The following is a 72,089-nucleotide window of genomic DNA, read 5'->3' as shown; positions in this document are numbered from 1 at the left end:
TTTGCAATTATGCAGAACACTGCTGTTCTTCATTCAGGTTCTCAATACAAAGAATAAGAATAAAAATAAAAATAAATAAAAATTAAAATGTAAAAAGTAAATATAAATAAATATAAATATAAATAGTATAAATATAAATATCAACTCTGATGGTGTGGACAGCGTACCATGGTTTAGGACCTTATTTTGTCAACTGCTATACACTGTTCTGACAAACTCTAATTTGTCCCCTTTATAGAAGTAATTTTGCCTATTGACGTGAAACTTTGAGAAATATGGTATACTGTCTAGGTGATGCTACACTTTTAATTAGCACAGGTAACACCTCAGTGCTGGGCACTCAGTGAATCACACTGTAGAAGTGCTAATTCACTTGCAGGATTTCTTTTGGAGCAAACTGTTTTGGAATAAAATCCAGGTGTAGTTCTGGTAACAAGTGTAATGACTGCTTCCAACATTCAGCATGTGTGTCAGATACACCATGCTCTGTGTAATCTTTTAACATTATCTTAGCAGGCTTTGAACACTGTCACATGCTCTTATGATAGACCATCCAATAAGTGTCACATATCTTCAATTTTATGGTTTAAAAATACCTTAAAAATATCACATTAATGCATCACAACACAGACGTCACAATGTTCTAGACAGCTTCAACTGCTAAAAATAATAATAATAAAAAAATAATAATCATAACAAAAAATAACTGGGCCATCATATAGGGCCAACAGAGTGGGCCACATTTGACTCATAGGTGCCCCTTATATGTAAGCATTAGATAATGTGGGTATGGCAGCTTGCTGTAAAGGTAGCAATTACAAATTGCTCTGTGCTATTTGTCCTGAGGGTTCAGAATCATTAACAATATTTAGATTTAACTGCTGGTTACCATCCATTTACTTCTGGGAAATATGCATATGTGGTCCTGTGCACTACTCAGAGCTGCTTTTATGGTATGGAGATGAATGGTGCACTTCTGTGCATTTAACTCAGGAAATGCATGTCCTGCTGCTAGTTCTGTGCTGTTAATAGAGCCTTGGGGAGTTTGTAGAAGGATGTTGACTTAAATGTTAGCACAGGGAAGACAATTAGGCTTCCCTGAAAGAAAATACATAGGTAGAGGGTGGCTGTGAATAAGTTTAGATTACGTATTAAACTTAACCTTAGTCAGAGAAATGACATTCTGTATATTTTTCTTGTTCAGTATTAAGGAAAACTAACAACAAAATCAATCAAAGAACAAAAATAGCTTGGGGTCTTGGGGGGGTGGAGAGAGGAATGTTCAATGAATTCCCTGGATTCCTGCAATAGCAAAAGTGTGTAGTGTGTACCGAATTAGTATAAGACCCTCTGCAATTTATACACACTAGTACCTTGCATATTTTCTTTAGATATTTTACAAGAAAGGAAATGCATAGAGCTGCAATAGCTACAGAACAATTTTACAAGTCATTGATTGGAAGTCTTGTACTTTGTACTTCTCAGATTCAAAACACAGATAGAAAAGATCAAAACCAAAATCCAATTACCTTATTCATATAAAGAATCCTATTTTCAACAGCCCCCCCAAAGATATTTAAAAGAAAATAGGAAAATCATTATGATAACATGATAAAAAGGAGATGATAGATGATGGATTAAACGGAGGACAGTGTTCAGAAGTGGAAAGTGGCAACTGAGTCATTTACATAAAAATAGTTGGAACCATGTGTACAGAGGATATTATTCAGCAATATCACATCAGGAAAGAAAAGTAGAGGCTCACAGTTAGGAAAAGAATCCAATGAGAGAGAAGTTATGTGACTTAGAGTAAAATAGATCTACCTCCTTGAAACTATGAGCCCAGACCACGTAGCGTTAGAGACAGGTTTTCTTTTGCCTGTTTTTTCATTGGGTCTGCATATCCTAGATTATAGATTCTTTTTCTTCATTTAGTGAAGGAAATCCTAGACCCCAAATTGACATAGAACTTTTTCGGTCTCCAACTCTCTTGTCCATGGTGTGATAGAGAGAAAATGAGTCGCCTGCTGGGTCAGGCTGACTTTTCTTGCAGAAGGAAGTACTAGAAATGTTGTGAGTCACCCTAAACCACCTTAGTTACCTAACTCCTCTTCAGCAACAACAACAACAAAAGTAAGTTACAGAAAAATGAATATAAGCCTTATGTGGTTTTGTGTGTCTCTTCTGTGTCCAGTACATGCATCCCACAGGGAAAGTTGTTATCATGTGCTTTCTGAGAAATGGGTGCCACCATTTCTCATCCTATGCTTAGGCATTCAGCTTTTCCCTCAGCTAGAATGGCTTGGTTTATCTTATTCTGCATCAAATATATGTGACATTCACATGTTACACAGAAGTACAGTAAATTATATACAACCCCTACAGGAATAGTCTCTTTGAAATTAAGTTTTCAGGGCCCTCATGAAAAACAAAACAAAACAAAACAAAACAAAAAGATCTTGCAGTCCCTTCGTAGACAAGTCTTCATGACTAATTTTTGACCTTAAAAAACATTTTCCCAACAGTTAGTCCCTCAGCTCCTCAGAAGAGGCGGTCATGGACCTCCTTTCTCTTCACAGATTTCTCATGGACTTTGTCTTTCACATACATTAATTCTCATTACTTTGATCCCTGTATCCTGAGTATACAAACCCCTCACATATCAGAGATCACTCTCCTCTTCGGAGTTATTTCAGATAAGAAGGATTTGCCTTTGCCACTACACAAAGCACTGAAATAAACATTAAACTACTAGACTGGTGGCAGGACATAATATAACCATACTACCTTTAATACATCTGGATCTATATAATTTGGGATCACCATTTCTGTGAAACCAGGAAAACACAAAGGGAAGATTTCCCTCTCTCCTAATTTTTCCCAGAAATCAAAGTAAGGGCTGGCATTATCAAATCTAATCCTTGAACTTTTCCAGGCTTCTGCCCTTCTAAAGGTTTCCCAGTGTTTTACAGAACTAACAGATAACTCCCTTAATAAATTGGTCCCCAATTACATTGGCACTGACACTGTGGAAAATGTACTTCACCGACTTGCCAGGGTGAACCAGGGAGAGACTAGGTCTATCATTAATTAAAGAAATGTTAGGCAATGGAACATTCCGCCCATGGCAGTGGTGGAGTTGTCATCCCTGGAGGTATTTAAGACGTGTGGATGTGCTTATTAGAGACATTATTTAGTGGTGGACCTGGTAGTTTTAGGTTGATGGTTGGAATGATGATCTTAAGGGCCTTTTTCAACCTAAATGATTCTATGAGTCCAAGATTAAATGATTACTGAAAAGCAGTGGCTATGTATGCTGAATTTCTGTGCTTTTCTTACCAAATGTTTCTGCATTCATATGGGCAATCTATGTGATAGGATTCATTAATGCATACTGGTTGAGTTATGACATATCAGCTCCCATTCACTGTAGTGCAATATTTTGCCCAATTTATTCCTCAGCGTGTATTTTCTCTATTAAAGATATTGATTTTCCAGGAACTGTCTGACAAATGTCCTGGTGATGCTTTTAACAACAAAAAGCATCTGGTCAAAGAAAACAAAACCCTACCATTACTGTTGACAAACTTTCTTTCGTTTTACCAAATAATAGTCAATTGCTAACTTAATTTGAATCCTATACTGGTAAAAGACAAATAAGAAATAGCCTTTTGTACATAAGAAGGAAAAAATATTTATCTCTGAATATGAAAACTAGTTTATCTTCATGTTTTTATAATAAAATATCAGATAACTCTCAGCATTAAGAAAATTTTAAAACCTTACACAGGGACAAGTCTCCATTTTATCCAGCTATGCAGGGGAGCTACTGAAGCAGAGAATGACTACTTTGGAGAATTCTAGCTGGAACTAGTATGTGAATATATATATATAATATAATATAATATATTATATATTATATATATATCTTTTTTCTAGCCTGAACAGGTATATATAAGTTATATACTGCAATCTGTGAATGGGTTTAGCATTTGGCTATTTTAAAAGGTGTGATGAACTTCTTATGTGGGTTTGTGAAATGTAATATGAATTTAATATATCTAGGGCTTGAGTTTCCAAATAAAACACTGGAAAATCAAAAAAGCTTCCTCATCAGTTTCTTACTAGGCATAACTATCCTTCTAGCCAGTACTTGAAAATTGTATCTAAACAGAGAAAACTTATTTGATAAATTAACATGATCATTAGTTTAACCCGTCATAGGAATAGACTTTGTAAGTAAACAAAATATGACCACTTCTGTGGCTACATTATTTTCTTATTAATAAAAGAGAAGACTAAAATTGTTTGTTAGTGTCTACCAATTTCACTGATGGTCATTTTTCGGTACAATTATACTGCACAAAATTGCCTAGCAGACATCTGTTTCATGGAGTTCTGCAACCCTAAATGATCCATATTGGACGATATAAAAGAAGGAATTTAATATGCCCCCTATGTTGCTCCAGAAATGGATAATTGAATAGCAGAGGAGTCCCCTATGTCTTTGCAGTTTTTCCTGGTCATGCCAAGAATGTTAAAACTTGTTCTCATTTATTTACCCATGTATCAAACAGAAGATGCCCAGATACTTTATTTCAGTTTAACCATTAGAGTTACTGCAGTTCTGAGCTGTCTTTCACACCAAAGTTTCTGGCATATTTGTCATCATGACAAAGATGTCTCTTAACATTCCCATACAAAGGGAGTCAGGAGCACCTGGGACCCATTGAGAAAATGATCTCATCTACAAGATAGAAACTTGTTTTCCTGTGGGAACCTCTTTGAAAAACCTTCTGCTGAAACCTAAGCTCATACACAATAGCTTTGAATAATGGGCATCATTAGGGAAATTGGGGTAGGTCAGTTTGCTTACCAGGGAGAAAAGCATCAGCATCTCCCTCTCTACTACCCCTTCTCAGGAAGTTGTAGAGAACAATGAGGTTGCCTCTTAGTCTTCTTTATTCCAGACTAGAAATCTCGTGTCCTCAGCCTCTCCTTGTTAAGACATGCCTTCTAACCCCGTTGTCAGCTTTGTTGCCCTCCTCTGGATGTTTTCAGGAACCTTAACATCCTTTTTATATTGTGAAGCCCAGAACTGCACACAATATTCAGGGTGAGGCTGCACCAATGATAAATACAGTGGAGAATCACCTCTTTTGATCATCTGGCTATGCTGTGTTTAATGTAAACCAAAATGTGGTTTGTCCTCTTGGCTGCCAAGGCACATTGCTGGCTCCTATGGAGCCTACTGTCAACTAATCTCATGAGATCTCTTTATGCAGATCTGCTCTCTAGCCTCTTGTCTTCCAGTCTATACCTGTGTCCAGCATTCCTGCATTCCATGTGAAGAACCCAGCATTTTCCTTTGTTGAACTTCATGCCGTTGCCAATCACCCAACATTCCAATCTATCCAAGTCCCTCTGCAAGGCCTCTCATCCTTCCAGGGAGTCAACAGCACCTCCCAGTTTAGTATCACCAGCAAACTTGCTGAGGATACATTCCACTCCTGCATCCACATCATTAATGGAAATGTTGGACAGGATTGGCCCTAGAATTGAGCCCTGGGGAACACCACTAGTGACTGGCTGCCAGCCAGATGTAGCCCCATTTACCACAACACTTTGACTCCTACCATTGAGCCAGCTCATCACCCAGTGCAGTGTGAACCTGTTTATCTCACAGCTGGACAATTTGTCCAAAAGGATTCTACGAGTGACGGTATAAAAAACCTTACTAAAATCCAGAAAGATCACATCCACTGCCTTCCCTTCATCCACCAAGCAGGTGACCTTATCACAGTAGGAGATCAAATTAAGAAGGCAGGACTTTCCCTTGATGGACCCATGTTAACTATGCCTGAGAAAAGCTTTGTTCCTTAAATGACTTTCAGTGTACTACAGGAAAATCTTCTCCATCACTTTCTCACGGACTGAGGAAACTACAAACTATCTCATGCCCTTTTTGTTGATGGGCATAACATTAGCTGGCTTCCAGCCAGCAGGGATCCATCCTAGGCTCTCTAGAGTAGATTCCCAGGGTACACTGCTAACTAGCTCCATAGGAAGCTTCAACTCTGCTGACCTTTTTTTCTCTCTTCAACACAAAAAATTTTGAACTCAACTAATTCATGGTTACTGTGGCCAAAACAAAAAAGCACCTACTGTCACCGCTCCCAGAAGGCCTTCCATGTTTTCAAACAACAGATCTACAAGGGTATCTTTCCTTGTTGGTTCACTCAGTACTTGTGACAGGAAGTTATCTTCAACATGCTTTAGGAATTTACCAGACTCATTTGTCAAGGTACTATGATATTCCCAGTTTATGTCTGGAAAGTTGAAGTTTCCCATAGGTATGAGGGCAACCGATCTTAAGATCTCCCCTAACTGCCTATAGAATAGTTCATTTGTGCTGTCATCCTGGGTGGACAGTCAATAGCAGACACCCATGACAACAACTACTTTGCTGTCTGTCCCCATAATCTTCACCCAGAGGCTCCCTACCATATCATCTCTAATGCCAAGGGCTGTACAGTATAAACTCTCCCTTACATACAGCGAAACACATCTACCTCACTTGCCCTTCCTGTCCCTCTGGAACAGCTGATAGCCCTCCATCTTGTCACTCTAGCAGTGGGATTTGTCCCACCAAGTCTAACTAATACGAGTAATATCATAGCTCCAGGAAAGGACCAAAGCTTCCAGTTTATCCCCTTTATTCCTCATACTGCATACATTTGTATACAAATATTTCAGATGTGCTCCTGAATCTGCAGCATTCCTTAAATCAATATAGATGTTCCCATTAGTCTTGCCACCCTCAGACAGTGCCATACCATCCTTTGGTTTAACCTTAGTGTTCCTAATAGCATCCCCAGATGTTTTGTTTTGTTCTATTTTGTTTAAAACCAGAACAGATTGTCTAATCATCCTGTCTCACAGAAAAGGAAACTTATCCATACTACACTGCATTCTGGGTTGTGTGATTTGAAAGAAAACTTTCTGACACCATCCAGAAGTGTACTAAGAAGCAGAATGACGATAAACTATCATGGACAACTGAATCTCAGTGTTCTAACCTATGTCTGGACCCCATTTAGTTTACTAGTATAGTCATGTGTGCCCTAATTTATCCATTAACACGCAGGCAGTACAAACTGCCTATTTCTCCATGGGCTACATTGGCAGAATTCACCTTCAGAAATGAGGAGCCCTGGAACAGAGCCAGAGATTCAGAGCCAGACGGTGTCTTCCCTGGAAGCATGAGAACTCAGCTGAGGACAGCAGTGATGTCCATCCACACAATGTCCTGCACCTGGAAGCCAGGAAGACAATTACACTGTTGTTAAGAATTAACCCCACAACCATTTTCTAATATCATTTATTCAGCTATTTATATCAGGTTTCTCTGTGGATATCTGCACATGGAATATATCTTTTAATCATTTTGTCTTCATAAGATACCACTGAAACAAAAAGACCATACCACTGAAAAAAACGTTTCAAGATTATGGCCAAAAAAAGGGCAGGATACTACTTTTTGCTGGCTTTACATTATATCTTAGTAAACACAGTGTAAAGGCTAAATTTGCTAGCTTTGTTGTCTGTTTAAAATCTTCAAACAGAACTACCCAAAATGCTTAGAATTGATGCTGCAAGGACAGTAAAAATAGAAATAAACAGAAAAAAAAATAGGGTCACCTAGTACTGTTTAGCTTAGACTGCATATTTTATCAAAGCTGTTTTTCTTTACTCTCCTTATCATAATTGGTCTTTCCTTTGTTGTTTTTCTTTTCATCTGCACATTTGAAAATCTCTTTGTTGTTGTCTTTTGTTATTACAAACTTGCTGTTCTTCCAGCAGACAACTGACATTAATGTCAACATCATACCATTTTGGGCATTATGGTTCTAGAGATAAAGGAGTATTAAAAGGAATTGCCAGTGGCCCTTTAAATATCCCAGCTTCGTACAGAATATTTTGATTAGAAACAAACCACTTCTGACCAGTGCTACTGAATCTACATTTTCAAATACTAATGGTTTAATGAATGTTGACTGTATTTCATCTTGATTAATGGTGGTGAAACCTGGAGGCTAAACACTGTAAAATATTTTATATATATATATATATAAAATATTGTTTTGAGCTTTTGCTGCTGATTTTCCTTTTTTTTTTTTTTTTTTTTCTCCTTCTTCTTCTTCTTCTGAATGGCACAGTCCTTGAAATCTTTTGGGACACTTATCAGATCCAACTCTAGTTTGTTGCTAGTGATTACACCACTTATCACTCACCTTATTAAACTCCATTCACCATCTGCCCTTAAGAAGTTCCATGGAGACATGACTGCTTAAATGGAGGAAGCTGTGCTTCTCTGTAAAAATAAAAGGTTGTAAAAAGGATAATTGGCTGCCAGGTCTACTATACTGTGAAGAAAGGCTGAGAGAGCTGTGGATACTTAGCCTGGAGAAGAGGAGGCTCTGGGGAGACTTTGTTGCAGTCTTTCAGCACCTAAAGGGGGCTTCTAATAAAGATGGAGAGCAACTTTTTACATAGACAGGTAGGACAAGGGGTAATGGTTTTAAACTAAAAGAGGGGAGATTTAGATTAGATGTTAGGAGAAAATTCTTTGCGCAGAGGGTGGTGAAGCTCTGGAACATGTTGCCCGAAGAAGTTGTGGATGCCCCATCCCTGGAAGTGTTGAAGGCCAGGTTGGGTGGGGCTTTGAGCAACCTGGTCTAGTGGTTGGCACCTCCGTTTTGGTTGGAACAAGATGATGTTTAAGGTCCTTTCCAACCCAAGCCATTCTATGATTCAATGATCTTGGATCTAACGAACATTTTAGTGTCTTTTAGATGCATTCACAAAGACCAGTTTTACTTCTTTCTTTTCAAAAATTAATTGGTTATACTTAGACTAGATACCCTAGAAGTAAAGTTGATATTAGCACCTTCTGCTGTTGGCATTATGGCAGCACTTCTGGCTTTTCTCCAGCAGAACATCCTAGAAGCTGCCTTGAAATTGACATTGGCAACATAAGATGAACTTTGAATGAAGCACTAAAGTTTTTTTTGGTCATCCTGAGATATTCTGTGAAGGGAGGGTAAGGCAAGGACTTCAGAAAAAAAATAAAGAGAACCAGTCATCATCTTCTGAACTGTGAAACACAACAACAATTAAGTTGAAGTCATATCTTCCTACTCTGCTAGTCTTTTAAAGATTCTTTTTCAGACATGAAGATGGAACTCTGCATATGGAAGCTTGTCTATTTTCTTCAAGAACATGACCTCATAAACAGAAGTTTTCACCTTTTCTTACCTTTAGCAAACACAGCTATAAAATAACCAATTAGGAAAAACAAAAGAAAAAAAAGAAAAAAAGAAAAAAGATATACATAATATACATAATTTGAATGCAGACATGAAATCAGAAAATAAAGGATAGGAAAAAAAAAAAAAAGAAGAAGAAGAAGGAAAAAAAGCAGTAATACTGCTATTGTCAGTGGAAACCATCTTGGGACCATAAAGGTTATGACGAAATCTTTGTATGCTCATGTTTCTTGGTTCTCCTCATCATCAGCCTTTATTCATGATGTTATTTTTCCTCTCTTCTACTTTCTCAGATATGTTCAGTCCTACTTTTACATGTCTCGAAACATGGAGGGGAAAGGGCTCTTCAAGGTCAAATGGAAGGGCTGAAAATGACTTTCATTTTTTAACAAGTTTTTATATGTCATAGCTGATATAGGAACATTTTTTTCAGGCAATTAAATTCAAATTCTTGGCGTTCTGGATGCTATAAACAGTACAAATTGCAGATTTACAACCTCTTCCAATATCACATCTACAAGGCTAAGCTTTCATCTCTTAGAAATAGATGCCTCCTGTGTTAATGATATGCAAAATAATTTGTAAACAATATAAGACATGATTATCCCAAAGTCCAATTTCAGTAGTTAAGTTGATGCAATAGCTCCAGAGCAACAAGAGAAATCAACACAAAATGAAGAAAAATGTGTATAAGTGAAGATCAACACTGTATTTTTATGAAATAGTAATGCATTAAAAATACTTTTCTAAAAATTAGGCTCTAATCTTTTAATTTCTATATCTACTTGCGACATATGAGCTGTGTTACTCTGGTTGACAGTAATATTCCTAAATGTTTGTTCCTTAGTTTTATATGTTGCATTTAATTTTTCCAGTGGCTGTGCTGGATTAATGTAAAATCTGCTGTTCTAAGTACACAATATACATTGAATTTTTTATTATTTATTTTTAGACTATAATAATCTCTTGAAAAACTATGTAAAGACATATTGGAAAGTAGACTTATCTGTATTTCCTATGAAATGCAAAGACCTAGGAAAAAATGGAAAGCCCAGAGCATTCTCTCTTGTAGCTACATTACCTGCTTAGACGGCCAGAGGTCTGTGTCCACTGTACAAATCAGTGATGAACCGAAATGTGTTTCAGTCAAATTATTTAAAATATCTTTCTAGACATTCAGTCACCATTTTCAAAGAATACTTACTTAAATGCATAGCAAAATTCAATAACAAGTTAATGTTAACAAATGAATATAAGAGAAAATAAGATAAAGAATGAGATGTGTAAGTAGAATCTTGTTTGCATTATCTTTATGTACATGCATCAAAAATAAAGATTTTAATTTTATATCAAACATTATTTATACACCTGTACTGTAATAAACCCTAAGTAGGAATCTCTAGATTTTACTTTATGCTGCAATCTGGAATATTTTCTACTTGATCTAAAGATTTAAAGGAAGCAAATATTGAAAATTTCTTCAGAGAAAAACATTAAAGGTCACCAAAACTTGAATTATGATATACAACTGCTAAACAATAACAGTCTTATGTGAAGAGATAAACATTTATCCTATATATTATTCGTGTATTATTAAAAAATCTGTCCTGATTTTGGCTGGGATAAAGTTAAATTTCTTTGTAGAGGTGTATGGTGTTGCGTTTTGGATTTGTGATGAAAAGAGTGGTGATAACACACTGATGTTTTGGTGTTTGCTGAGCAGTGCTTATACAAAGTCAAGGACTTATCTGCTTCTCAAGATGCCCTGCCTGTGAGCAGGCTAGGGCTGGTCAATTATTTGGGAGGGGACACAGCTGATCCTCACTGACCAAAGGGATAGTCCATATCATATGACATCATGCTCAGCAATAAAAGCTGGGTGAAAAAAAGGAGAAGGAGGGGTACATTTGAAGTGATGGAGTTTGTCTTCCCAAGAAACTGTTAAGTATGATGGGCCCTGCTTTCCTGGAAGTGGCTGAACATTTGCCTGCTGAAGGGAAGCAGCAAATAAATTCCTTATTTTGTTTTGCTTGCATGCACAGCTTTTGTTTTACCTTTTAAACTGTCTTTTTCTCAACCCATGAGTCCACACACTTTCTGATTCTCTTCTACATCCTACCATGTGGGGAGGGAGCAAGTGGCTGTGCATTTTAACCCTGGTAGGTAGTGCTAAAACACAACAGAATCACATCAGCAACCTTAAACATCCTACTTACGTGAAAGTTAGGCAGGATTCTAGTTCTAGGATGTTAATAAAATCATTATTAGTCCTAAGGGATGTTGTGTCTTTCTTGTTGAAATCCAGAAAAAGAACCAATGCTTCTTTGAGTAAAACAACTTTATAAAAACGTGGAATTGAGGAAGTCCCAGAAGATTATAAGGTGAGAAGAAGTCAGTTGTATCACACTACAGATAAAAATCTGTAGTGTGGGGAGGAGAAAGGGTCTGGGAAATGGAGGGCTCCCCCCCGGTTGACGAGAGAGTGGTTCGGGAGTGTTTGAGTGGGCTCAACGCACACAAATCCATGGGTCCCGATGGGATGCATCCACGTGTGCTAAGGGAGTTGGCAGAGGTGATCACCAAACCGTTCTCTATCATCTTTGAAAGGTCCTGGAGAACAGGAGAGGTGCCTGAAGATTGGAGGATAGCCAGTGTCACTCTGGTCTTCAAGAAGGGCAAGAAAGAGGATCCAGGAAACTACAGGCCAGTCAGTCTCACCTCTGTCCCTGGAAAGGTGTTGGAACAGCTTGTTCTGGATGCCATCTCCAAGCAACTGGAAGAGAAGAATGTTATGAGGAGTAGTCAGCATGGATTCACCAAGGGGAAGTCGTGCTCGACCAACCTCGTTGCCTTCTATGATGGCATCACCAGCTGGGTAGATGGGGGGAGAGCGGTGGATGTCATCTACCTTGACTTTAGCAAGGCTTTTGATACTGTCTCCCATGACATCCTGCCAGCAAAGCTGAGAAAGTGTGGGATAGATGAGTGGACAGTAAGATGGGTTGAGAACTGGCTGACTGGCCAAGCTCAGAGGGTGGTGATCGGCGGTGCAGAGTCCGTGCTGGAGACCTGTGACTAGTGGTGTTCCCCAGGGGTTGGTGCTGGGTCTGGTCTTGTTCAACATCTTCATCGATGACCTTGATGAGGGAATATTGTCTGCCCTCAGCAAGTACGCTGATGACACAAAGCTGGGAGGAGTGGCCGACATGCCAGAAGGCTGTGCTGCCATTCAGCGAGACCTGGACCGGCTGGAGAGATGGGCAGGAAGAAACCAAATGAGGTTTAATAAGAGCAAGTGTAGTCCTTCAACTGGGAAGGAACAACTGCATGTATCAGTACAGGCGAGGGGACGACCTGCTGGAGAGGAGCTCTGAGGAGAAGGACCTGGGGGTCCTGGTGGACAACAGGTTGACCATGAGCCAGCAATGTGCCCTCGTGGCCAAGAGGGCCAATGGGATCCTGGCGTGCATTAAAAGGAGCGTGGCCAGCAGGTCAAGGGAGGTGATCCTCCCCCTCTACTCTCCCCTGGTCAGGCCTCACCTGGAGTACTGTGTCCAGTTCTGGGCTCCCCAGTACAAAAAAGACAGGGATCTCCTGGAAAGAGTCCAGCGGAGGACCACAAAGATGATACGGGGCCTGGAGCATCTTCCCTATGAAGAAAGGCTGAGAGACCTGGGTCAATTCAGCCTGGAGAAGAGGAGACTGAGAGGGGATCTCATCAATGTGTATAAATACCTGAGGTGTGGGAGACAGAGGGATTTGGCCAACCTCTTTTCAGTGGTTTGTGGGGACAGGACAAGGGGTAATGGCCACAAGATAGAGCACAGGAAGTTCCTCACCAACATGCGAAAGAAATTCTTCACAGTGAGGGTGATGGAGCACTGGAACAGGCTGTCCAGGGAGGTTGTGGAGTCTCCTTCTCTGGAGATATTCAAGGCCCGTCTGGACGCCTACCTGGGCAGTATGCTCTAAGGAACCTGCTTTGGCAGGGAGGTTGGACCCGATGATCTTTCGAGGTCCCTTCCAACACCTTCAATTCTGTGATTCTGTGATTCTGTGAAAAATGCATATTCCGTTAAAAAGGGAAAAAAAAAAAAAAAAGGTTAATAAGAAGAGACTCTGTGATGATTCTTTATGATATTAGCATAATATTGTATTGTCTTAGAAAGATATATTTCTTGAGGATAGGTAATTTAAGTTAAAAGCTAGAAGCTAATCTCGTGATTACAGACCAAACTGCTATGAATATATTTTAAAAGTTTTTTAAATACTGCACTTCCAGAAACTAAACAAGTGGCATAGACTGAATCTTTAGAGATGTGGTCAGCCCTGTTTTCAGGGTTTTCAGGATCTCATTGCTGAATAAATAACTACTCCAAAGGTAGTTAATGAACTTGTCAACATCTACCATGTAAGCATAATGAAGTCCCATTGGAAAAAAAAAAAGTTACCAAATTAACTAGTTACATTTGGCTCAATGTCTTACAATAAAATCTTAATTACACTGGAATGTGACTCTCCCATAGAATTGTTGTATTTTGTAAATATACCAGAAATGCCTTCAATACAGAAGCCACAAATTAGCATTCCAACACTAAAAATATTATTTTTTTCAGTTATATGTTTTGTAAATAGCTATGTAATCTATTGTAAGACATTTTTCCAGTTCAAAAAGATTCATATGTCCTGTGCTTCCAATCCCTTTTATTTATTAATACCATAATAGCAAGAGTAAGGCCACAAGGCATTTCTAAGACTGGGTAGCATCCAATGAATTTATGAAATTTTATGAAAATCCACACTTGAATCTCTGTTTTTAACTTCCTGTTTGGATCTGAAACTGACTCATTCATCCAAGGCCATGTTGAAACTCTATGGCACGTACAAGAAGTAAACTTTCTACGTTTCATGAATTTTCTTCAATATGAACACGGTATGTAGGAATTTTAACTACACTACAATCTAACGTAATCAGTGTGTGTGAACACATGAAACTTTGTCATGGTGGCTACTTTGACACCGTTGGTAAAGTTGCAACCTCTGAAAGGTATTTTATATATAATTCAATTTACATAAATTCTAACATCTAAAATGCAGGTGATTAGTTTCAGTTAGCTAAACAAAATGTCTCAATGCTGTTCCATGCATGTCACAAGGATGACAGATATTAACAGAAAGATGTCTGGGACATCAGTTCTTTTCTGGACCAGTAGCTACAATTTATAGGATATTTTTGAGTTGTAGACTCAACCTTAATGTGTAGGTGATAGATGTGTACACATGTCAATCATATAGGTAACTTAAATTCCCACAGTATGTCATTTAGATTTCATCAGTACAGCAAATAGATTCTAGAGACCAGTTTATATGACCTAGCACTGGGGTGGGATTTAGTTGTCTAGATTTAAGTGGATAATTGCATATGAGACTGACAAAAATATAGAAGATATCTGCACAGCACTGGTAACAATGGCACAGAAATTCTAAAAGATCTATCTCCTCCTACAGCAAGGTGGAAGCTAGGAAATTAACTTCACAGTGCCTAGAAATGACTAGATGTCTTCATGTAGTGGATAGTTAAATGATAAATGTCTCATTTTGAATAGGCTGAAATATCTAGGTTTTATTCACTGTATTGCCTAGACCTCTACTGTTCCTAAAGCGTGGTTGGACACCAACTTATGCACCTGTCTTAAATTTGAACAACCTGTAAACCTTGAAGATACCTGCCCATAGGTCTATTTCAAATACCATCAGGCATTAGAAAAGACAGCCTTTTAAAGAACAGTTTCTGTACCTTCCTGTCCAACTTCTTTTCCTTGAAAGAATTCAACAAAATGCTTCCCAAGGGTAAGATTCAGCTGGCTGAATACCTTATGTCCTCCAGTATTTCACCTGACCATACTAGAATAAAAGGTCAGTGTCATATCTGTCAAACTTACTTGAATATTCTTGATACCCTAAGACATCTCAAATGACACTAGAGACTTATTCGAGGGCAACTGAATCTTGCCCTGAAATTCTTAATTCTACTTCATTACTGTAGTGTAAAACATTAAAATCCTTGTGCACTCTACATTGCTGTTATCATATATGTACATGGTGCTAATTCTACATCAGGGTTTCATACACATTTTCCAGTATCTTTGCGTAGCACACTGGAAAATTAGGACTACAAGATTTATTTATTTATTTATTTATTTATAAATAAAAACACACATTTTAACATCAGATATGCATCTTATTTTTTTTTTTAATCCTAACAGTTGTAGACAACAATTAACGAGTCCTTATTAAAATATTCACTGATAACTAATTAAAATACAGCTAGATTTACCCTCAAAAGTGTACTAGCCACAGATAAATAACCATAAAAAAATAAACAGCTTTTCTATTTCTGGGTATAGGTTTCTCTTGGGCAAAGAACTTGTTTAATGTTTGTTCCCAATAATAGCATGTCTTTCTAACAAACTTTTTTTTCCTGCCAGTTAATAAGTGATAGAATATGCTGAGTAAATGGTTGTGTGTAAGTTCTGTACAAAACAATGGACTGCACAAGTTTTATTCAAAGAAGTGACTAATCAAATGAGGTATGAAAAATACACACTAAATAATGTTATTGAGAAAGCTAGTTAGAAATATTCTACTTCTTTCCTTCATACTACTCGAAGTAAGAATCATCCAAAGCAATGTAGAGGAAAACTGATAAAAATGAAATAAAATGAAATAAAATAAAATAAAATAATAAAATAAAATAAAATAAAATAAAATAAAATAAATAAATAAATAAATAAAATAAAATAAAATAAAATAAAATAAAATAAAATAAATAAATAAAATAAAATAAAATAAAATAAAATAAATAAAATAAAATAAAAATGAAATAAAATAAAATACTTCAGAATTTCTCTGTAGAATTTATTACCCCCCAGATAGCTTATTAGAGTCAATATTTTGTCAGGATTAAAAATGTTTCATAGCAAATGCAGGAATTTTTAGTATGGAATAAGATACAGAATAAAAAAAAGTAAATTAGAAGAAAAACTTATGCACCAAAGTGCTAGATACGGGTTAGTCTATATCCTTTAAAATTCATATCATTGCATATATGCCAATCATAGATTCTAGGTATTTGTAACCTTTTCCAAAATCGTCTGTTGTCCACCACTGCTGAAGAGAAGGCACTGAAATAGAAGGGTGTTGCATTAAAGGGTAAGGAAGTTTGGCAGGACCTAAACCCACTTGTGTTCCAGCTTGTTCTGAGGTATCAGAGGGGCCGGGGGTAGCTGGGCTTGGATTCTGAGTGAGGTACAATTTGGCACTATAAGTCCAGTCACATTTAATATCTTAAGTTATATTAAATTATCATGATCACAGATGCATAAATAGCACAATACACTTTCAGTCTAGTAAATGACTGGTGTATTTTATAGAAGCAACAGGAGTACAGGTTCTTTTGGATCACCAGTGATAAATGCACTGTCTGAAAAGCACCTGCAAATACCAAGAATATGACAAACACAACAAACTACACACGTACTAACTTATAAAACAACTCTATAGAGAAAGTTAGGTTTCCTGGGGAAGCACTCACTATAACCAAGAGTTTGAATCTCACCCAATAGGTGTCCCTATGGAGGTGCAAGAGAGGTTCAACCCGTCAGCTAATCCCAAAAGTCAGCGATGTCCTTCCAACTTGTCTGCGATGGTGACTTCCCCTACACTCTCCTTCTCTCAAGACATTTTTATTTTCTTACTTTTCGGTGGAGCTTGAGTGACTGCATTCATACGTGTATTCGTTATGATTGGTACAAATTTTTCTTGCTTTTATTTAAAGGTATAGGCTCATAGCAATTCAGAGCGCATGCTCAGTGAGGGGTGGTTGCACCTCAGAGACAGGTAACCTTTGGGATGGAAAAGTGTTTTGGCATTATAGCCTCAATTAGTAACCTCCAGCAATTATTCCACAAAGGGTAAACTTTAATTGTTTTGAGAAATACTAAAACAGATTAACCAGATATTTAAAATTTCTCCTGCATTTTGTCACAGATATTTATTAAATTTAATTAAGCATTAAAACAAAACAAAACAACAACAACAACAAAAAACATATTTCAATAACATTTCAAAAGCCCCAAATCAGATATTATTGTACACAACAAGCTTAGAAAGGCTGTAAGACTGTGACGTGGACTATAAGCATCCATAGCATAGGCATAGAGAATAATAGCCCTCCGTGACACTCTTTCCATTTGAACAGGTGGATATGTGTAATTTTAATCTATCTTGAACACGAGAGCCTGAAATCTAAATCACATAGTAGTGTGGTGGATGTCATGAATTATTACCAGCTTTGCAGCAAACCATTTCAAGGAGAATCAGAGATGAATTAAGTCTCAGGGGCTGGCATTGTTGATTTTTTTTGCTCCATTCTCTGTCCAAAGGAAAAAAAAATCTCCCATTATCGTCTCTACTAATGCTTAGTAGAACACATTATATGTTAGTATAATAGAAGACATTAGTCGTCCACAGCATGATGCATTGTCATGAGTTTTCAGAGAACAATCATATCTGTTCAAGGTATAACAAGCCCACTTATAGTGTTGCACAAAAAAATATGCTAACTTATGCCTTTTAAAATATCAGAAGGAAAAAAAAAAAAACACCTTAGCATCTTCTAAAAAATCCCACAGAATTATCTGTAATATAACTTCAAAAATGACCTAACATAACAACATAAAATTGAATTTTCATCAATTTGCCACTTCTGTCTGCATGAACTGTCTTTTTCATATCTGTTTTGCAGCATGCCTTCCATGATAAAATTTCACTGCTTCTTGGGACTTCTGGTTTAATAAGAAAAAGAAAAATTATTCATGACAATAATGTCTTAAAATATATATATGCTAGAATTATGCACTTCAGAAATGGCTTTCAGATCCAGTTTTTAGGTGAGCACCTGTTCTTAGATGATTACTTTTCATTGTAAGCTGGTTTTACATCCCATGAGCAACAAGTGCTTTTCCCTAAAGCAAAAAGATTAAGAAAAGGTGTAATAAACTTATTGTCATGTGCCATCTTCTTGTTTTTCAAAACAATCTGTCATTACATAAAACTAAGTAGGCAAAGAGCAATTACTGGGCCAAAGGCAATCTTAAAATTATTTTTTTATTTCTTTTTTATTTCTTTTTTTTTTTTTTTTTGAGATGCTACGCCATTCATGCTAGTTGCCCGTAGTTCCCAACCAAATGAATTTCTAGAACAAATGGAAGTTGCCATGGCAATACATGGCAGATACATGATAATAATCTCCCACTCTAGAGATTAAAGTGACCTGATCTGTAATACATACCAGATTGTATGTTTACCTTACAATACAGTATAGGCACAGCCTAAGCTATTTATTTTTTCATCAGTAATTAGAAATTCCTCTAGTCAATAAAGAAAAAAAAAATAGCTTACTAAGTCTTACTACTTTTTCACTTGCATAATCTTGTCTTACATGGAATTGATATTCCTTGCTTAAGTCAGTCTCAAGATTCTCTGCCTCTTAATTATATTTCTGATTTCCAAGATCAGTCTGATTTTCCTATAATGAAACATAGTTTTTATGCATAAAACGAATTAGGAACATTTACTTTTAAAATACCCAGCATTTAATTACAATTTATCTTGTGCTCACAACTTGACATATTATTAACATTTTTGAGATTTCATGAATAAAAAACTCGAGTTGTTCCAAAAATTCTGGGACACAAACAAAGTTCAACAGCTACACACACATGTATACACGCACAAATATTTTAATATAGGATCTTAGTTAAATAAGACCTTATTCCTTTAAAACTTCTGATACCTATCTGATGCTTTTGTCAACAAGGCCAAAGTTTGTATGTAAGTGAGATCTCCAAATTAACTGCTTTGGTGCTGCCCTATGCAGCATATATATTTGCCCCATATATGTATACAACCCTAATTATGGGCATGCACAACACCTCTAAAATGCTGAGTTTAACACATTGTTTAGAGCCTTGGAATAAGCTAAATTCAAAAATAATTATCCGTCTTTTCTACCCTTTCTATCATGTATCTAGCAAGTATCTATCATGTATTCTATCATGTATCTGGCAAGCATGCTGCAATGAAAAAAATGCATGTTCAGGTGAAAAAGCCAGTACCTTATTGGAGTAGACTGTGCCTTTGGGGTAGCAAGAGGTTTTAATTGCCTTGACCAGCCCCATATAAGGCCTCCCTCCACTCCACTGGTAGTCACAATGTGGAACTCAATTCTTCGTAACATTAGATGTCAAATTTAGCTGTAAATATCTACACTTGATTTGGTTGACCTGAGTTTTCCTAGTTATCAACAAAAATCTGAGGTAGGATTCAGTTGCTGAGCAACATTTTGTGCCATCTGAGATGCCATGGATAATCCCCGAGCTTCTTTCTTTTTCAGAAGAACATGGGACTTACTTAAGTTTCATGATAGTGTCATGACACAAAGGGTTACCTTCCCTGCAGATGTGTAAAGATCATGATGGTGTGCTCTCAGGATTCTGCAATACACAAGAACACAGAGGATTTTGTTTCTTAAAGTTTATTTATTACAGATTATTACAAATTAATATTAATAAATCAAGTATATTTATGATTAACAAAACAAGCACATACCAACTTACTACATTTCTACCAGAAAATAAAGTACAAGATTTCAACAGTAGCAACAATCAGTATTAGCAGCAAGTGTGTATTTCAATATTACAAGTTAGTAAAAAATTACTACTAATTAAGCAGCATATGTGATTATTACTTATACACATGCCTATATATATTTGAAGTGTTACTGGTACAATGTGTCAAACTGATTGCAGTAGTGGGATCCATTGAAATCACTCCTAGAATTGTGGCCAATCGACAACAGACAAAGTCACATTTCTAAGATGATCAGCGTCACAGAGTCTTGAGTTAGCCATCTCTCCTGTAAAAGGATCTAATTTTGCCTAGGAGATCTAATGCAGGAGTGCGGTAGTTTTATTCAGACGGGCAGCTGAGTTCCACCACAACCATTCTCTCACTCCCCCTCCTCACAGGGAAAGGGGCAGAAAATATAATGCAAAGGGCTCAGGCGTTGAGATAAGGACAGGGAGATCACTCAACAATTACTGTGACGGGCAAAAAAGATTTGGTGTAGGGAGATTAGAAAAATTTATTGCCTATTACTAGCAAGACAGAGAAGTGAGAAACAAAGGAAATAAACTAAACACACCTTCCCACCATCCACCCTCTTCCACCTTCTCCCCCAAGCAGTGCAGGGGAATGAGGGAATGGGGGTTATGGTCAGTCTATAGCACTTCTCTGCTGCTCTTTCTCAGTCACTCTATTCCCCTGCTCAAAGGTAGGATCCCTCCCACAGGATGCTGCCCTTCCCAAACCGATCCTGCATGGACTTCCCACAGGCAGCAGCTCTTCAAGAACTGCTCCAGATATGGGTTTGTACTATGGGGTCTATCCATCAGGTGCAAACTGCTCCAACACGGGTCCCTCATGGGTGGCAACTCCTGCCAGGTCACCTGCTCTTACGTGGGCTCCTCTCCATGGGCTACAGGTCTGGCCTAGAATCTGCTCTGGAAAGGGGTTCTTCATGGGCAGCAGCCTCCTTCAGGGTGGATCCACCTGCTCCACTGTGGTCTCCTCCACGGGCTGCAGCATGGGCCTTTCCACAGGCCACAGGGGAACTTCAGCACTGGTGCCTGGAGCACCTCCTCCCCCTCCTTCTTCACTGACCTTGGTATCTTCAGGGCTGTTTCTCATTCCTCGCTCTCCCAGCTGTTGTTGAACAGCATTTTTTTGTTTTGTTTTGAATTGTGTTTTTTTGTTTGTTTGTTTGTTTTTCCTTTCTTAAATACGCTCTCACGGAGGCAGAAACAATATTGCTTACTGGCTCAGCTCTGTGCAGCAGCGGGGTCATTTTTATATTGCAGAGACATAAGGGGTGTAGGAGGCTACACCTGGAATCAACAATAAGTATTGTTAATTTCTTTTTTGTACATGTGACAGTCAATAGACTATTTTGTTTTCTGTTCTCTCAGACCAAGTTTTACTTTTCCCAGACTCTTCCAGTCCAGTTTTCCAGCTGAAACAACCAATGCCTGTCACTGATTCCCCCTTTCCCAGATAGGTTTTTCCACCTTTTTGACTATTTGTCCCCTCTGCAGATTGTAAGTAGTGTCTTGTTTTTGCAGTTATTGAGAGTATCTCAGGATGTCTCTGGTTCTCAGATACCCAGCTGCATTTTAAAGATGCCAGTTGTCCTTTTCAAATATGCTTGTGGTTCACAGGCCTAGATCTCAGGCTGGGTTCCCAGGCTGGCAGATGTCTTCTGTCAGTGTTTTAGCATACATTTTCTGTCAGAATTTTTCACGTTACAATCAGGTCTCCTTCATGGTTGCTCCCATCAGAAAGCTATTGGCTTTAAACATGGATTTCCATAACAAAAAGTCAATGTTAAGCCACTAGCCTATCTGTTACTGTTTTGAGTTAGACCTTTAATCACCCCTCTTTGAAATTGCAAAGTGGTTCAGATCCCATGTAAAAAGGGGCTTCTCCATTCTAGTCATTCTATTTTTCCTGTGTTGTTTTCTCGATTAACTTGGGTAGCTAGCCCCAGCATAAAAGTGCCTTAGATAATCTTGTTTTATGATGTATCATTCAGGCAGCTGGCATGCTGTGAATTCACATGGTACTTGCATGGTAAATATTGTGACATCTAGTTGCGAGAATTTGTTCCATAACAGGCACAAACTCACAAACAGGACTATACTTGGCTCAGGGCTAAAACTATACTTGCTCAGATTTAATTGTCCAAACCTGTGTTGTAACCATCTTTTTGTTGTCATGCACATAAATACACCTTATCTATACAGGTTATTGAACTTGAAACACATATAAAATATCTCAGCAGAAATATACCGGATTTTGAAATTCTCTAGGCACTTCTAGATCTGCATACAAATGTCATTGCTCATCAGTAGTGAATATAACTAACTATTAAGATCAGTCATCATAATTAGGCTCACCAGTATTTACTTAGAGTTATCTTCTGTCCTAACATCAAGTACTGGCATAAAGTCATTCCCATGTACTAGCCTCACACTTTACTGCCTAGTATTTAAGGCACTCTTCTGCAAGACAAAAGATCTGAATTGGACTCCCTGAGATGGTAAATATACTCACATTTCACTTTGTATGACTGTTTTAACTGCTTTCTAATCATTGATACAAATCAGACCTCAGAACAATGAACTGTATGCTGCTCAGTTCTTTCAAAAGTCTGGAGGCTCACAGAGAGGCACAGAAGAGATTTTATTTTATTTTATTTTATTTTATTTTATTTTATTTTATTTTATTTTATTTTATTTTATTTTATTTTATTTTATTTTATTTTATTTTATTTTATTCATTTCATTTCATTTCATTTCATTTCATTTCATTTCATTTCATTTCATTTCATTATTTTATTTTATTTGTACCTTAGTATAGGAGTGGACCAGGTACCAGCTATTCATGTTTTTTGTTTGTTTGTTTGATTGTTTTTTTATTGGCACCATCATTATGTGTCTGTATGTTCTTATTTGTTTAGATATTTTAGCCCTTCTTAGGCTGGAAGTCTTGTAAAAACATCTTCCTCTTGCAGTACAGAGTATAACTTGTTTCAAGCTGAGAGAGAAATACAAGGAGAAAATTGCTTCTAGCTATATGTTGCCACTTCAGAATTCTCAAGCATGGCTTGGTGTTGTGGTTTAACCCGGCAGGCAGCTAAGCACCACACAGCTGTTTGCTCACTCCTCCCCAGTGGGATGGGAGAGAGAATCAGAAGAAAAAGTAAAATTTGTGGGTTGAGGTAAAGACAGTTTAATAAGACAGAAAAGGAAGGGAATAATAACAACAACAGCAACAACAACAAAACAACAACAATAATAATAATATACAAAGCAAATCATACACAGTGCAATTGTTCACCACCTGGGCCCAGTTAGTTCCCATTTTTCCCCCCTTTACCCAACTCTCCCCTGAGTTTTATTGTTCAACATGATGTTACTATATGGCATGGACTATCCTTTTGGCCAGTCTGGGTCAGCTGTCCCCTCACAGCTTCTTGTGTACCCCCTGCTTATTCACTGGCAGGACAAAATGAGAAATTGACAAATTTTTGACTTAGTGTAAGAACTGCTCAGCAAGGACTAAAGCATTAGTGTCTTATCAATATTATTCTCAACCTAAATCCAAACCACAGCACCTTTTCAGCAATTAGGAAGACAATTATCCCAACTGAAACCAGTTTTAGGTTCATCCATAATAATATGCAGAAAACATCAAGAAGGTAGGTTTAGCTTTAAATAAATAAATAAATAAATTACCTGAAACAAATTTAATTTACTCTAGCTGTTCAGTGAAACTGAAGATAAAAACAAAAAGTGGTTTAAGAAAATAGTTTAGCAAGTGTCTGTATAATAAACAAAACTCTAAAACTGTGTCATCCAGGAACTGCATTCATGTAACTTCAAATAAAGAGTTGATACTTTTTTTTTTTTTAAATCATTTTCTAGCCTATAAATATTTTTCTATTGCTTGTTTGTTTAACTAATTAAATGAGGAACTTCTTTTTCTTATTCCCTTCATGTGCTGAATGTCTGCATTTTCTTCTTCAGCCAACATATTTCCAATTAAGAGATTTAGACAACAATATTCATATCTAGTGACAAAGCAAGTTACAGAACATTAACTAGGGACAGCTATATAACTTGACCTAGTGTACACTTTTTTTTTTTTTAAATAAAACTCTAAATATGTGCAGCTGAGTTGCCAAATACACAAAGTACATTGGAGCAGCAATTCCACAACTAATTAATTTATGCAGTGAAAAAAACCATAGTTTTCTTCTGGCAAAAACAGTGTTCCTGTAGCATCTGATGGTATTGACACTACCAATTACGAACCATTCTAATACACTTGCAATTCAGCCACTCGTCCAGTAGGCCTCTGTTAGACTTGCTCAAATCAATAATTAATCAAGACCATGTCATTTTCAATAAAGTTCTCTTGCTTTTTCAATCACAAAACAGTAAAGATATGTCAAAGTTTATTCTACATGTTCTTCCAAATTACACGAAAGTGTTCAGTTTCTTTTGACAGAAGTGTTTTCCCTAACATTCTGCAGCCTGTTTTCTATGTCCAGAGTTAGATTCCTCTAAAAAGTAGACTACAAGCTGACATTTAAAATAGACTAATTGGCCTATGACTTACCAAGTAACAAGTCATTGTGTAATAATAGCATCTCAGAAAGTCAAATTATTATAAAAATATACTGACAATTCCTTCCCTTCCCTTCCCTTCCCTTCCCTTCCCTTCCCTTCCCTTCCCTTCCCTTCCCTTCCCTTCCCTTCCCTTCCCTTCCCTTCCCTTCCCTTCCCTTCCCTTCCCTTCCCTTCCCTTCCCTTCCCTTCCCTTCCCTTCCCTTCCCTTCCCTTCCCTTCCCTTCCCTTCCCTTCCCTTCCCTTCCCTTCCCTTCCCTTCCCTTCCCTTCCCTTCCCTTCCCTTCCCTTCCCTTCCCTTCCCTTCCCTTCCCTTCCCTTCCCTTCCCTTCCCTTCCCTTCCCTTCCCTTCCCTTCCCTTCCCTTCCCTCCCCTCCCCTCCCCTCCCCTCCCCTCCCCTCCCCTCCCCTCCCCTCCCCTCCCCTCCCCTCCCCTCCCCTTCCCTTCCCTTCCCTTCCCTTCCCTTCCCTTCCCTTCCCTTCCCTTCCCTTCCCTTCCCTTCCCTTCCCTTCCCTTCCCTTCCCTTCCCTTCCCTTCCCTTCCCTTCCCTTCCCTTCCCTTCCCTTCCCTTCCCTTCCCTTCCCTTCCCTTCCCTTCCCTTTCCCTTCCCTTTCTCTCTCTCTCTCTCTTTTTTTTTTTTCTTCTCTTTAAGAAACATGTAATTTTCAGGAAATAAGGAACATAGGCTGTGCTATGTTTCTAGCATTAATGTAAGGGATATGTAATATCCCTTATAATATAATGATAAGTGATCGAGGTATGACTTCCAGTTATTGTCATGGGCAAAACAGATTTGACTATGGGAAATTTAATTTATTGCCCATTAAAATAGATATAGGTAGTTAGAAACAAAAAGGCAAAACATTAAAACAACTTTGCTCCTTCATTTTAGAATCCTTTATCCCATTGACTGGCACAGCTGAGATGAGGGAGTGGAAGTTTATGGTCAGTACATGGTGGTTCTTTGCTGCTCCTTCCTCTTTACATTTTTCCCCTGCCCCACTGTGGGACTTCTCTGTAGGCAGCAGGTCCTTCAGGAAATACCTATCTGCTCCATGGGCTGCAGAGGAATCTCTTCTCCAGTACCTGGAGTGCCTCCCCCTCCTTCTCTGATCTCGCTGTTCCCTGTGGTGTTTCTCACTCATCCTGTTTCTTGATACTATGCCTGTCTGGAATTTTCAGCCATTTCTTATATTCAGAAGGGCCACCATCTTGGCTGCTGGGCCCAGACATGCCCTGCGGTGTGGCCATTGGAGCCATCTGTTTCCAGCCGGCTGTGCCCAGTATGGGGCAGCCCTGGACTCTCCTCACAGAGGAGCCTTGCAGAACCCAGAACCCCACCCCACTACCAACACCTTCACACCTACACCCAATTAAAAAAGTGCATTTTATTTTTTTGTGTGTGCTTTTGCCATTTATGAATCACTGAAATGAACTATGTGGGATCTCTTAGTAAGAGAATCTGGCATGGATTTTCACAACTTATACCCACCTCCTCTAAAACAAAACAAATAAAGCAAACCCATGCTCATGCAAAGAACACTGAAATAGCTGGCAGTATATTCTACATAGAATACACAGTAATATTTAAGCAGTTTATGAAACTATTACTTTACTGTAGCTCACTGAATTTAAGATAAAGTAGCAATTCCACACTTCATCTCAAGCCCTTTCTACTATACGTAACAAGTCCATTAACATTAGTTTTAGCAGGATAATCTCTAAACTCCAGAATGATTCCCTGAAGTTTATCAGGTTTGTTTCCTCATCAGAGCATGCTGAAAAATCTTGTGTGTGCATTTGTTCATGAATGTTTGTATTGTCAGCTATCATTTGAGAAAGATCAGAACTTCAAGCTTTAATGTCTACTTTTGTTATGATATATGGCAAATGGGAATTTGACTGTAGGAATAACATTTTATATTGATAGTAGTGGAATTTTTAAATAGGTGCCAGAGATACTTAAATTAATGTATGAAAAGAAATTTATGTTAATTCACAGCCATAGATAGTCTGTGTCTACATAAAATTTCAACAGCAGTTTAATAGAACAAGGTGATATTCAGAAAAGCTATAAGACTCTGCACTGTAAAACAGGTTGTGTACTTCTAAAGCTGGCATATAGACATTCAGTCTTATAAGTAAAAGTGACTGTCTTGTTGGAGCAACCAGAGTCTAGAATTTTTCACTAAGTGTATCCCAGCTATTCAGATCTCTGTGGTAGATTAAACCTGCTAATAATGTATAGATGTGCCTATATATTTCTTTATTTCTTTTCAGTCAGTTTCTCCACTAGGTTTCTATTGGTATAACCAATATACTGCAGCTGTAAATTTAGTACTTAAACTTATTTGGATAAGGTGTCCCTCTGGAAATCTTCAAAGGCATATACTTAATTGTATAAAGTACAGTATGGTAGGCTGTATTGGGTTTATATGGCAAGGTTTTTGGTAGATGAGGAGGGTGCTGAATGGATGGCTTCTATGAGAAGAGACCAGGAGCTGCACCTGTATCAGACACCCAGTTCTAGCTGGCTCCAAAAGGGACTTGCTGCTGGTCAAAGATGAGCCAATGAATGATGCTTCTTGCGACTGTGTGATAACATATTTAAGAAAGGGGAAAAAATGCTGTGCAAGAGCTGTGACAGAGGAATGAGTGAGAAAAATGTCAGAGAAACAGCTCTGCAGACACCAAGGTCAGTGAAGAAAGGGGGGGGGAGGTGCTCTACATGCTAGAGCAGAGATTCACCTGAAACCCATGGAGAAGACTTTGGTGGAACAGGTTGTCCCACTGCAGCTGGTGGAGGACCACATCAGAGCAGATTTCCACAGTGCAGCCCATGGAGGATCCCAAACTACTGCAAGAGGATGTGCCCTGAAAGTGGAATTGTAGTTGTTGGAGAGCCCATGCAGCAGCAGGTTCCTGGCAAGAACTGCAGCCCTTGGAGAGGAGCCCATGGTAGAGCAAGTTTTCAGGCAGGAACTGTGACCAGTGGGAGAGATCTGCACTCTAGCAGTTTGTTCCTGACGGAGTTCATCTTGTGGTATGGACCCATACTGGCGAAGTTCTTAAACTGCAGCCTAGGGGAAGGATCCACACTGGAGCAGCTCATGAAGGACTGCATCCCATGAGAGGGACCCCATGTTGGAGCAGGAGTGTGAGGAGGAAGGAGGTGTTGTGACAATGTGTTATGAACTGACTGCAACACCCATTCTCTATTTCCCCTATGCTGCTCAAGACAGGATGTAGTAGATGAACTGAGAGTGAAGTTGAGCCTGGGAAGAAGAGGGGCTGGGAGGAAGGCCTTTTTATTTTACTTTTAGTTCTCACTGCCCTACTGTTACAAATTAGCAAAAAATTAAATTAATATTTTACAGTCCGTGTCTGTTTTGCCCGTGACGGTAATTAGCAAGTGATCTCCCTGTTGTTATCTAGATACATGATTTTTTTTTTTTTTATTCATATTCCACCCCCCCGTCCTGTTGAGGAGGGGGGAGTGAGTGTACATTTTGGTGGGTACCTGGCAACCGGACAAAGTTAACTTGCTGCGTAGGCATCTGTATTGGGAAAGAGATTGATATGATTTAACATTAGATAACTAAGTGTGAGCTAATCACTCTGACCTCCTGTTATATCACTTAAACATAGACTTCTAATATTTAGAAATGTGGTAGCAAACTTCAGCTACCTTCAGCTAACTATGATATGAAATAAGTGCTTCTAGAGGGTAATTCATCTTATTCTAAAGACAGATGATGAAGACTTTTCTCTGTGGAGTACCTATCTCTCACCATAGGTTATGAAAAGAGCGTACACTTCTATATACCTGATGTGTAAAATAAAGTCATGAATTACTCCATTGATGCCTATAATTTTGTTTTGAGAATGGATGCCTGAGACAGAGTAGGGAAAGTTAAAGTAACACAGAGAATTTGTGTTGAAATGGTCAGTTCAAAGATTTTTGAGAAATCAGAAGAATGTGTTTGAGCAACGAAAGCAGATTATTCTAGCTGTAACTAGCATTTGAGAATCTCTCCCTTTTCATGCCAGATATATATTATTTGCATTCATACAACACTATAAATAATGTCTTTCCATTTCTGGAACAGTTCAAAGCTATGTAACTTGCATCTATCTTTTCTAGTCTTTGAACTTGAAAGCTATGTTACACTGTCGTTAACTTTTCCTGTCACAAGTGTCAAGTTGCATTAAAAATGAAACAACCCATTTCCTTCAAAGTGTGGTATTTGTTGTTATGAAAAGGGAAAGCTTGACCTTACAGTGGATTAGAAAGAGCTTTATCTGAGTGTTTTCAGATATGAAAATATATAAAATATTTGGTATGACCTTTTCAGGCTTCAAGTTGATATTATTGATTGAGATCACAAATCACGAAATCCGGAAATTCAATAAAAATGAAAAAAAAAAAAGTCATGTTTATAGGTCAAGTTTTAAAAGAAAGCAAATCTACTAACCATCTGAGGTAACCAGCCATGTATCTGTATTTGATGAAATGCTAAATTAGCTTGTGGACATGAGCCACCTGAACAAGTGAAAGTAAATGTTTTCTTTTTCCAGTTTATTTCGTTTTTGAAGTTCTCCTAGATTATTAATAGAAAGAATGGACAGTATAAAGAGCTTAAAATGAGATAGTTTATTCTCTTCCATTCTATAGACAAAAACAAGATGGAAAAGGCATAGTTATTTGTTGTAAATTGGTATAAAATGTATTTTTAATAGAGGACTGAAGAGCATGTATTTATATGGCTGTGCCATTTTTGGCAGTACACCTCACATGATTTCTTGACAGGTGTTTAAAAATGAAAAAAGTTATATCCAAAACTTAGGATTTTATTCCTTTTTAGACTAATTGGAGGCAGGTCATTTTTCATACAAGAAATCCATTTCCAGTCTTCTTTCTGTCTCAGCAGTAAGCAATGATTCAAGCAAGTCTTTCAAAACATAAGAGATCAGGAGCATACAAAGGATTTTGCATACATGGTGTATTAAAGAGGCTGTTTTATAAATATATACATGTATGTGCACATATATAATACATTACAGACTGTGTTTTATGTATATCTATGCATATATACACCTACATCCTATCATGCAGTGTGGATGCAATGAGTGTAATATGAAGAAAGGGAGAAAATATGTTGTGTTATTAAAAAGCTATTTTGCTGCTTGGCATTTTCAAATTCAACCCAAAATTAAAAATTAAAATAAAATATATATTAAAAAAAAAGAGAGAGAGAGAAGAGTGACTTTGTTCAGAGCTGTAGCAAAAGTAATGATGCATATTCACCCATGTGATGCATTAACGTGTGAGGTGAAAATTTTCCCATTGAAGCCAGTAGATTACATATTGAGCATCTACAGGGGTGGAGTTGGGCTCTATGACTCCACTGAACAAAGAATCACTCTTTTACGCTTGCCACGTGTTCTTTCTATAAGGTCTCTGACAAGCGTAGTCCTAGAATGATGGATACTGACTATAGTTATCTATCTATCTTGTCATGGCAAGAAGTGGCTAAACAAATATCAAATGGCCTCTCTGGTCAAAGTAAGCAGGCTTGCAAGATTCTCTTCTGAAATTCCAGTTAAACACTAAAATAATTGTTGTGCTTGGATGGCAAAAGCAGTTTGGATGGACCCTCTGCAATTGCTCAAGTAAATGTTTCCTGTGCTGAAATATTTTTTTTTAAAAAAAAAAAAAAAAAAAAAGGCAGCCAAACAAAAAACTATTACACAACTGTACCAGTAGAATGTGTCATGGAGTTCCAGATCCTGGGAGCAAATAGCCTGCAAAACTATCTGTGGAGGTGATAGAAATTCTCATAGCTGGCAAAGCAAATTATTGCTTTGCTTTATTTACTTGTAGAAACTGTCATTATCCATTTGGGCAGGTTGCAGAGATTCATCACAACAAAAGTCTCAAACAGTATAAAGAGACAGTCTACTCCACTACAGGCGTAAAGAATCACACTCACACAAAGAATATGTTTCTATACTAAACTTGCCAGGATCTCACCAGGTAATTCCTGGTATGTTTTGCATACCTGTAATCTGTCAATCACTTCATATATTTTCTCTGTATTGCTCTGCCCCAAATGCTACACTAGTAAGTGTGTATCCTGTAAGCTGTCTAATCACTGCTTATATTTCCCTGAAGAAAGAGTTTGCAGAGCTATATACACTGCACTATTTGCAGAGCGGTATACTAAGCTCAAGTCCTGCTCGGAAAATCACAGGAAATTCTCTGAGGACTTCAGCCCCCAGAGCAATTTGTTCTCAAGGAGGATTGTGTGTCTTCTCTCTCAGTAAAATTAAGGGTCAGGTCTTGGATCATATATGGTACATCTTTGAAAAGGTAACAAAGGGCCAGACATGCAGTAAATCTCAGAACTGTTGTAGTGGGAACCATAAATAATCAGCTGAAATCACATACATCACTGGAGTCAATGGAGTTTTCCTTTAAGAATCAAAGTATTTGTAAAGTGAAAAACCTGTTTGGGGAATCTTACTTTCTTTTTATTTTTCTTGGATATGTATTAGAAAGATAGCTTTGTTTTTAACAAATTACAAATGGTAAAAATTTTGAAATGTTAACTGTTGTCAGATTTTTCTTGCAGCAAATATTCAACCACATTTGAACTAAACTAAGGTTTAGTTCAAATAATGATTGAAAAACTATGAAGATAGTAAATAAAAGCAGTATATTTCAAAATATTAATGTAAGAATGTAAATAATTATTAAAATAATGTAATTCATGATTTAAAAAAATAATAATAATTTAAGTAGTTCACAGTCTTCTATTATGTCTCCAGAAAACTCATGTAACAACTAGCTACCTCTGAAAAAGCTGTGAAATTTAACAACAATAGAAGAGTATGGCTTTGAAAAATAGCCACATTCGTGTATGAGCAACTGTGGTAATCATCTGCAGCTGACCTGGAGATGTATCTTGACTCAAAATGACCAATTCTTAGAGTTCTAATTTCTTCTATTGTTTTGTCTAAAATCAAGAACAAAAAATAAAAACAAAGAAAGCCATCCTAGCAATACAACTATCTAGGTATTCTGTAGCAAATATTTCTTTGCTACTCTTTCCCGTGCTTTTCTCTCTTACCAAACAGAGATGATAATAATAATAAAAATGATAAAAATAATTTATTGTTGTTGTTGTTAAGCTAAACTGCTCTACACAGTTGACTTCAGGAAACAATGCCTTTGGGTATGTTTATCTTAGTCATTTTTAATCACTTGTCTCATAGATGTTTGCATTTCTTATATATATATCAATGGTACAAAAAAACCTCTCAATTTTGATGGATAGCTCAAGCATCTGAAAATTCTAAATATTTTATCTTCATAAAATATTGATATTCCATAGTTTCTTTATGACATGGATGTTCTATCAACCCTAGGAATGCAGAAAACGAGAAATTCAGATAACAGGAAAAACATAAAAATATTTTGTATAACTTTAATTCATACAATGTTATCCAAAGAAAAGATACATTAAAGATTAAAAAAAAAAAGCTTTCTATTGTTATCCATAGAAATCTGAATTATTGCAGTAACTATAATACCTAGAAAACATGAAGTATAAAATGTGAATAGCAAAAAGGTCATTCCTAGAGCCAGTCTAACTATTTAATGTAAGTAACACATACTAAGTAGCATTTAATATATTGCTGAAAAGATGAAAAAAATAATAGTTCTAGTCTCAAAAAAACAAACCTATTAAAAAAAACACAATTATGACATATAGAGATGCTGTTTTTTAGGAGTATGTCAATGTGTTAGATTGTGATACAGAAATATCTCTAACAAAATTAATAAGGGACTGTCAGAAATGGCTTAAGCAAAAAGGAGGAAATGTCTATTAGTTAAAAGTGGAAATTAGAAGAGCTTTTAGAATTATTTGTGACTAACACATGCTAACTTGATAGACGGAATGAATATTTTTAGGTAATACAGAAAAAAAATATGAGATTCTGGTTTCTGGTACTGAAACTTCTTGAAGCATAGTTGTCCAATGCAGTTGCTGGAACATAAGCAAGAACCCAGAAGTCCCTTTACAGATTCCTTGGGCAACAGTTATGCTTTTTAATTGCACTCCCCCTATCTCCTCCCCACACGCAGATTTCTCAGACTTTTCTAAGTATTCTTTTTCTAAGCACTGACTCAGTCTCAACAGCTACCTTTAAATACAGCACTGTCAAATCAGAGAAATATGCACAAATCACATGGAGCAAAAAAAGACATATAGTCATAAGTACAAGAAACCATTCTCTAGCATATTTTGTACATGAAAAGAATCACAGAATCACAGAATCACAGAATCGTCTAGGTTGGAAGAGACCTCCAAGATCATCTCGTCCAACCTCAGCCCTAACACTAACAAGTCCTCCACTAAACCATATCACTAAGTTCAACATCTAAACGTCTCTTAAAGACCTCCAGGGATGGTGACTCAACCACCTCCCTGGGCAGTCCATTCCAATGCCTAACAACCCTTTCGGTAAAGAAGTTCTTCCTAACATCCAACCTAAACCTCCCCTGGCGCAACTTTAGCCCATTCCCCCTCGTCCTGTCACCAGGCACGTGGGAGAATAGATCAACCCCCACCTCTCTACAGCCTCCTTTAAGGTACCTATAGAGAGCAACAAGGTCACCCCTGAGCCTCTTCTCCAGGCTGAACAACCCCAGCTCCCTCAGCCGCTCCTCGTAAGACTTGTTCTCCAGACCCCTCACCAGCTTCGTTGCCCTTCTCTGGACTCTCTCGAGCACCTCAATGTCCTTCTTGTAGCGAGGGGCCCAAAACTGAACACAGTACTCGAGGTGTGGCCTCACCAGAGCCGAGTTCAGGGGGACAATCATCTCCCTAGACCTGCTGGCCACGCTGCTTCTTATACAGGCCAGGATGCTGTTGGCCTTCTTGGCCACCTGAGCACACTGCTGGCTCATAGTCAGCCAACTATCAACCAATACTCCCAGGTCCTTCTCTGCCAGGCAGCTTTCTAACCACTCATCTCCCAGCCTGTAGCGCTGTTTGGGGTTGTTACGCCCCAGATGCAGGACCCGGCACTTGGCCTTGTTGAACTTCATGCAGTTGACCTCAGCCCATCGGTCCAGCCTATCCAGATCCTCCTGCAGAGCCTTCCTACCCTCGAGCAGATTGACACACGCACCTAACTTGGTGTCGTCTGCAAACTCACTGAGGGTGCACTCGATCCCCTCATCCAGGTCATCAATAAAGATATTAAAGAGGACCGGCCCCAGCACTGAGCCCTGGGGAACTCCACTAGTAACCGGCCTCCAACTGGATTTGGCTCCATTCACCACTACTCTTTGGGCCCGGCCATCCAGCCGGTTTTTAACCCAACAAAGTGTATGCCAGTCCAAGCTACGAGCAGCCAGTTTCTTGAGGAGAATGTTGTGGGAAACGGTGTCAAAAGCCTTACTGAAGTCAAGAAAAGAAGCTCAGTTAGCCCTGATTTGGAAGAGATTTTGGAGAGTCCTTGCCTTCTAGGTCGTGTGTATAGATGAAATAGAGAATTCTAGATCAAATCCACCTTTTGACATGCCTTATTAAGTGGTCTAAGTGTTTTTGGATGAACATACTCCCTCCTTCCACCCCCATCTAATTTGTAAGCAACTGTCTCTCTCCCTCTCTTTTTTTTTTTTTTTTTGAAACTTAAGGACAGTAATTTGAGAACTGAATTCCGCACTGAATTCAGCATGACTTCTTCAGTCTGAAGAAGTTAGTCACACGTTGCAAGAACTATGAGACTCCGCTGTTTAATGCACAAGATAACATGGGGCCCCCTATTACGAACCAACAGTTCTCAACAGGAAGAAATTCCTCAAACCAACTTCAGAAAGCTCAAACTAACTTCATTGCTGAAAGGACAAGGGACGATGTGGTATGCTAAATCCTGACACCCTACGAAAAGAATTATGAGGTTCAAGATTTAATAATATGTAGGAAAAAATCTGCAACATCTGAGGCATATTTAGTCAAAAAAAAAGAAACAAAGAGATGCCAAACTCTTTAACTGTTGACAGTTGTCCTTGAATTCTTAATAGTAACTCTTTACTATTCATTGTGTATGATTGATCACCTAAGTCACAACAGTTTGTCAACCCTCTTTTGGACGAATGGAACATTTCAAACAGAAGAATCGAAGAATAATGAATAGTAAATAAACTCCAAACTTTGGTGTAAAATTCATCATGTGGCCAAATTCCTTCCTCAATCTTCCTTGATTGGCATAAACAACTTAATCAAGGTGACATAGAAAACCTGTGACAAAATTAGATTGCTGTTCAGTCTTCAGCTGTGAGCCATTTTAGCTTCTATAACATTGAATGCCACAAACTAGCAACAGTGACATGAAAACCATGTGCATCATTTGATACAGAGGTGTAAAATACATTTTATTTCTTTTCTAATTTTTTAATGTTCTAGACCTTGTTTAAGCCTCCTAGTGTGGAGAACAGCTGATGTGAAACATAAGACTACATATTGACACTAAAATTCCACATACATTTTAATCGTGAAGGCTTATTTCTCATTATTTAATGAAGCTCTCAAAATGAATTATATAAAAAAAAACTAATTCTAATGGCATTCAGCTATAATTTGATTATTTAAATTGTTAGTTTGCTAAAGGGAATATAATTGTCAGATTTCAGCTGAGCAAACTGATGATATGTGCAAAACTGTACTGCTCTGCTTTTTCCTGTCTGGTGGTTCAAACATATTAGGTCTGTTAGATTTATCATTTCTAATCAATCTACAAGATCTTACATTGTCACTTAAGGTCATATTTCTTTGTATCTTCATTTGTTATTACGTAGGAAATTTCTGCCTCCTATTAGGACAGAAAATTCCTTCAAAATGTTAAATGACTGCTTAAACAATTACTATCTATTATACAAAGAAAAACAAACAAAACCAAATAAGCAACAAAAGAGCCCAACAATCTCAGAAGCACAAACACTTTCTTTTAATTGCAGAAAAATTGGTAGCATTTTGCATCCAGATTCCATACCTTCATATAACACCAGAATAACAGTTTCTAAATGATTATATATATTGAACATGAAGTTGTGAATAGCACTATGCCTGTTTTGGGAGTGTCTTACTTTTTGGACAAACACAATAGAGATTTAATGCCTGCTGGGATTTTTTTCACATCTTTAGAGCTCTTATTGTCAATTATTCCAGGGAACTACAGTTAATCTGAAGAGCTTGGAATATTAGTGTTAATTTAAAGGGTTGTAAGAATGTAAGATAAGAGATGAACTAAACAGTTGGAATCTGCTAAATTGAACACTTGCAGAAATAATTTATTTTCTATGCATATATATATATGTATATATATCTTCTACGTGAACTATATGTTTATTTGGCCACACTAAAAATGTGTTTCCATAAATGGATTTAGAACAAGGATAAATAAAATGTATTTAGGATTCCCATGTTATATGTCATGTTATGTTACATTACGTTACATTATGTTACGTTATGTTGTGTTATGATGGTTTTATGTATTTATTTAGATTTACTTACAAGTTGGTGAAATGAACAGAAAATCTGAAATACATACTGATTTCTAAGAACATCAGAAAGGATATTTTGTAGTTTTACTGCTTGGTTTTAGAAAGAGCTTTTTTATTTTTTTATGTTTATTTCTTTTATTCTTTTATTCTTTTATTCTTTTTTATTCTATTTTATTTTATTTTATTTTATTTTATTTTATTTTATTTTATTTTATTTTATTTTATTTTATTTTATTTTATTTTATTTTATTTTATTTTATTTTATTTTATTTATTATTTTATTTTATTTTATTTTATTTTATTTTATTTTATTTTATTTTAATTTAATTTTATCTATAATATTGTCCTATAATATTGCTAAATGTTAGTAGATAAATATCTGATAAAGCATATGTATTACATTTTTTTCCATTTATATCAAATGCAGACATATGTTTTTTATCTTTGGCTGTGTTGTACACAAGCACCTCCTTTAAAAATTAAAATGACTGAAAATATAAAGGTTAATGAAAAAGTGATTATTCAAGCTTATTGTTTAAATTTTAAACTTTATATGTTTATACTTTTAGTATCAGTTTGTATTATTTTTTGTTTTATAAAGCTAATGACAACTTAAAGAATACTGACATCCGCAAGTCTTAAACAAAACTATTTTAGGTCTGGTATGTAGTTCTGTTTTATAATGAAACTGTGGAAACAATTGCTAATAAGGCAATGTCATTAGTGTGCCATTGTGAACTTTTACTCTAATTTACCTAAAATATACAACAACAACAACAAAATAGCCAACTTTATGTGACTGAATTTGAATTCTGTATTTAAAACTTCAATGTATTCTCTTTCAAAGCTTCATATACTGCTCTAAAAGCTTTCAGGGGTGTGAGCATAAAGAAAATGATAGAAAATCTTATTGCATTTTCTCCGTTATCTGGTGATCTAAAGCTATATCTTTTGTTTAAAACCAAATACTTTTACTTTTTCAACACCTTCCAAATAGTTCTATACTTAAAAAAATAAAAATTTTTTAAAAATCAATATTTTAATTCCTTTTTATTCTGAAAAGTAATATTGAAAATGTGACATAATTTGTTTCCTTTTTTTAAAAAAATAAATAAATCAGTAAACAAATATCTTCATTTAGAAAAAGAGGACACAAACCTACTTTTTTTGGCTATAGTATCCAGTCCTACTTCTTTTTTCCAGCATACCCATTAATGATGAATGTTCTTTCTTTACTTCTGTGTTTCTCTGGATACCTTAAATACTGGTGAAAAAACAGCCACTGCCTTTTACGTATTTGTATCATGCACCCAATAATGTTTTTGTTTAATATATTCTCCTAAAGGTTGTCATTACTCTTTCATGGAGTGTACCCTTGTACCAAAGAACTTCATCCAGCTGCCATTAAAATTCTTGCCTTTAACTCTGTTATGTTTCAGATTAAATCAAACAAGGACCAAAAGTTTGCTGATAAGTAAAGGAATCCTGATTTACCACAGGAAGTAAGAGTAATGTTTCCGATATTCAGGATATCCATTTCATTTTCAAATGGCCCTGATCAAATAAGATGTAAAACAATGTAACTCCAACCAAAAGGAAGTCAGGATAAAAGAGGAATTTGCCTTGGTTGATGAGGACTGAGTGAAGGACCGATTAAGCAAGCTGGACATCCATAAATCCATGGGACTTGATGGGATGCACCTGCAGGTGCTGAGGGAGCTGGAGAAAGTCATTGCTAGGCCAGTCTCCACCATCTTTGGTAAGTTATGGGGAATGGGAGAGGTTCCTGAGGACTAGAGGAAAGCAAATGTCACTCCAGTCTTCAAAAAGGGCAAAAAGGAGGACCCAGGTAACTATAGACAGGTCAGCCTCACCTCCATCTCTGGAAAGGTGATGGAACAACTTATCATTAGAATTGTCTCTAGGCATATCAAGGATAAGAGGGTCATTAGGGGCAGTCAACATGGCTTCACCAAGGGGAAGTCATGCTTAACTGTGGGAGTGTGGCCATGGGGGTCGACAAGCCCCATGGTTGGTGATAACATCAGACTCTTAATGATGAGGCCAGAAGGAATGTAAAGTGTTTAGAAGGAACAAAGAAGGGTGATTCAGGAGACACCTTGCTGTCTTGGACTCCTTGTTCTCCAGTCGTTAAGGCATGGAAATTGCTAGGTGTTTGCGGTTGCCGGGCAAAGTTGTTTGACCAATGAAGAGTTAGTGGAAAAGTACTGCTGTAGAGTGAATGGTATAAGAAGGGAGTCTGTCATCAATAAGAGGAAGTTGAAGTCATGTTATCAATAAGAAAGTTGAAATTGTGTCATCAATAAAGAAGTAGCAGTTACTGATCCTAAAAGAACCCTGGTGTCCGTGTGGTCGTTATGCCACACTTAACCAACCTGATAGCCTTTTATGAATACACAGCAGGTGGCTAGATGATGCTAAAGCAGTGGACATGGTCTGTCTTGATTTCACTAAAGCATTTGACACTGTCTCCCACAGCATCCTTGCAGCTTAACTGAAGAAGTGTGGTCTGGACGATCAGGTACTGAGGTGGACTGTGAACTGGCTGAAGAAAAGAAGGTTGTGGTTAATTGGACAGAGTCTAGTTGGAGGCCTGTATCTATTGGAGTCCCAGAAGCGTCGGTACTGGGACCAGTACTATTCAATATATTCATCATCGGCTTGGATGAGGGAATAGAGTGCACGGGCAGCAGGTTTGCTGATGACACTAAACTGGGAGGAGTGGCTGACACGCTGGAAGGCTCTGCTGCCATCCAGTGGAACCTAGACAGGCTGGAGAGTTGGGTGGGGAGAAATTTAATGAAATCTAACAAGGACAAGTGTATAGTCCTGCATCTGGGCAAGAACAACTCCAGGCACCAGTATGAGTTGAGAACTGCCCTGCTGGAGAGCAGTGAAGGGGAAAGTGACCTGGGGGTTCTGGTGGACAGTGCGATGACCATAACCCAGCACTGTGCCCAAGAAGGCCAATGGCATCCTGGGGTGTATTAGAAGGGGCGTGGTTAGTAGGTCGAGAGAGGTTCTCCTCCCCCTTTGCTCTGCCCTGGTGAGACCACATCTAGAATATTGCATCCAGTTCTGGGCCCTCAGTTCAAGAAGGAGAAGGAACTGTTTGAGAGAGTCCAGCGCAGAGCCATGAGGATGATTAAGGGAGTGGAGCATCTCCCTTACGAGGAAAGGCTGAGGGATCTGGGTTTCTTTAGCCTGGAGGAGAGGAGACTGAGGGGTGACCTTATTAATGTTTATAAATATGTAAAGGGTGAGTGTCAGGAGGACGGAGCCAGGCTCTTCTCAGTGACATCTAACGATAGGACAAGGGGCAATGGGTGCAAGCTGGAACATAGGAGGTTCCGCTTAAATATGAGATGAAACTTTTTCATGGTGAGGGTGACAGAACACTGGAACAGGCTGCCCAGGGGTGTTGTGGAGTCTCCTTCTCTGGAGACATTCAAAACCTGGCTGGACGCGTTCCTGTGTGACATAATCTAGGTGATCCTGCTCCGGCAGGGGGATTGGGCTAGATGATCTTTTAATGTCCCTTCCAATCCCTAGCATTCTGTGATTCTGTGATTCTGTTTTGCTGTTTAAAGACATAAGCTTCCATAAATAATATTTGTGTTTCACAGAAATCAAAATTAATATAGAAAACAAACACATTCACCTGTTTTATATGGGAATTTTCTTGTCCTTTAACTCTCTCCCCTACTTTCTAAAAGTGCACATAAAACTTTAGAGACAAATAACATCATAACCTAAAAATCAGAAATAAGATCATAAAATAAGATTTAAACAACTCATTAAGGGAAAAATTAGTGGATATAGTTAAGCTTCAGTACAGACTGTTGTCCCCTCCCAGCTCTTTATGCTCCCAGACTTTATGCCCTTAATAAATTTCATCTAGTATACATTGAAAAAATCTCCTTTATTTGTTTATCTATTTATTTATTTATTTATAATTTTTATTTCCCTATACAGCACCTCCAAACTGTACAGCTACTTTGTCAGCTGTTTAAATAAGAATGGTAGATATGTAACTTTGTGTATACAACAGTTTTTGAGACAGAATGTTACAATTACATTTCCTCTTCATGTTATTGTACCTGATTATTTACAATTTTTTTTTTTTTCATTTTGGATGTTCAATATGCTTCTGAAATATAAGTATTTGAATTAATTTTATTTAAAAAAATAGTAATCAAACCGTGGAAAAGTATGTACATCTGCCTTTATAGTACAGGTAGACCTCTGTGAGCTTCTCTGTGTAGTTCTGTCTTTGTATTTCACTCTTTACCTACAGGCGTTCAGGTTAAGAAATGTCATGATTGTCACTGCCAAGAGCTCAAAATTAGATAACTCAAACAAAATAAGATGACATTCAATTATATAATCCTGTACCCCTTCAAGAATTACTACAGCTAAAGTCATAATAGTTGATATAGCTTGTGAGAGAGTGTGGCAGAAGTGTAAGACAGGAAAGCACTTCACAGCAATTTCATTCAATGGCAGTTAGTCTTAATGTGGGGAAATGAGAGCGTTCAGGGAAGTACAAGAGGCTGCCTGGAACTAGATGTCTTGTTGGTTCTTTTCGGCTGATACTGAGGAGTAACAAATAAGCAAAAATGTGCATTCATTAAATCTAAGAAGGGGAAAAAATCTCACAATGAAATAAATAAAATACTGTATTCCTTGAGGGCAGAGCATGTTTTATTTTTATTTTCTGTGATTTCTCTTCTTTTGCATTTTTTATTTTATTTTATTTTATTTTATTTTATTTTATTTTATTTTATTATTTTATTTTATTTTATTATTTTATTTTATTTTATTTTATTTTTTTTAGTCAGGCCTCGTATTTCAGATAAAATATATATATATATACACTCCAATTCCGACACCAAGAGAAAGTCTCCTGCTCTGCCTCAGGGCTTATAGCTACAAAACCGGTTCACTGCCCTCAAAGCTGAAGAGGAGCTAGATGCCTTCAAGCAAAATATTTGGTCCACTTCACTCTAAACCATGCAAGACCACCAGAGAAAAAAAAATTGAGTGATTATAATGGGTGATTCACTGCAGGGGAAAAAATTTACCCATCTGTTAACCTGGTCTATTATCTAAAGAGCTTTGCTGCCTGCAGGGGGCCTGGACCTGGAATATTGTGAAGGGGCAGCCAAAGCTCCTCCGACACCACAAATGATACTGTCAAATGGACAGAAATAATACTGTCAGGGGAAACCTGGACAGTATCAAAAATGGCAACAGAGCTCTGGTGGTAGTAGGAGAGAGCATGGGAGCCCAGTTGGTGTTCCTCCTAACAAAGAAAATGGTTGTGAGGAGGCCACTAATAACATAGGCCAATAACTGGCTGCAGAACTGGTGTTGGTGACAGGGTTTGGGGTTCTGAGCATTCTCATTGGAAATCATTGTATGCTTTGGAGAGATGGGAACCACCTCACTAAGCAGGGCAAAGATATTTTGCAAGAAGGATGTGTGACCTGATGAGGAGGGCTTTAAATTAGATAAGGTGAAGGAGGAAGAGGGTTACAACCAGCCATGTGAGGGAGTGACAGACACAGTTGACAAGTAAAGGGAATGGGGTTATGTGACAGAAGAGGAAATGGGGTTTAAGTGGGGTCACCTCCATCATTTGCATGTAATCAATGAAGTGTTTACAAGGCACCATTGCGGAGAAATCCCCCAAACCCTTTCTTGGAAATCAGCATGCTGGGTTGTCTCTCTGAAGTGCATGCACACTAATGCATTCACACTAATGGTGAATAAACACGATGGGTTAGAGCTCTGTGTGCACTTGCAGGGCTATGATCTTGTTGGGATCATGGAGAAATGGTAGCATAACTCACTCTGATGTACCTCATGCTCACCGACAACTAGGGGCTTGTTGGAATGTGAAGGCCGCAGCCTTGGTTGCAGCAACTGTCTCATGGTGAAGTTCAGGATTTTGAGGGCACTTAGGAGGGCAAAAAGCAAGCTCACAGCCCTGGACTTCAGGAGAGTAGGTCTGACATCTTCAAAGATCTGTTTGGAGGAGCCTCATGAGATAAAGCCCTGGAGGAAAGAGGGGCATGAGATGCTGGTTAATGCTCAAAGGTCACTTTCTGCCAGATCAAAAGAGGTCCATCCCAGTGAAAAGGGTGTCAGGCAGAATGCAAGGAAACCTATGTGGATGAACAAGGAACTCCTAAGCAAACTTAAACACAGAAAAAGAATATAAAGAGTGGAAGCAAGGACAAATAACCTGAGAGGAATCCAGAAATGTTGTCCAAGCAGCCAGGAATGAAGTTAGGAGAGCCAAAGCCCTAATGGAATTGAATCTAGTCAGGAATGTCAAAGACAACAAGAAGGGCTTTTGTAAGTACATAGGTGACAGAAGGAGGACTAGGGAAAATGTGAGTCAGTTGCAGAATGAGATGGAGGACAGTGAAAAGGCTGAGGTTTTGACTGCTGCCTTTGACTCAGTGTTTACTAGAAAGACAAACCTTCAGGCATCTCATGTCCCAGAGGCCAGGAGGAAAGGATGGATCAAGAAAGATGTACTCTTGGTGGAAAAGAATCAGGTCAGGGAATACTTAAATGAACTAGACGTGCATAAGACCATGGACCCTTATTGATTGAACCCATGAGTGCTGAGGGAGCTGGCAGATGTCATTTTGAGGCAACTCTTAATTATCCTTGATTGATCATAGCAAGTGGGAGAAGTGCACAAAGACTGGACAAAGGCCAATGTCACTATTATCTTCAAGAAGGCAAGAAGGAGGAGCCAGGGAACTACAAAATGCTCAGCTTCACCTCAATCCCTAGGAAGGTGACACAACAGCTAATCCTGGAAACTATTTCCAGATACATGAAGAAGAAGAGAATCATTAGTAGTCACCATGGATTCACCAAGGGGAAGCTACGCTTGAGCAACTTGAACAACTTCTATGATGAAATGACTAGCTTGGTAGATGAGAGAACTGTGGATGTCGTCTCTGGCCTTTGACACTGTCTCTCAAAAAATCCTCATAGGGAACCTGATGACAGATAACAGACAGTGAGGTGTATTGAAAAGTAGCCCAGAGGGTGGTGATGAGTGATGCAAATTCTAGTTGGAGGCCAGTAACTAATGGTGTAACCCAGGGGTGAATATTGGGTTCAGTCATGTTTAATATCTTCATTAATGCTCTGGATGAGAGTCTAGAGTGTACCCTCAGCAAGTTTGCAGATGACACAAAAATGTGGGAAGTGGATGATAAGCCAGAGGACCATCTAGAGGGATGTGGACAGGCTGTAGAAATGGTCTGATAGGCACCTCATGCAGGTGAAGTGGAAAGTGAAGTGGAAAGTCCTCAGAAGAAAAACCTCATGTACTAATGCATGCTGGGGCCACCCAGCTGGAAGGCAGTTTGGTAGAAAAAGAGTCCTTGTGGACACCAAATGTGAGCCAGCAATATGCCCTTGCTGCTAAGAAGGCTAATGGTATCCTGGGCTGCATTCAGCAAAATATTGCGAACAGGTAAAAGGAGGTGATCCTTCAGCACCAATGAGGCTGCACTTGGACTACTGGTCCAGTTCTAGGCTCCCCAGTACAAGGGAGACATGGACATACGGAAGAGAGTCCAACAAAGGGCTTCAAAGATGTTGAAGGGATTGGACCCCTATGAGGAATGTCTGAGAGCTGTGAGTCTTCAACCTGGAAAAGAGGAGGCTCAGGGGGGAGAGGAGTGTGTGTGAATCTCATCAATGTTTATAAATACCTGAAGAGAGGGTCTAAATAAGATGCAGCCAGGCTCTTTTAAGTGGTGTCCAGTGCCAGGACAAGTGGCAATGAGCATAAACTGGAACATAGGAGGTTCTGTCTGAACATCAGGAAACATTTCTTTATTGAATAGGTGACTGAGCACAGGCACAGGTTTCCCAGAGAGGTTGTGGAGTTTCCCACCTTGGGGATATTCAAAATCCATCTAGACACCTAAAAAAATTGTGCAGCTGAAGGTTAATTAGAATTGAAGCTGGCTGGTACTGTAGGGGACAACATAAAGGGCTTTTCAAAATATGTTAACAGCAAAAGGAAGACCAGAGATAACATTGGTCTGTCACCAATGAAGAAGTAAAAGTGGTTAGGAATTTAGAAAGATCACAAGTAGACAGACAGTCATCATCCACTTAGATTATTTCCTGAAGATAAATGTTACACCTGCTCGTTCAAAGAGGTATCAATATTCATTTTTTTAAGTACTGTCAGAGGTTGGGTAGATCTCTGTCACCTGGACTGGTACAGTCCCTTGTGTGAGAAGGGCCCAACGACCTCAGTCTGTTTCAAGAGTGCCGTAGGTAGCAATCAGAGTAGGAACTAGCTGGAGTACACTTATCTTTTGTTGAATGGACTTCAGGAATTGTTATGCATGAGAAGCTCTCAAAACAGATGATTATCATCAATGTTGATTATTTCTTTACAGTCAATCTACCAGTTGAATGTAGACTTGCTACTTGTTATCCATACCTACCTACTTTAAAATAATACAAACTTAAGATGAAAATTTCTGTAATACTCTTGTTCTTAAGAGCTATTTTAAAATTAGTGTTGCTTTAACTGTAGTGGATGACCTAAAGAAACAACAGGAAATCTTTTATCTTTTTTTTTTTCTTTTTTTTTCCCTTTTTTTTTTAATTCTTTTGACACTTTTAGTTATGCTGTAGTTGAAAGAAAAAGGATAATGCTTTTTGCATTGTTAATATTTCTGTTTTGTTGTAACCACTCAATATAATGGTACAAATGACAGTTGCTATATCAGTTAAATTATAATTTCTTTCTCCCAGTGCTCATGTGAACTGAAAACACATTTTAGCACCTGGAAAGAAATGTTTGAAAACCATTTAACAAGTTAGTTTACTGACGATTTGACTCTCTCAAATGGGCTGGAAAGCCTTTTGTATTCATGGAGCAACGATTTTACAAGGCTTGTTCAAGTTGGATACAGAATTCTACTAGCAAATACAACTACCATGAATACATAATACTACTGAAGATTATGCAGTTGCTTTAGAAACATCTTGGAATTAGAGTGCAAATGGCTTTATGTTATGCAATGGTATAGAGTAGTGAGTAGTATGAAAATCGAAGGGAAAAAAAACACAACTATTTAGATGTTTAAAAAAATGAATGGAAAAAGGAATAGTTTATGAGTCTCAATAGGGCAGAATTAAAAGTGTGGGTTTTTTTTTTTTTTCACTGAAAAACAACTTTCTCAAAGAGGGAAAATATTCTTTAGTTAAAAATATAAAGAAATATGTATGATGAGAATGGATTTTTTTCTTTTGTTCTTTGTTTTCTTCTTTTTTACTTTTAGATATAAATGGTTAAATCTAGATGCAATCAATGTTGTTCACTATATTTTACAACTACTGAAACCTTTTTCACATCAACTTTAAGTATTCAAGAATTCTGACCTCAAGAATCAAATCATGTTTTGGGCACATAGGTTTTCTTATTATTTATTTCTAGAAGGCTTTATCTTAACATGTAAGAAAAAAGTACTTTATTCAGAATTTTCAGTTCTAGTCTCTGCCTTGAAACCTAAAACTTACGTATTGCAGCCCTGAGCTCACAGGTACCTAAAGTCTGTAGTGGATTTTGCTTTTAGCTAATAGAGCAAAAGTGAATTTCACAGCTGAAACTCATTTACTTATTCTGCCTGTCAGTGACTAGATGTAAAAGCTGTGAGAGTCTTTAACTGAAAAACTCCATTCAATGCAGAGAAGGGAAATGTCCACATTAAGTTAATGCAAACTGAATTTCACTTATAGTGAAAACAAAACAGACAATATAATTTAAGTGTAAGGCAGGTGCAATCAGCAATATCTATGTCTACACCATTTGATTGCAAATTGTTAGTAATAAACATACAACCCAAAGAAGTTAATGGAGCTACGTTATTTTAATGCTGTCTCACAACTGAATGGCTATAACTGCCTTATAGGTAAGTATATTAAAACTCATAGACAACAAGCAATAAGTCTACCTTGCCAAAGATAAACTGGACATGCCTGCCCTGAATGTCGTTTTCCACTGAACATTATTATTTCTACCTACTTTGGACTGAAAATCAGTAAGTTTATTTTGGAAACCATTCTGATTTAAAAGAAAAGGAAGTGTAGGTCTAGTATTTTGACAAAACATCAGTGAAAAATCACATTTTTCTTCTTAATTCACATACTGAGAAATAGGTAACAGAAGGGAGGAGAGATCCCAGTAGAACAAATACTGTAGCAATAACGTTCATCATGACCTAAGATATTAAGCCACTATAACTAATAATTACATATGAATTTTGTGAGACTAAACTATTATTTCTGTTTAAATTCTAAACTGTTTTGGAAGCAAGAACATTGACAGAGGGAAATTTTTCCACAGACTTAAGTAGTCAAGCCTTGGGTTTTGCATCAAGGTCTAAAATGCTCAGTTAAAGTTCTTTTCTGGAACAGAAAGGTTTTCCAATCTCATTAATGCAACTGTGACTGTGATATGTCACACATGAAAAATATGGTGCATATTGATACAAGGATTTAGGTCTAATGCTCATTAAAAGCATGATGGTTACATTAAAAATTGGCCATGACACCAGAAAATCCAGAAGGTGGGATATTTATAATGTTAAGCTTTAAATTTGGAGCCTTTTCTGACTCTCTTAGGCCACTGTGTCATCAAATATCATCATCACACACCAAGTGCTTGAATACAAGCAGTGTATATATTGAAGTAATATAGACCACAAAAATAATACTGAATGTGTAATACTGGACATATTGGATTTGAAGGAAAAGAAGCTACATAAATCATTGTAGAAGTTTTATTGTACAAACTTCTAGATGGATCTGAGCAATCTGTTTTATGATGTTGCTCCTTTATTTTGGTCAACATTATAAAAACAAAACAAACAAAAAAACCACTAAACAACAACAACAACAACAACAAAAACACCAACAAAAAACAAAAAACACAGTTATAGCCTTCCACAGTGTAATGTTAACAGTGCTTCCAAACTGCCAGTGAATATTCTCATGGAAGACACCAAGCTGTGTGGTGTGGCTGACATGCTGGAGGGAGGGAAGGGATGCCATCCAGAGGGACCTTGACAGGCTTGAGAAATGGTTCTGTGCAAATATCATGAAGTTTAACAAGGCCAAGTGCAAGGTCATACAACTGGGTTGGAGCAATCCCAAGCACAAGTACATGCTGGGTGGAAAATGGATTAAAAGCAGCCCTGAGGAGAAGGACCTGGGGGTAGTGGTGGATAAAATGCTCAACATGAGCCAGCAATGTTTCTTTGCAGCCCAGAAAGACAACTGTATCCTGAAGAACTGTATCCAAAAGAAGCATGGGTAGCAAGCAGGTCAAGGGAGGTGATTCTCCCCATTGGCTCTGCTCTTGTGAGATCCTACCAGGAGTACTGTGTTCAGCTCTGGGGCTCCCAGCACAAGAAGGACATGGACCTATTAAAACAGGTCCAGAGGATGGCCATGAAGATAATCAGAGGACTGGAGCACCTCTCCTATGTCGGCAGGCTAAGAGAGTTGAGGCTGTTCAGCTTGGAGAAGAGAAGGCTCCACGGAGACCTTACAGCAGCCTTCCAGTACTTAAAGGTGGCCTAGAAGAAAGATCAGGAGAGACTCTTTATCAGGGATTGTAGCGACAGGACAAGGGGTAATGCTTTTAATATTTTCAGCATGATCTTTAAGGTCTCTTCCAACTCAAACTATTCTGTGATTCTATGACTATTAGAATAGGAGATGGTATGACAGCTGGAAGAATTATGTGTCTCAGGTGATGTTTATGTGTGAATGGGCATCAAAAAATTAACAAACTCAGTACACTAAGTAGGGATAATTAAGTCATCATTAATTCAGATATGCAAGAAAATTTGTGTCTAGTTAAAACTTTCCACAAAAGTCTAATAGTCTTTCAGAGTATTTAATCAGTCTTTGCCTTGCAATATTGAGTTTTTAACATAGAAATATGCAAATAAAGTTTTATATATTAACTAGTCTTTACACATATTTGACACTGATTGTACCCAAGATAGTGCAGACTCCAGGCAGTGACATAGTGTAAAGCATATTTCCTTTCCTTTGTCTCTAGGCTAGTAATATTTTCAAACAAGAATGATAAAATAAAGTACTTGTGCAGCATATAAATATTTATAAGATTGGAATTTTTCATTTGTTTTTTTTACTGTTTGTTTCAACCCTCAGGGATTTTAGTGCCTTGCTTCACATCTTCCACTGACCTGTACGGGAGCTGTGAATCATAGAATGGTTTGTGTTGGAAGGGACCTTAAAGATCACCTAGTTCCAAACCCCCGGCCCTGTGCATGGATGCCATCCACTTGGCCAGGATAGCACCCACTGGCATCCCTAAGTAGGGATGCACCCCATCCTGTAGAATTATGGTTAAACATTTCTACTTGTCTCTAGATCATCCATCTACATTTAAAAATGGATACTTATTTATATTAAATGACTGAGGCACAAAAAGATTTGCTGTTGCCAGAAGCAGATGCAACATGGTGGAAGAAATAATCCTTTTCATAAAATGTCCCTGTTAAGCTCCAGAACAAGATTGCAATAATTACTTCATCTAAAGAACACTGATCATTACACTCATCTCCTTCTATATTGTACTTGTTCTTTAAGTAGGAGATTATAATCATGTCACTTTATTAATCTGGTACTTCTCTTTGGAATTTTAATTATGAAAAAAATATAAAAAAATTGTAGGCTATTGTATCACACATAGTTAAGAAAATAGTTTAGGCCATGATGATATCCTTTGTAATTATCGATTCTAGTCACTGTTTTTGTTTTATTATGCTATCTTTTTCCCTGATTTGAATCATCATAATATATATTTAGTTTTCTGTTTCTTTTCTACCAACAGTCTGAATTCCCACATTTAATTTCTGGATGAATTAATACATAATATGTCTTCAAATATGGAATTTAAATATTTTCCTGAAAGTAATTGAAGACTGGCCTTTTATTTGGTAACATTTTGATGTGTGATGTTCAAATGCTGCTTTCTTTGTTGGTCATGCATCTGTAAATGCTTGACAAGGTAAGTATGCATTCAGAAATTCTAAAGGTTAAATCAGATTTTTCGTATCAGGATACAGATATTATGAAGTAGGTAACTGAAAAATAAGTCATCTTTCACATCAGTGACATGACTCAAATCTTCCTCTTCCTCACTTTAACAGTACCTTTTTGTTCTAAAGTGACTTCCCCTGCTGTATGAGTAGTTTGTTTCATTGCTGAAAATATTAAAATGGATATATTTATAAGTGCAGTAGATTGCTTATTCATGTCAGCATTTAGTTTTGAGTACATAAACAGCCATGTTTTCTCTGGTCCTCCTTTTGCTGTTAACATATTTTTAAAGGGACCTTTTTTTGTGTCCCCCACAGTACTGGCCACCTTCAACTCCAACTGAGCTCTGACTTCACAAATTTTCTCCCTGCAAAGGCAAACAGCATCTCTATCCTCCCACGTTGCCTGACCTCGTATCCAGTGGACATACATTTTCTTTTTCTGTCTAAACTCTTCAAGAAGATCCCTGCTCAGCCATGCCAACCTTGTGCCCCACCTACTTGACTTCCAACATTTTGGAATTGCCTGTTCCTACGCTCTAAGGAGGTGGTACTTAAAAATAGACTAATACTGAATGACCCTGATGTCTTCAAATGCAGTTTCCCAAGAGACCTTATTAACTAGTTCATTGGGTAGCCTTAAGTCTGCTCACTGCATCTCCAGGGTTGAAGTTTTGGTGGCAGTTTTCCTCCTGTCACCAATGATTTTAAACGACTATTTCATGTTCACTATGCTCAAGATGGCCACCAATTGCCAGTTCACCCACGAGACCAAGGTGTTTTAGTAATCTCCTGGACCAGTTTGTATCAGCTGCGTGGTATTGCCAGTACACACCTGGTAAGTTGAAGTAACCCATAAGGACAACGGCAGCTGATCTAGAGGTATCTCCTAATTCCTTAACGAATATTTCATCGGTGTTGTCATCCTAGATGGGTAGCCTATCACACAACCACACACTGCCACAACATCCTCTTTATTTGTTTGTCCCTCAGTAGTGTTATTAGGTTAGCCTAATGCTGCGATGCAGCACTAGGTCTATAACATAGGCATTTGTATTAAGAAGTACAATATGGCTCCTTTTCAATGGCTTCCTTATTCTGTGCTCACATAGTATTTTTTGTTTGTTTTTGTTTTGTTCTGTTTTTGTTTTTTTTATTATTATTATTATTATTTTTTATTTTTTGGTTAGGACAAGTAGGGTAAAATGTTTTTAGTGAAACTTTTCTCTCCATTAATTCCAAATGAATGTTAGGAAAGTATTTAAAACTACACTAATAACATAAATGGCTAAAAGGTAATGAATTCCAGTTTTAGTACCTGCTAGTTACTGATACTTAATCCATTTCACCTGAACATGCTCAATGGGCTTTAGAAAACATCATGATAAAGATATCAGTCATTACACTTTACCTATCATTCTGCAAAGAACCACTTGAGATACCAATATCTCTGTGTCAAAAGCAAAATCTTGAGTCCTTCTTCCTGTACTCCAAAAGTTATTATGTTTGCCTGAAGAACAGTCACAATGGGTGATCCTATTATGATATTATGGTAATTTTCCAAAGCAAGAACCTACTACACTGAGTATTGCCCTTCAAAGTCAAGCATAATTCAGGATATTAAGACAGTCTGTAATTGCAGGTTAAAAGGCTTTTTTTTTTTTTTTTTTTTTTAACAGGTTTTCTATATTAAAAAAGAATTACAAAGCTAATAATAATCCCTTTTGTGTCAATACTGTTTCTGTTCTATTAAACCTCGATCAAGCCTCAGAACTCCAGGCTTTTTGAAGCAGTATATAAAACCACTTTTAATGGCACTGCTTTCTTTAAAGCTTATTAGTTCAGTAGGTGCTCTTAGACACAACAGATTTCTGACTTTTATTCTTTCCTTCATCTATTCTTTAGTCAATATTCTATCTTAGTGAAAGTAATTTTCCTCTCATCGGTCTGCTTTTGTCACCATTTCAACAGTGATTTTTACTTTTTTTTTTTTTTTTTAACTTTAAGCTTCATTTTATCTTCTATATATAAAGTGTAGAACCACATTTGGAATAAATTCAATTTTTCAAGTCTAAGATAAGTTGTGAAGGAGTTAGACATCTGAATGATATAAGCAGGAAAAAAAAAAAAAAAGGTTAGCTTTGCTACAGGCTTTATAAATTCTGTAGAAGAACTCAGTCCTGTGGGACCTGTTATAATCCTTTAATGTGTTTTAAGAGTTTACTGAAATAAAAATAAAATATGTAGGTGGCAGGTCCTTTGCTCCCAGCATTCACAGCAATCATATTTGGTATTACCTATTTTACAGCTGGATAAAAACAACAACAACAACAACAAAAGACAATTACAGCTAAACCAAAGTTATTCTTACCTAGGTAATTAGCATTTAGTTCAAGCGATAAACACAACTGGCATTTTAAGAACCCAATTCTTATCTTGTAAGAGTTAACAAGCACAATTCCCTGCCCACCAACAATCATGAAAACAGTAAAAAGTACACAGTCTTGCCTTTTTTTTTTTTTTAAATGAAATATTTCATTCTTAATCCTTGGTAAAAGTATTCCAAAGCCTTCAGGCTCACAAATCACTTCTGTCTTTTCACTGTCATTAGTTTTTGAAAGGACTGCAGTTTATCCTATCTCTTTACACAAACATAGTGTTCAAGGACACTTAGCTTTAGCCTTTTACTTCAGTTTGTTTTTGCTCTATTTTTATGGATACTAGATCTTCTTGTCTGTTCACATTTTATACAAAACTTCAGTTTCTGAGCACAAACACATTTGAAAGGAACTAAGGTGTCTAAACATAAGTGCATGACAGTCTTCTGAGATTTGCTAGTGTATCCTAGACATCTGCATCAGTTTGGCAGATATGACACTGAATTTCGCAGACTTTAGATCAACAATTGCATAAATGAAGAAAAATACCCCATACTGCCTAAGATGATACTGATGTTTAGGCAACTGAATCTTGTACATTTTTTCAGTAAATTGAAAATTGCTATCATGAATTTTCTACAGTAAAATTTAAGTTCTAAGATGCATAGCACATAGCTCTGCCATTTTTTATTATTATTAGTTTTTAAAGTTACCATTATTTGTGGGATAATCACAAATCACAGAATCATAGAATAGTTGATGTTGGAGGGGACTTGTGGAGATCACCTAGTCCAATAATCCTGCTCAATTACAACAGGTTGTCTGGGGACATTTTTACTTGTTGTTCTACAAGAAGTGGTTTTTTGTTTGTTTGTGTTTTTGTTTTGTTTTGTTTTTTAACTGACCTGATCCCAGTGAGGAGAAGTCTTCCTTGTAACAGACTTTCCCACTGGTCTCAGAGGTTTGGGGTTCTGGAAGGGTGGTTTTACCTGTAAAGACAAAAGTAAAGAAGGCATCAATATTCTGGCCATTTTTATGTTCTTTGTCATCAGATCCCCTGCCCCATTCAGCATCAGTCCCACATGTTCCCTTGTCTTGCTTTTGCTTCTAATGTACCTGTATAAACCCTTCTTGTTACCCTTCAAATTCTTCGCCAGATTCAGTGTCAGTTGGGCTTCAGATTTCCTAACCCCATCCCTTTGTACTCAGACAGTGTCTTTATATTCCCCCAGGCGATCTCACCCTGCTACTCCCTCTTGTATTCTTCCTTTTTTAGATCTGAATTTTTGTTTGTTTGTTTGTTTTCAGGAGCTCTGCATTCATCCACACAGGCTTCCTGCTGCCTTTGCTTCATTCCCTGTTCACTTGGATGGACTGTTCTTAAGTTCAGAGCAAGTGATCCTTGAAAATCAACTAGCTCTTCTGGACCTGTCTCTCCAGGACCAGCTTCACTGGGACTCTGAACAAGAATCCGAAGTCCACTCTCCTGAAGTCCGGGGTTGTGATCCTGTTGTGATCCCCTCAAGATCCTGAACTGCACCATTTCATGGTCACTTCAATCAAACCTACCCCCAGCCTTCACATCTTCAACCACCTCCTCCTTTTTTGTAAGTATAAGGTCCAGCAAAGTGGCCTCCCCTCATTGGCTCTTTCTTCACCTGTGCCAGGAAGTTATCATCAATGTACTCCAGAATTATCCTCGATTGCTTGTGCTGTGCTGTGCTTTCCCTCTAGATGATATCAGGCTGGTTCAAGTCCTGCATTAAGACCAGGACCTGAGAACATGATGATACTTCCTCCTGGTGCTGCTGTGGGACTTAAATTCAGTTGTTTCATAAGTCTCATTGAATACAGCTTCCAACTCTTTGCCTGATACCAGGACACTGAACCTATGTACTTATGAATCTGCAGGTGGAGAACCTTTTGGTGCCATAAGTCACAAGCTTCCAGCCTTTACCATCATAGGACTGTCCATTTCCCAATCCAATATGCAAAGACTGACAACACCTCCTTCATTAGCAGTGGAGACTGAAGCTTCTCTTGTAGCTGCAGGGTCTCAGAGAAGATCCTGCTGATCACTTTCTGGTGAGTTCTTATGCTGCACTGGCTGTTAAAGTCCTCCTGCAGTTCCTTCACTTAGTGACACAGATGGTTTACCAGCCCTTACCCTCTGAAGACCAGAAGCCTACCTTCCGCTGTCCTACTCTCAGCAAGGACTCCCAGGCACCTCTGCAGCCCCAGACCTTGGGAACTCAGTCTGGGTCAAGTCTGCTTACTTTACTTGGAAGGGACTCAAAAAGGTGACTAAATCAGCCTTCCATTCAATGCAAGGTTGCTGAGGAGACAGACTGTTGCTCCAGGCTTTATTGTTTTAGGTCTTTGTAAGGCTGTATAGAGGTAGAGAATATCTGTTCATTTAAGATGATCTGATTAAGGACGTTGTGAAATAGGATGATAAAGGAAAGGGGAAGGTAATAAACAAAACAAGAGAGACAGGGACCTGAGGTTCAAACAACAATGGAGACAATTGCAAGAAACAAACCTAGTTAGTCACATTAACTAGGGTTATAGATGGGCTATTAGATGGGCTAATAGATGGGCTAATAGATGAGCTATTAGAAGACTCCAGACACAGGTCTGGAGAGGACCACATGGACTTTGTAGCTGATAAGAAAGGGGAACAAGAGGAAAATGAGGAACTAGGATATTGCAGAGGGATCAGTGAGTGTATGCAAACTAATGAAGGAATATGCAGGGGAAATAATTTGGGAAGGAACAAATGGGGGAACAGAGGGAAAGGGGTATAAAGGGGACACTCATATAAACTGTAAGGAATGGTCCAGCAATTCGTGTCAATAGAGGATTTGAAAGGTTAACATTGAGGCCCGGGTCTAGGGGATAAGAGAACAAAGGGGTTTTCAAAAAAAAAAAAAAAAAAAAGAAAGAAAGAAAGAAAGAAAACTGCTGACTATTGCACAGGATGTTGCGCAAGTCTCTGACATCCAGCCCAGAGACTGCCAAATAAGGAGGAAGGGGAAGCTGAAGGACGACTGAAGGACAAAGTTTGGAAGGAAGACTACAAGCCTTCAGCATGAGCGACCCCCGAGGGACCACTGGAGACTGATACGGAGGCGCCCGTGGGAGGGTTCGGATTCCGGAAACCAATTATAATAACCCTGCCTTTTCTAGAAGTAGTAATGAATATGTATTAGCCTAGGAGCATAAAAACCAGCCGCCTGACGTAACGGGTGTGTGTCTTGGTGGAGCGGAGACTCCCGGCGCACCCAGCGCTGTCTGCTTGCCTCTATTCGTTTAATTAAATTGTAAACCTTGATTGCAATCCTTTTTGGGACTCAGTCATTTATTACATAAACTGAGCCTAGACAGTGCACTTGTTTTACCGAGCCTTGTGCCTTATTACCACAGACTAGTTTCATATTAAATCCTTTCTTAACTATTTCTGTCTAATCTCACTCTCTATCCTGTGCGCCTGTAAGTGCTGCAAGGACTAAGTGCGGCTACGCTGGGGGCTGGTTTGAATCAGAACGAAGGTGCCCATGATCTGTGGTGTCAGCTACTGGAGCCAGTTAGGCCGCCCTCCAGCTACTGTGACAAGAAGGCTGTGTATCCCAACACCAGCTACTGGTGGGACAAAGGTGAGTGAAACGAGTGACGGGCTCTGCACCTGTGTGGCTGGAGCAGGTCAGTGGGTTACAGCCCATGTGCCTGGTGCTGGCTGCTGGGTGGGGGCTGTCTGTATCTTCCCCAGCCTGCATATGTGTAGGGTGCGCCGTGCATTCTCTAGCAAACTCCAAGCTGGTGAGTAGGGGAGCTGTGGAATGAGTGAGAGGGGCCAAGATCCAGGTGTTACCCCCAATAGGGAATAGGTTTGTGCCCGGTGCGCCTAGCCAATAGACACATAGTGTTGGAGTCCACACAAAGGTCTTCACTTTAATTCTGCACAGAATTAGATGCTTGGTGATGTTCTGCAAGGCAAGCACATCCTTGACTGAAAACATGGGTATGTATACATAAATGCTTGCAAAACTATTTCCCTTTATGGTTTCTGATTGGTTGTTCTGACTGGCCTAACTTACTTCTTCCAATCATGCAAATTATAGAATCAGAAGATTATAGATCTGTGGAGGAGTAGCTGTTGTCTCATTTCCATATTGGTGGAAGTGGTTTTTTTTAATATATTAATGACCCTTAAGGAGTATAAAGCTAACGGTGGGATGGTTCCCATCTGGTCATTTCCTCATTCTTCTTTTCCTCCTTCTAATTTCCTTTAATTTGGGATTAAAACTTCCTTTGTCCTTCCTGTTTCCTGTAATTTGAGACTACACTGGCAGAGGTGCCATGCTGGTGCTACAGGCATCTGTGAGTGCGTGTGTGTGCTGATGAGCCGGTGTGGGGGGGGTTGGACCTACACCTGGAGTCTGCTGTCTCCACCAGTCCCAGAGAAGGACCTACAGGAAAGCATTAGCCACATCCATCAGCCTGGGACAGAGACCTCTGGGTGCAATAGGCTTGGTGCAGCAGCTGGGTCAGGAGGAATTCCTGGGCCCAGAGCTGCTGGAGGTGGCACCTCTTATATTATCCCTTAGAAGTCTTAAAAACATCTTAAGAAAGAGGTTGTAGAGCCTCTTTGATTTAAATTAAAAACAAACAAACAAACAAAAACTTTTCAAATTCTTTATCTTTTTTATTATCTCTCTTGCTTTGCTTTATGACCACTGCCTGTCATTTTCCCACCACACACAACTCACACTGCTATTGCATCTGTATTCTAGAGAGTTGACATAGTCTCCAAACAGTTTTCAAAGTCATGTTTCTCTTGCTTTGAAGTAATGATATATTCTCATCTCTAAAGATGGTGTAATTGTATCTTCTACTGAAGTTACAGTCTACTACTGAGAAACTGAAGTCATTGCAAAATAAGTATTAATTCTGCCATATGTTATTTTTCTTGTCTTAACGTAACCGCCTTCCAAGGTTTGTGGGGAAGGGGGTGGTACACGCTCAGAGTGGTGACATTTGTTTTCTCAAGAAACCATTATATGTGATGAGCCCTGCCTTCCTGGAATAGGCTGAACACCTGCCTGCCAATGGGAAGCAATAAATGAATTTGTTGTTTTGTTTTGCTTTACTTGCATATGTGGCTTTTGATTTATTTAGTAGACTGTCTTTATCTCAGCCCATGAGTTCTCCCACTTTTACCTTTCGAATTCTCTCCCCCATCCCACCTGGAGAGAGTGAGCAAGCGTCTGTGTGGTGTTCAGCTGCCTGCTGGGGTTAAAACGCAGCGTCTACACCATGAGGAGAATATGAAGGTGTGCATGCCATATGATAATGTTCTGTGGCCCCCATCCCCAGGCCCCACAGATCACCACTGTGCACATCCAAGGACATCTTTTTAATCTATCGATAAAATGCTAAATAAATAAATAAATTTGGTGAATATCTGTTTTACTTTTTATTTGAGCTGTTTAAAACGAGAGGGAAAGGCAATTATGGTACCTTTTCAAGGCATTCCATTGTTTGACTTGAAGATGTCAAGAAGTACCACGTCTGGTTTGACTGTGACAGCCACTACATCTCTGAGTGTGTATTTTCTGCTGTTATATCTACAGAACATCTCCACAGACCTAAATCACCAAATATCTCCAAACCCCAATCTTCAGCTCAGTCCTGTTCAAATGATCCATTCATATTGTCTGACATGAGAATATACACCTAAAACTAAGACCCTTTTACTTGTTGAACAGTGGTTATAGATGGATGTTGGAGTAACAGCACAACACATGAATGAGGTGGTACAGGCACCATGCATGATGAACCCTGCCACTGCCCCACAGCCAGAAGAATGGTAAGTGCAGTTCCAGGAATTAATTAAACTACACGGGATGATCACCTGAGACACTACTTGTTGATAATAAAGCTTTTCTCTTTCTCCCTTTCCTATTTGTATTTATAGGAAAAGTGTCTGTCCTTAGTAAGCCACTGAAGGCTGTTGCTCAAACTTCCTCTAGTCATCTCACAAAGTCTTCTGAAACATGCTATGAGGAAAGCAATTTTAGCTTAATATAGTGTCCTAAACACATTAAGACCCAAACAAACAAAAATCCCATCTGTAAGAACAGGGATATAGATACATAGTTTATCACCGTTTCCAGCTACCTACAACTTTTCAGTTCTTGTAAGAAGGTGTTGCATGGTTTTGCATCATCCATTAAATTGGTATTACCTCAGAAAAATAATATAAAGCAATAGCCAAACGACAAATACTCTGTCTGATATACACAATAGGTCAATAGGTTTAGGTTAAGCAAAAAAAAAAACTCCTCTTTTTACTCATGCCAATTTCATATCTCCACAATGATCTTTTTTTTTTTTTTTTTTTTTTTATAGAGGTTATATACACTTTGAAGGATACATAAAGTAGGAAAAGATTCAGACATATATGCTTCAGTAATCATTGATTAAGCAATGAATTCTAACTACCCGTTTGTTTCTACAAATGCTCCTTTTCATAAGAAGCAACCCTGCATAACCTTAGGTGTTTTGCTGAGTGACCGGGGATGTTATTGCTCCCTCTCATGTGTCTTACACTTCCTTTCTCTTAAGTCCAGATCATATTGTTTTCTATTCACCTACTGTAATCGCAGTGACAATCAAAGCAAAATAATTTTTAAAAAGCAACTGCACTTCCCTTATTAGACAAAGGCAAAAGCTATGTATAGATTTATGTGAACAAAACTAAATATCAGCATTCAAGACTACAGCTTCCTTTCAGGGAATTCTCCTGCCTTGTCTGGTATTCTGGACTTTTCCTTCAGTAAACAAGTGTTTTTCTCCTTGCAAATATGTTCTTGGACATAATACTCAGTGAGCCCTGCTGCAGTAGATATTTGCATATATCTACATATTTCTGTGTCAGGGGTATCTCAGAAGGGGGGAGAATAAAACGGGAAATGGCAGAAAAAAGTGAGGGGAAGAACATTTTAAAGTCCTCTGATGTAGGCCAATTGTCTGTCCTCCTAGAGCAAAGTGAGTTTAATTATTGGTGAGTGACTGTTTATTCCAGGACATGTACACAAATGCTTTCATATTTTTTTGTGTATGAATGGGCTGATTCTAGAATATTATGAATGGTAGTGGTATCTTAAATCTAGTCCCTAAAGTTTTGCTGAAGCACCCATATTTAGAGATGTGTTAATCATCAGAAGTCAGGAAAAAAAATTAAAAAATCAATAATAGCTCTGTTGGATTAAAAAAAAAAAGTCTATTTCAAATATAATTAAAATGTAGTAATTTTCAAGTATATTTGAATGATGTATAGCAACCAGCTACTGCAAAAAGGTTTCCAAAAATATTTCCCTTTGCCCATGTGAAGGACAAGGAATCCTCTTTCTTCACAAGTGATGGGTTCAGTAGCATCATCTCACATAATTTTGCTATGGAAAAAATTTACAAACATCAGAAAACTCCAAATAAATAATTCACACCAAACGTCTCCTTGACTGTGTCAGTAATTCTTCATGAAGGCTGCAAAGATTTGCTACTCATTAGGACCTGAGGAAATGGCTTAAAGCTGTGACAGGGGCAGTTCAGGTTGGATATCAGGAAAAGGTTTTTCACCAAAAGGGTGGTTGGGCATTGCAACAGACTTCCAAAAGAAGTGGTCATGGCACTGAGCCTGCCAAAGTTCAAGAAGTGTTTGGACGATGCTCTCAGACACATGGTCTGACTTTTTTGTGTGGTCCTTTGGGGACCCAGGAGATGGGCTTGATGATCCTTGTGGGTCCCTTCCAACTCAGGATATTCTATTATTCTCTGACTCTGTAAAGTTTTAGATGCTATGACAATAAGCAGAAGTAAAAAAATCTTGAAATTGATTTTATTAGTCTCCACACAAAAGATAATATGCATCTAGCCAAACCTTGAAGTGATGTCAAATTTTGAGTATCGGCTAACAGAACATCCAGACTCTCAAATGAAGAAAACTGATGTGAATGTGCATATGTGCTATTAATTTGATTTTATGAAATGCAGTAAGCCTTTCTCCTTTTATTTCTTAATATTGAAATTTGCATAGAATCATAGAATGGTTTAGGTTGGAAGAGACCTTAAAGATCATCTAATACCAACCCCCCTGCCATGCACAAGGAAAAATGCCACAACTGTTTTGACTTCTTTGAAAATACAGTGTATATTTTTCATGAAGGACAATAAACAAGCTAAATGTTCAGAAGTATGTGACAGTGATATTGACCTGCCAAATGGTCCTGTGAAACCAAGGCAAACAGTGTACTTTGCTGATTTTACCCTGGCAGCTGATTTTTTTTTTTTTTTGCTGATTTTTTCTGGGCAGTAGAACACCACCACAATTGCTCTCTCTCTCTCTTACACACACGCACACACAGACACAAAGAAAAAAAAAAGGGGAGAAAATATGACAGAAAGGGCTCAAGTGTTGAAATAAGGATAGGGAGATCACTCATCAATTATTGTCATGGGCAAACAGACTCAGTATAGGGAGATTAATATAATTTGTTGCCTATTACTAGCAGACTAGAACAGTGAGAAACTAAAAGCAAACTAAAAACACCCTGCACCCCATCCACCCTCTTCTAACTTTAAAATGCTATGGTTATGCAGTAAATTAGCAGTCATTGGACAAGAGGCCTAAGTATTTACTCAAAACCCAACAAACATCAAGACTTCTTGTCTCACTCAAAGATTACATTTTTGTGCTACTGATTAGACACTTAGAATATAACAGAACAAACATTCACAATTAACAGTGAATTTATTGTTTTAACTCATTCTTAGTTAATCCCCCCTTCCCCTCCCCATCTTCTCTTTTTCAAAACCTAATTTTTGACTAATTACCAATTATGAATCAGTATTCTAGCTCTTACTGACTGTAACTGTATGCTGTACTTGGTCAAACACTACTTGCAATATATATATATATAACCAAACCTCTCTTTTTGTACAAAAGGAAACAGAAATGAAATAGGGTCAAATTTATAAAATGCTTGTTAATTAAAAAATTAAAAAAGAAAACAATGAACAGAACTTATTTCATAGTAAAAGTAGTCATTATGAGGGCTCGTTTTGGTTACTAAATCACAATGTCCTCAGCTGGCTGGTGCTCACATGGTATACATGTATTGCAAAAGTGATATTAAATTTGTTAACTTTATCAGCTTTTTCTTTTTATATTCTGGATGCATATGTTAAACAAGATAACAGTTTTCTTCACATTTAAACAACTAACATTTGAACATAAACTGCATTCCAGACGATGGTGGATATCAAAGAGAGAGAGAGAGAATTATTACATAGCAGTGAAATGGATGTTTGCTTGTCTTTTTTTTTTTTTTTTTTTTTCCTCTTCTTGTCAGAACAACTCTACAGACATTTGAGGTTCTTCAAATGTTTTGGAGCAATGTTTCTGAATTGATAAACAGTCATGGAAGTCTGTGAAGTAAATTAAAGGTGTCTTGTCAAGCCACTTTTCATCATGACTGTGGCTTTTTTACTTTTTTTTTTTCCAGTATTTTTCTCTTTCTTTTCTTCCCTTTCTCTCTCCCTTCCCTTTTTCCATTAACTCATGCATGCATGCTTGCAAAGTATATCAAAATTATATACAGTTTAAAATTTGAAATATTTTAATATATGTATCTAATTATTATATTTTATATTTGTAGATTTTGTACATCTTTTTTCATCTTTTTCTAAGCATGTGTATGGCTATCTCACAATATCGTGATAATTCTTAAATGATAATTCATAAAACTAACTCATAAATGATGTCCTATATAACCGTAATGGATATGGTACCTAAGAGCCAGTTAACGAATTTTATACAGAATCACAGAATCACAGAATCGTCTAGGTTGGAAGAGACCTCCAAGATCATCTAGTCCAACCTCTGCCCTAACACTAACAAGTCCTCCACTAAACCATATCACTAAGGGCTACATCTAAATGTCTTTTAAAGACCTCCAGGGATGACGACTCAACCACCTCCCAAACAGGGAGGTATACAGGACATAGGTATACAGGACATAATATCAGGTATACAGGTATACAGGACATAATATCAGCAACTGACAATCAAATAGCACTTTTTTTTTTTTTAAAGTGTAAATTATAAGTTTTTTCTGTCTTTGTTTATCATATATCGTAATGCAGTCTGCAGATGAATACTAGTAATTTGCTTCAAAGTTTTGGATCCTTCATCAGTTCAACTAAACATGAAAAAAATCAAGCAGTCTGAATTCAGTAACTTTGCAAAATGGTTTGAAGTGCTTTGGGTCTTTTTGTTAGGTTGGAAATGGAATGTGACACTTATGGCATCTATATTCTAAACATTATATATACACATAGTAACTAAATGGCTCCTTATCTCTTTCTTTCTTTTTTTTTTTTTTTTCCCACCCTCTGGGTGACATCTAACTGTGAGCAGCATATGAATTTTATTGAAAATAGTAAAAATGGTTGGAAAAAATGCTAAGTAATGGTTCTATAATTTTTAACACAAATTGCTTGAGTAATCAATATTTTTATCTTAACTGTAGTATTTAGAAAATTTGAGAAATAATAATAATCATCATAGTAAAACAGAAAAACTTTGACTTATTAGAAACAGTATTTCAGTTCTTTCCTGTTATTAAAATCCTCTGAGAAGAACCATTTGTGAATACACAGCTACACAGAAAATCACAAAACACTTCTGCTGCATAATGACACACTTTCTAAAAACATAAACAAAAAGATAAATCCTTATGAAAGCACAGACTTTGCTATTATCACATAAGAATGTTCCTCATTCTCTGGACTACAACTATACATTTTTTTTGAAATGTATGCTTCTCTGCTTTAAGTTCCAGATACCGTTGAAAATATATTTTTAAAAAACATTTATCTAAAATTGTGCCTCAGTTTTGATCCCATAATCATTCGTTTTAGCAAAACTTTACACAGATTCACAGATTCACAGATTTTTCTAGGTTGGAAGAGACCTCAAGATCATCGAGTCCAACCTCCGACCTAACACTAAGTACTCCACTAAACCATATCCCCAAGCTCTACATCTAAACGTCTTTTAAAGACCTCCAGGGATGGTGACTCCACCACCTCCCTGGGCAGCCCGTTCCAATGCTTAATAACCCTTTCGGTAAAGAAGTACTTCCTAACATCCAACCTAAAACTCCCCTGTCGCAACTTTAGCCCATTCCCCCTCGTCCTGTCACCAGGCACGTGGGAGAATAGACCAACCCCCACCTCTCTACAGCCTCCTTTCAGGTAACTGTAGAGAGCGATGAGGTCGCCCCTGAGCCTCCTCTTCTCCAGGCTGAACAAGCCCAGCTCCCTCAGCCGCTCCTCGTAAGACTTGTTTTCCAGACCCCTCACCAGCTTGGTCGCCCTTCTCTGGACTCGCTCGAGCACGTCCATGTCCTTCCTGTAGCGAGGGGCCCAAAACTGAACACAGTACTCGAGGTGCGGCCTCACCAGAGCCGAGTACAGGGGCACAATCACTTCCCTCGACCTGCTGGCCACACTGCTTCTTATACAGGCCAGGATGCCGTTGGCCTTCTTGGCCACCTGGGCACACTGCTGGCTCATATTCAGCCGACTATCCACCAATACTCCCAGGTCCTTCTCGGCCAGGCAGCTTTCCAGCCACTCATCTCCCAGCCTGTAGCTCTGCTTGGGGTTGTTGCAGCCCAGGTGCAGGACCCGGCACTTGGCCTTGTTGAACTTCATGCAGTTGACCTCAGCCCATCGCTCCAGCCTATGCAGATCCTCCTGCAGAGCCTTCCTGCCCTCGAGCAGATCGACACACGCACTTAGCTTGGTGTCATCTGCAAACTTACTGAGGGTGCACTGGACGCCCTCATCCAGATCATCAATAAAGATATTAAAGAGGACCGGCCCCAGTACCGAGCCCTGGGGGACTCCACTAGTGACCGGCCTCCAGCCAGATTTGACTCCATTCACCACAACTCTCTGGGCCCGGCCATCCAGCCAGTTTCTAACCCAGCGAAGCGTACGCCAGTCCAAGCCCCGAGCAGCCAGTTTCTTGAGGAGAATGTTGTGGGGAACGGTGTCAAAAGCCTTACTGAGGTCAAGGTAGACCACGTCCACAGCCTTTCCCTCATCCACCAAGCGCGTCACTTGGTCATAGAAGGAGATCAGGTTCGTCAAGCAGGACCTGCCTTTCATAAACCCATGCTGACTGGGCCTGATCGCCTGCTTGCCCTGCAAGTGCCGCGTGATGACCCTCAAGATAATCTGCTCCATGAGCTTCCCCGGCACTGAGGTCAAACTGACAGGCCTATAGTTCCCCGGGTCTGCCCTGCGGCCCTTCTTATAGATAGGCGTCACATTGGCTAGCCGCCAGTCAACCGGGACCTCCCCCGATAGCCAGGACTGCCGATAAATGATGGAAAGCGGCTCGGCCAGCTCCTCCGCCAGTTCTCTCAGTACCCTCGGGTGGATCCCATCCGGCCCCATCGACTTGCGCACATCCAAGCTCCGTAGCAGGTCGCCAACCATTTCCTCATGGATAGCGAAGGCCACATCCAGCTCCCCATCCCCTTCCACCAGCTCAGGGCACTGGGTGTCCGGAGAACAACCGGTATTGCCGCTAAAGACTGAGGCAAAGGCGGCATTAAGCACCTCAGCCTTTTCCTCATCCTTAGTAACTAGGTTTCCCCTCGCATCCAGTAAAGGATGGAGATTCTCCCTAGTCCTCCGTTTCGCGTTGATGTATTTGTAAAAGGATTTTTTGTTGTCTTTAACGGCAGTAGCCAGGTTGAGCTCCAGATGAGCTTTGGCCTTTCTAATTTTCTCCCTGCACAGCCTCGCTACATCCTTGTAGTCCTCCTCAGTGGCCCGCCCTTTTTTCCAAAGATTATAAACCCTCTTTTTTCTGCTAAGCTCCAGCCGCAACTCTCTGTTGAGCCAGGCCGGTCTTCTTCCACGCCGGCTCATCTTTGGGCACGTGGGGACGGACCGCTCCTGTGCCATCACGATTTCCTTCTTGAGGAGCGCCCAGCCTTCCTGGACTCCTCTGCCCTTCAGAACCGCCTCCCAAGGGACTCGGCCAACCAGCGTCCTGAGCAGCTCAAAGTCAGCCCTCCGGAAGTCCAAGACAGCAGTTTTACTGGTCCCCTTCCTGGCCTCGCCAAGAATAGAGAACTCTACCATTTTGTGGTCACTCTGCCCCAGACAGCTTCCGACCACCACATCTCCCACCAGTCCTTCTCTGTTTGTGAAGAGAAGGTCTAGCGGGGCACCACCCCTGGTAGGTTCACTGACCAGCTGCGTCAGGAAGCTATCTCCCACGCTCTCCAGAAACCTCCTAGACTGCTTTCTCTGTGCCGTGTTGTGTTTCCAGGATATGTCCGGGAAGTTGAAGTCCCCCACGAGGACAAGCGCCGACGATTTTGCAACTTCTGTCAGTTGCCTATAAAACTCCTCATCCGTCTCCTCATCCTGGTTCGGCGGTCTATAACAGACCCCCACCAGGATGCTAGCCTTGCCGGCCTTCCCGCGGATCCTAACCCACAGGGATTCAACCTTATCATTCCCAGCCTGGAGTTCTACAACATCGAAAGATTCTCTAATGTAGAGAGCCACGCCACCTCCCCTTCTGTGCTGCCTGTCCCTCCTGAAGAGCCGATAGCCAGGCATTGCAGCACTCCAGTCATGGGAGCGGTCCCACCACGTCTCCGTGATGGCAACCAAGTCGTAGCCTGCCTGCTGCACAATGGCTTCCAGCTCCTCCTGTTTGTTACCCATGCTGCGTGCATTAGTGTAGATGCACTTCAGCTGGGCCATCGCCTTCTTCCCCGGCCTAGCCATTGTTTCCCCCGGCACAGCTCCGACAAGCCTTGTTTGAGCCCCGTCCCCCTTCTTACCTAGTTTAAAGCTCTCTCTATGAGCCCCGCCAGCTCCTGGCCTAGGATCCGTTTTCCCCTTGGAGATAGAGACCCATCTGGGGCCATCAGGCCGGGTGCCGAGTAAAGCTCCCCATGGTGAAAAAACCCAAAATTTCTATGCTGGCACCAGCCTCTGAGCCACCTATTAACCACATGAGCTTTCCATGTCCTCTCCGTGCCTCTCCCTTCCCCCGTAGGGATGGACGAGAACACCACCTGCACTCCCGCTCCCTCCACCAATCGTCCCAGCCCCCTATAGTCCTGTTTGATGGCCCTGAGGCTTCTCTTTTCAACATCATCGCTGCCAGCCTGGACTATCAAAAGCGGGTAATAGTCAGAGGGGCGAACCAGGTTTGGAAGCTTCCTGGTAACGTCTCTGACCCTGGCCCCAGGGAGGCAGCAGACTTCCCTATGTGTGGGGTCAGGCCGACAAATAGGGCCCTCCGTTCCCCTGAGGAGGGAGTCGCCCACAACAATCACCCTTCTTTCTTTCTTGGTGGAGGCAGTCCTGAGGCGTGGAGTCAACTTCCTCACCTCAGGCATCCTCCCGGGTAGGCTTCCTACCTCATCCTCACCCACCGGTCCCTCCAGCTCCAGGGCCTCAAACCTATTGTTCAAGGGCACCTGGGAAGGCGGCGCCGGAAGGGGAGGGCATCTCCTGCGAGGTCGAGCAGGGACCTGCCTCCATTCCTCCTCAACTCGCAGGTCCCCTCCCTCTGCCCGATGGCAACAGGGCAGGGGGTCCACCCCCCTTTGGGGCGTCTCACCCTGGTCCCTCTCCCTCCGGTCCTGCAGGGAGTCGCTCCACCAGTCTATCTCCCGCTCGCACTCCCTGATATCCCTCAGCCTCTGCACCTCCTCCTTGAGCTCTGCCACCATGCGGACCAGGTCGTCCACCTGCTCGCACCTCACGCAAGCAGTCTCTCTGCCCCCCGCCGATGGCAGCAAGAGGCTCAGACACTCCCCGCATCCGGAGACCTGAACTGCCGCATGTTTAGACGGGCAGTCGGTCTGGGTGTGCACTGACTTCCTAGAGAAAGCACCGTGCCTGGTGGAGACCATCGCAGCCCAGCTGACGGGAGAGTGTCGTTAGAGGAGTTGTCCCTATGGGCGGGTGTGAGCGCTCCGCCCTTCCTGCCCGCCCTGCCTGCGCCAACTGCCTCGCTAACTGCCGCGTCACTCCCTGTTTGCCGGCCCTGGTCGCCGCGCTCCTGGTCGCTCGCGCTCCCTAAGGGCTGCCTTTGAACGGCCGGGGGGAGGAGCTGACGCTGACGCTGCTGGCCCCGCCTACGCCTCGTCAGCCTCCCTCACGAGGGCTGCCGGTGCCTGGCGGCTCCCTCACGTAGGCTCGATGCCCGAAAAATAGCCCTGCCTGTCCCGATCCCGCGCTCCGCTGCAGCACGCGTCTGCCCCGGAGCCGGTCGCCTCGGCAAGTGGCTCTGAAAAGGCGGTGGTGCCCGATTTAAAAGGCCCGCCGCTGACGCTGTCGCTGACGCTGACGCTGCTGGCCCCGCCTACGCCTCGTCAGCCTCCCTCACGAGGGCTGCCGGTGCCTGGCGGCTCCCTCACGTAGGCTCGATGCCCGAAAAATAGCCCTGCCTGTCCCGATCCCGCGCTCCGCTGCAGCACGCGTCTGCCCCGGAGCCGGTCGCCTCGGCAAGTACTGAATGTGTGCAGATCAAGTTTTGCCTATAACTTTACAAACACTTAATGTAACTTGAGTCAGATTTTCCATTGATTTTCCTCAATGGCTGTAAGTCAGTCTTTGAAAGGAACAAAATGATTTTCATTTAGTACACTGTTGCGATTTATAGAGCAATCAAAAGGGATTGTTAAAACTGGACTTTTTTTTTTTTTGGCCTCACATTCGAACATATTTTAATCAACTGAGGCTGTGTTTTAACTGTATTAAAATACAGTCACTGTATGTAATCAGTGAAGAGAAATTTCTGAGTTCAGTGAATTCAGTGAAGAGCTCATGAGTTCAATCTCCCACTACTATATGTCAGTCTACTGAAAATTATACTGTGAAAACTGAGATCATTTTAGAAAACTGGGCCCCAACAGAGAGAAAAATGTTTTTGCATTATTTGCAGTAAACTATTGATTAATATGAAGAATACAAATTTGTTTCAAATTAAAAGTCTAGTAGCAAAGTATTTCAAAAAGCAGACACTACTGATGGGCTTTAATTATTTACCATAGCTCTTTGCAGGGCACCAAGTTTAACATAAATGTGCCTGGCAAATTGAAATGACCTAACAGAAGCTTAGTGTTTCTAGCTTAGGAAAGAAATGGAGGAAGCTTTTCTGCTTTAAGAAACCAAATTCATCTGCAGTGTGTGGTGATTAGTCTTACAAACAGTTCCAGTATTTCCTCAGCTTAGAAAGCACTCTATAAGGTCCCCTGACAAGTCCTAGAAGAACCTGTCCCAAGGAAAGACAGCAGGAGGATTAGTTCAGCTTGAGAGGAAAGGCTCTCAGGCATGTAAGGGATACCTAGTGCTTCCATCTGCAGCTGTCAGTGTTAAAATATTTCCTCTCCTGATTCAAAATATGTCTGTGGGAGAATGTGTACGTGTATCTTGCTTCAGGCTCAGTCACTGACTTCTGGATCAGCTTTGCATCTTTGAGGACTGTAAGATAACACTTCAAATGAAAACAGGAAATAGTCAGGTAGTTTCACCTCAAATTGTGAATGTACATTAGTCCTTGTTGTATGATTGGGTCTCAAGCAGGAGCAGGAACTCTAGGTAGCATTACTGGTGAGTCCAGTGGGCGTACAGACTAAAGAGGAGCATGTTAAAGGAATATTCTCATCTCTTTACAGCAGATCAAGGATTGCCAGACATAAGAAAGAGTCTGCTCCAAAGATTTAGGGCTAAAGGGAGACTGAGAGAGCTTTTTTCAGTGATGCTCACTGGGTACTCTCTGAAATATACAAAATTCCACTTAACGACAAAAAAATAAAAACTTAAAATAAACTTGTTTACTGTGAGGGTGTGAACAATGAAATAGGTTGCCCACAGTGTTAGTGATGTCTCCGTCCCTAGTGTATATTTCAAGATCTGACTTGACATAGCCTGGGGCAACTTAATCTAGCTGACACTGCTCTGAACATGGGTGGCTGTACTAGGTGATTTTCAGAGGTGCCTTCCAGCCTTGGTGATTGATTCTCTGATTTTAAGGTGCCATGGCTCACAGTTTCCACTCCTACATGTGTTTTCTTTGGTTTTAAGTCATATCAACACTGAGGTACAAGACCAAAAGTCTGTGAAAGTTGCCATTATTTAGGAAAAGAAAGAAGGAATTTAAAGTCATCTTCAGGAAGAGGAACAGACGGTGAATTTGGAACTTCTAAAGAAGATGAAGAAAACTAGGTAGCCTTAAGTAAGCCTAAGAACTGCAGGCACAAAGGGCCAGATGGCCAAACAACATTCCCAAGTGTAAAGGAAACCATAAGCAGGATGGGATGCTTGAGGATAAAGATGACAGAGAAGCATTGACTTGGGAACTTGCAAGAACAAATGACAAGGTAAATTAGGAAATATAGATATAGGAAACTTGTTTTCAAAGAGACAGAACACTTTTTCAGGGTAGTTAATATTCACTGCATGGATCAGTATAAGGATATTACTAATACAACTGCTGTTGTTTCTATTGCCATATTTCATGAATGAAAAGGACATGGTTTCTGGGATCTTAATTGGGATAGGTGTTTATAAAAAAAACAACTTATATTACAAACAATATATATTAAAAATTGTTGGGAAACCATCTAGAGTCATTGCTATTAATCAGATATTAATACTGGAAAGCCCTTTTCAGAAGATGAAAACAAAAATGTGATTCAATATTGGGTTCATTAAGCAAAATTTGTCATATTTTAAATTGAAGTAGATCTTCTTCATTAAAACTGTAAGAAATATACAGAAAAATGTATTTTCTGTGCCATCAAATGGAACAGTAACTGCCTCCCTATAGCTCAGTTCTTCTGGTAAATAGCACTTGCAGTACAGTTGGAAGATCACATTGAAAAGAATGAATTCTGTTAAATTGGCACTAAGATAAAGTTGAAAGCTGATAAAGTTTAGCAACTAACACAGTAATAAGCCCACATCTCTGAAATGGAAATTAATTCTGTACAATTAGTCTTTTGCTTACTCCTAATCCTTCTTAACAGCACTTCAAGAACCACTTCAGATAGTCAAATTTTACATTTTATTTCTTGAGCTCCTTTGAGGAACATAGAAAATTTTTGTGTCCTTTGAAGTCTGCAGTTTATTAAAAACATAATAATACATAGCAGATTTTTTTTAATATATAAAAAACAAATAGGTCACCTTGATGGACATATGATTATTTTGGCATTCTAAAATCATTTATTAGACTAGTTATTAATTTATTTTGAATATTGATGAACAATGTCAAAACACTTGTATAATTTACAATTCATAAGCCAAAGTAATAGAAGTGTATGAAAGAAGAAATTAAACAGGAAAAACTAGCTAACAAGTGATATGTAATAATAGCATGTAATGAGTTATGAGTGGTGTTCCTCAGGGGTCAGTATTGGGACTGGTATTATTTAACATCTTTGTCGGTGACATGGACAGTGGGATTGAGTGCACCCTCAGTGAATTTGCTGATGACACCAAGCTGTGTGGTGTAGCCAACATGTTGGGATAAAGGGATGCCATCCAGAGGGACCTTGATAGGCTTGAGAAGTGGGCCTGTGTGAACCTCATGAGGTTCAACAAGACCAAAGGCAAGGTCTGGCATCTGGGCTGGGGCAATACCAAGCAAAAATACAGGCTGAGCAGAAAATGGGTTGAGAGCAGCCCTGAGGAGAAAGACCTGTTGGTGTTGGTTGAGAAGTTCAACATGAGATAGTAATGTGCACTTGCAGCCCCAAAAGACAACTGTATCCTGTATTGCATCAAAAGAAGTGTGGGCAAGGGAGGTGCTGCTCCCCCTCTGCTCTGCTCTTGTGAGATCCTACCAGGAGTACTGTGTTCAGCTCTGGGGCTCCCAGCACAAGAAGGACATGGACCTATTAGAACATATCCAGAGGAGGGCCACAAGGTTGACCAGAGGACTGGAGCACCTCTCCTATGAAGGCAGGCTGAGAGAGTTGGGGCTGTTCAGCCTGGAGAAGAGGAGGCTCCACAGAGACCTTATAGCGGCCTTCCAGCACCTAAAGGGGGCCTAGAAGAAAGCTGGAGGGGGGTGGAAGGATGATGACACTTTTTGTCGGGGATCGTAGTGGTAGGACAAGGAGTAATGGTTATAAACTAAAAAAAAAGGTATATTTAGATTCGATTTTGGAAGAAATTATTTACTGTGAGGGTGGTGAAGCACTGGAACAGGTTTCCGAGAGAAGCTGTGGATGTCCCATGCCTGGAAGTGTTTAAGGCCAGTTTGGATAGAGCTTTGAGCAACCTGATCTAGTGGGTGTTATACGTGCCCATGGTATAACACCCAACATGGAGGGTTGGAACTAAATGATCTTTCAGGTCACTTCCAATCCAAACCATTCTATGATTCTATGATGCTGTGTGCTCCAAATATTAAACAAGATATCTGTGAATATATCTTGATGTTGTGTGAGATCTGCATATTTCAAGGTAAAAATCTTTTGCTGCTATTAAGCTACTTTAATGCATTTCCTTCTTATTTTTGTTTGCCATGAGTAAAATATGATTTTGTCATTTGAACTGCATCTCTTTGTGCTGGTTCCACTCATACGGGGCAGCTGAGCTCAACCACATCCCAAAGTGAAAGGGGGAGAAAATATAATGAAAAGGGCTCAAGGACTGAGATAAGGATAGGGAAATCACTCAACAACTATAGTCATGGGCAGAACAGACTCAGCACAGGGAGATTAATAAGATTTATTACCTATTATGTACAAGCTAGAGCTGTGAGAAACTCAAAACAATCTAAATACATTTTCCCCCTCATCCACCTTCTTCTGTGTACTACCCTCAGGCAGCACAGGGGAACAAGGAATGGGGGCTGCGGTCAGTCTATAGCACTTCGTTTCCACCACTCCTTCACAGTCTCTCTCTGCCCCTGCTCCAATGTGGGATCCCTCCCACGGGATGCTGTCCCTCCCTAAACTGATCCTGCTTGGGCTTCCCACAGGCAGCAGCTCCAGCCAGACCCCCTGCTCCTGTGTGGCCTCCTCTCCAAGCCTAATAGTTACTTGGGAAGACAAGACCATCATTTTGAATGTTTCCTCCATCCTTCTCCCTTGCCCCGTTTCCCTTCCACGCCCCCCCCCCCCCCCCCCCCGCCCCCCCAGCTTTTCTTGTTAAGCATGGCATTGTATGCTATGGAATTCTCTTTGGTCTATTTGGATTAGCCGTTCTGG

Source organism: Anser anser, assembly GCF_964211835.1.
Source record: "Anser anser genome assembly, chromosome: 1".
NCBI lineage: Eukaryota > Metazoa > Chordata > Aves > Anseriformes > Anatidae > Anser > Anser anser.
This window is presented reverse-complemented; position numbering follows the sequence as displayed.